The sequence below is a fragment of the Panthera onca genome, chromosome D3 (genome assembly GCF_046562875.1).
Source record: "Panthera onca isolate mPanOnc1 chromosome D3, mPanOnc1 haplotype 2, whole genome shotgun sequence".
NCBI classification, from domain to species: domain Eukaryota; kingdom Metazoa; phylum Chordata; class Mammalia; order Carnivora; family Felidae; genus Panthera; species Panthera onca.
In genome coordinates, this window is record NC_138350.1 from 29,826,844 (window position 1) to 29,898,932 (window position 72,089).

The 72,089-nt window shown below is 41.1% G+C and overlaps 1 protein-coding gene and 1 long non-coding RNA gene across 2 annotated transcripts; one reads left to right on the plus strand and one right to left on the minus strand.

Moving 5' to 3' along the window:
- The first annotated feature begins 2,451 nt into the window (after positions 1 to 2,451).
- Positions 2,452 to 22,220, plus strand: LOC132674627 (patched domain-containing protein 3-like). Its single transcript, XM_081790852.1, is given in 8 exon segments — positions 2,452 to 2,553; positions 2,758 to 3,269; positions 3,271 to 3,461; positions 3,464 to 3,516; positions 4,399 to 4,517; positions 18,049 to 18,194; positions 21,008 to 22,009; positions 22,012 to 22,220. Coding segments are annotated over 8 exon segments (2,334 nt in total).
- Positions 20,097 to 59,375, minus strand: LOC144613852 (uncharacterized). The gene is made up of 4 exons (XR_013551301.2): positions 59,059 to 59,375; positions 50,382 to 50,482; positions 34,462 to 34,667; positions 20,097 to 20,316 (listed from the first exon to the last, which is right to left on the minus strand). It is a non-coding gene; the product is annotated as an uncharacterized LOC144613852 (long non-coding RNA).
- Positions 59,376 to 72,089: the final 12,714 nt, after the last annotated feature.

The following is a 72,089-nucleotide window of genomic DNA, read 5'->3' on the forward strand; positions in this document are numbered from 1 at the left end:
TTATTATACAAGTTAGGAGAAACAGCTATACTGTGTTAATTTTAACAAGGAAAAAAGGAAATGGCAAAAAGCTTAAGATAGGGCAGGGGAAACAATGCAAAAAGATACCTCATGTCTCAGTGAGAACACAGGCATCTGAGAAGACCCTATGGGATCTACAGAATACATTTCAGCCATGATGTCTGCCATATTTGAATTAGATAATTTCTAGAGCTATGGAAAGATAAACAGGACCACCTAAGTTATGACTAACATTTGAGTGTCCTCTGAGTACCTCTGAGTAGGCAGGGATGAATGAGACAGAGCTTCTCTGAGGAGCTCATGGTCAAGTGTAGGAAACAGATTATCATATAACTAAAATACACAGTTAAAACAAAAACATCTTATAAATATTAATGGGCAAAATTTTTAATAAAAATTAAAATTCCCTTTATTTATATCAAACTCAGTTTGGCTAATGTGAGAGAATAGGTGTTAGAAAAGGAGAAGGGGTGGGAAGCAAAAAAGAAGGGAGGAGAAGAGAAAAAAAATGGAGCACAGGGGCTGCTTGAGAAGGACTGGGGAACAGAAGGAAATGGAATCTACATGGTGATAGAAGATAAAAGGAATGCTTTGTCTGCTTCATTTTATCTAGACTGAAGGTGGAGAAGAAGTAGACTAGATAAAATTTTAAGTTCTAAACTATATTCTTGAATTCCCAATACCCATCCTCTCCTCATACAAAAGGCATTTTCTGAAGTATGGAGAATCCTATCCTGACACAGTAGACACCATTCTCAAATTGAAGGCCAGAGGGTCTTCCTGAATTGAAAGGAAGAGCCTTTAGAGACTTCCTTAATTAGAAGCCATGTCACTTCTAGGCCATGTGACAGCTTCACCTGGAGAAATGTAGAGTTCTGAAAACAATCTTTCAGAGCCTTTCAGGCTTTTATAACTCAAAAATAGGCAATGAGCTCATTTTGGAAATGCTACATTCCTTTTATGAAATGATACAGGAAAACTGGTGGAAAATAACTAACAGTGGTATTTTTGATTGACATTCTAGACCCGCACAAACATTAGTAATCTAGATAACGAGATTAATAAAATAATCTGGAATCAATAATCTATAATTAAGAAACTAGATAAAATCAAATCCCAGGGTACATATTTTACTATAGAATTTGTTCGCACTTCACAGTGCCTGATTTAGGAGAAATTGTAGAAATGTACTTGTGTTTTGAGGTGAAAAACACACACTGATGTTGTGCTAGAGAAATACTTTATAAAGATGGGCAGGAAGAGGCCCTGTGTTTGGATGTGTACATTATAGAGTACTTGTGAACACCTTCACCCTACCATTTCCTCTTAAATGTTTAGGAGAACAGCTGAGCCATTCTCTCCATAATGTAGACATGGTTCAACAAATGGAATTCTCAGGTCAGTTCCTCTATCTACAGACTTTAAATGTGATACAGAAGCCACTAGCTTTATAGCACACCAGCGATGAACTCAAGATGTAGCTATAATTAGGACTTGGAAACACAGACGAAAGAGAGAAGGAATCTTCAGTTTCCTTTACCATAACTTTGAAAATAGAAAACGGGTGCCATCTTGTGGTTATTTTAATAAGGTCGGTCTTAAACAATGACTTTCTGGAGAGGCAACTTAACAAAATCTCCTATTTCTTTCTCCTTGAAAATACTGTTAAAGATATCTTTCTTAAACTCTTGGACTTGGTACGCTTACAATCTGGAGATTTCATTAAAACGCTAGACCTACCCACATAAAAACACAATCACAATAATATTAGGTGACTACCAACCATGAAAAACATGGCAAGCAATTTTCATAATTCTTAAGAACCGCTGAAGACCTGCCTCTCAGTTGCGTGCATGTTAAAAGGTGGGTAAAGGTTTTAGTAAAAACGGTGACATGAACACAGGGGTCCCTCCATCCTGGGAACTGCGGGTGGAATAGATCCAAGATAAATACCCACTTTTCAGCCCACTTATTTACTTCTAACTTTTTACAAGAAGAATATATGTTACGTTTGTAGTTAGCAAAAAGAATCACTAAACCAGGGGTACGAGGTTCACCTTACCCGAGAACTGTGTTACTGGATGCTCCCCGGAAAGGTGACACCACGTGTGTGTGTGTGTGTGTGTGTGTGTGTGTGTGTGTGTAAGTCTTGTAGAAGAGGCACGCATCTTACCGTTAAGTAGTGTTTGTGTACTAACTTCCTGGGAGCATCAGGCACACCACAGACAAATTTGGGGCTGGATGGGCTATGAGTCAAAACACCTGCTCCCCAACGGAAGCCTCCGGGATCCGGGCGCGAGCCGCCAGAACTCAAACAGATTTCCGCAGAATTTCTCCAGGAAACCGTCGTGTGGGGCGGAGACAGGCGCTCGGTCCAGTGGCTGCTTTCTAATCTGTCACGTTTGAGACCCTGGCCTTTCCTTCCCGGAAATGAGCCTTCATCCCTGCAAGGTGGCGCCAGAGGCCTGGCCAGAGGCGGAGGCGCCGGCGGAGTGGGAGCCCCCAGCGGAGGAGCCGGAGCCCAGGTCGGAGGCGAGGGGGCAACCCAAGGCAGGGCCGGGCTCAGAGCCGCTCCCGGCCTCTAAGCACGAGTCAGAGCAGTTCTTCGGTGGAAAACAGGAACCCGAGATGACCTGGGCTTCGGGGCAGTTGCCAGAGCCCGCTGGGGCGCCCCATTCACATCTGGTGTCAGTGAGGGGGGATTCCTCGCTGCCCGCATCACCGTCGGAAAACTAGGTGTCCGAGGGACCCCGTTGCCATACCGACTGCCTGGAGGCGCCTCTCTCCTGCCTCTTCCGAAGGCTGGGATGCGAAGTGGGCGCGCACCCCTGGATCTTCCTGCTGGTGCCCATGGTGCTGACGGCCACTCTGGGCACCGGTTTGATTTACCTGCCCAAGGATGTAGAAGAAAACCTCAAGGAGTACACCCCAATAGGGAGCCCAGCCAAGGCTGAGCGGCGCTTTGTGCAGGAACGCTTCACCGCCAACTCTTACCGCTTCTCCATCTCCAGGAAGAGCACCGAGGTCAATTTCGCTTGTATTCTAACGGTCTCCAACACCACCTCCCTGCTAGAACCAGCAATCTTATCAGAAGTTAGTAAAGTGGATGACGTGATCCAGGATCTGTATGCGAGGGGGGAAAACGGAACCCAGATCCACTACAATCAGGTGTGTGCCAAGCACCAGGGTCTCTGCGTGCCTTCCAACCCACTCCTGTATGCCTGGCAGATGAACAGGGACCTCGACCTGAAATGTCACTTTCCCAATCTACAACCACACCGGTCAGCCCATCTACCTGGCTGGCACCATTGGAGGAACCTTCTTAGGTGAGAGGATGGGAATGAACCAGTTACTCCTGGAAGCCAAAGCCGTGAGGCTGCTCTACTACTTGAAAACTGAGGATGGAGAGGACAACGAACGTGGTAAGAAATGGTTGACCCATTTCTGAACCAATTTAGCAACATTGAAAAGAGTCTGGCCTCAAAGAGGATCCAGGTATCTGGTGGCTGAGTTTTATAGGGAGACCAGGAGAAGGTGGGAGGGGTAAGAACACGTTTTCCAAGTAGTAGCACTCCTGGATTATTTGTTGGAGTCCTTGACTTGCAGCTGGGAGTGCTCTACTCTGTTTGGCACTTAATCCAACTTCCTTAATCTCACACACCAAAGGATGCCACACAGCATAAATCCTTAATAATATTCTGGTGGAAAACACAAATCCTACATCCTTAAGGTAGGTCTGCTCAGTGCAGACATTGCTCATCAGGTTTTCCAGTCAAATTACTTTAAAATCCTTAAAGTCTTTGCTCTTCGGGGGAACCCTCTGAAATGTGTTTGGGGTTCATTTGAATAAAAGCAACAAACTTTTAAGAAGTTCCATGGTATTATTGAAAAGAGAATTAGCTCACTGTTTACCAAGTAAGTTATATAGCCTAGTGCCAGGCACATGCTAGCTATTCTGTAACTAATAGTTGTGAATAAGCCTGGTCAAAGTGAGACAACTATTGGAAAAATACCAGATCCTTCTGAAATATCGATGAAATTAAAATAGTAAAAGACAACGACCTACTAAAATGTTAGAAAAAGCCACAATTTCTGTAATTATGAATTGTTTCACAATCTTAGGTAGATCTCAGATTTTGTGTATTCAGGAGGTTTAAACCTTGGGTTTCTGAAAGAAACTTTGGAAAGCGTGCCACAGATTTGTGGGAAGAAGCACACCTATCTTAATCTTTATTCTAAAATCACGATTCACATATTTTGATCTTTTACTTAATCTTAACATGTTTCAATCAGTAAGCTATAGTGTTTCAATAGTGTTTGTAACTCACACAAATATTGGAATGAAAAGTTATTTACTTGACTAAACTTTTGTGGCAGGTGGTCTACTTTACATCAATTTCTACACAACTGGAACTTGAAGCAACTTTGATGACAGTGATCCCTTTGTTTCACTTGGCATACCTTCTAATCATATTATTTGCAATCATATGCTACAGGTAAAATGGTTTCATTGTTTCTTAACTCTTTTTAACAGATATTTTTGGGTGGCCAAATACATATAACTGATATAAAATATGCCATTCTAATCATTTTTAAGTGTATATTTCAGTGGCATTAATTACATTCACACTGTTGTGCAACCATCACAACTATCTTTTTTTTTTCATTTTTATGTTTCTACGTTTATTTATTTTTGATAGACAGAGAGAGACAGAGCACAAGTGAGGGAGGGGCGGAGAGAGAAGGAGACAGAATTGGAAGCAGGCTCCAGGCTCTGAGCTGTCAGCACATAGCCTGCCGCGGGGCTCGAACCCACAAACCGGGAGATCATGACCTGAGCCAAAGTCGGACGCTTAATGAGCCACTCAGGCGCCCTACAACTGTCTGTTTCTAAATCTTTCCATCTCCCCAAACAGAAACTGTATAACTTAGGCAGTAACTCTCCATGGCCTCCCCCCTGTCCCGGCTAACCTTCATCTACTTTCTGTCTCTATGAATTTGCTTATTCTAGAGATTTCATACAAGTGGAATCACACAATATTTGTACTTTTGTGACTGGCTTATTTCACTTGGCATAATGTTTTCAAGGTTCCTCTATATCCTAGCATGTATCAAAACTTCATTCATTTTTATGACTGGTATTTCACCATATACATACAGCACTGTTTTTTTATACACTTAACTGTTGATGGGCACTTGGAATGTTTCCATTTTTTGGCTTTTGTGAATACTGCTGCAATGAACATTGATGTACAAATATTTTCTTGAGCTCCTGTTTTCAATTATTTTCAGTATATACCTGGGAATGGAATTGGTGGGTGGAGTGATAATTCTATGTTCAGTTCTTTGAAGAACCGCCAAATCCTACCAGCAACGTATAAAGGTTCCAATTTCTCCGCATCCTCACCAACACTTGTTTTTTGTTTTATTGATAATAGTCAACTTAATAGTGACAAAGTGTGGTTTGATTTACATTTCCCTAATTACTAATGATCTTAAGTATCTTTTCATGTGTTTATTGGCCATATGTACATCTTTGGAGAAATGTCTATGCAAGTCCTTTGCCCATTTTTTAATTTGGTTGTCTTTTTGTTTTTGAGTCCTATTGTTGGTGAGTACTTTGTATATTTGGTTTTAAGTTTATTTATTTTTTTTTATTTCGAGAGAGAAGTATGAATGGGGGAGGGTCAGAAAGAGAGGAGAGAGAGAGAATCCCAATCAGGCTCCACGCTGCCAGCACAGAGCCTGATGCGGGGCGTGAACCCACAAACCATGAGATCATGACCTGAGCTGAAGCTGAAGTCAACTGACTGAACCACCCAGACACCTCAGTATTTTGTATGTTTTAAATATTAAACCTTTATCAGATATATGATTTATAAATATTTTCTCCCACTCTGTGTATTGTCTCTTCACTTTCTTGATAATGTCTTTAATGCACAAGAGTTTTTAATTTTGATGAAATCCACTTTATCTTATTTTTTTCTTTTGCTACTTATACTTATATCTAAGAATCCATTGACAAGTTCAATGTCATGCACATTTGCCCTGTGTTTCCTTCTAAGAGTTTTATGGTTTTAGCCCTTTATATGTAGGTGAGTAGGGGTTTAACTTCATTCTTGTGCATGGAAATCCATGTGGAAATCCATGCTTCCATGTTGATTGCTGGAAATCCAGTTTTCCAAGTCCCATGTGATGAACAGACTATTCTTTCCCAGTTGATTGGACTTGGCATCCTTGTAAACAATCAATTGGTTGTAGATGTGTGGGTTTATTTCTGGACTCTAAATTATATGCCATGAGCCTACATGTCTGTTGATGTGCCAGTACCACAATGTTTTGATTCCTGTGGCTTTGTTATGAGTTTTGAAATCTGGAAATCTCAGCCCTCCAATTTTTATCGTCTTTTTCATGATTATTTTGGATATCTAGGACTCCTTGCAATTCCATATGAATTTGAGGGTTGACTTTTCCATTTCTGGGGTGGGGGGAAGGTCACTGAAATTTTGATAAAGATTGTGTTGAATCTGTAGGTTGTTTTAAGTGAGATTAACATTTTAACAATACTGTCTTCCTCCCTGTGAACTAAGGTTGCATTTCCATTAACTTAGGTCTTCTTTAGTTTCTTTCACTAGATTTTTGTAGCTTTCCGTCTTTCACCTCCTTGGTTAAATTTATTTCTAAATATTTTATTCTTTTAGACACTAAATGGAATTGCTTTTTTCATTTCATTTTTGGATTGTTCATTGCACGTATGTAGAAACACAACTGGTATTTGTGTGTTGATCTTGTATCCTGCAGCTGTGCTCAATTTGTTTATTATCTCTATTAGTTTTATTGTGGTTTCTTGGGAATTTTCATATATAGAATCATGTAATCTGTGAAAAGGGATAGTTATACTTCTTCATTTCCAATTTGGATTCCTTTTATTTCCATTTCTTATTTAATTCCTCTGGAAAGCACTTCCACTTCAATGTCAAGTGTCATTGGTGAAAGTGGGCATCTTTATCTTGTTCCTGATTTTGAAGGGAAATCTTTCAGCTTTCACTTTGGATTATATTGTTAGATATTCAGTTCTTATAATGGTCCCTATCATTTTGAGGAAGTTCCTTTCTATTCCTTGTTTTTGAGGTTTTTTTTTTTTTAATCATAATTGGGTGTTGGATTTTGTCAAATGCCTTTTTTGCATATATTGAGATGATCATGTAGATTTTATCCTTTGTTCTATTAGTGTGATATGTCACTTGATTGATTTTTCCCATGTTGAACCAGTCTTGCATTCCTGGGATAAATCCTAGTTGGTAATGATGTATAATCTTTTTAACATGCTATTGAATTGGGTTTGCAGAATATTATTAAGGACATTTGAATCTACATTTATAAGATATTGATCTATAGTTTTCTTCTTGTAATCTTTGTCTGGGATTGGTATCAGTGTAATGTTGGTCTCATAGAATGAGTTAGAGAGTGTTTCTTCCTTTTCAACTTTTTGGAAGGACTTGAGAAGGATCGGTGTTACTTCTTCTTTACATGTTTAGTAAAATTTACCAGTGAAGCCATCTGGTCTTGGACTTTTGTTTTTGGGTGGTTTTTGATTACTGATTCAGTCTTTTTACTTATTCAATGTCTGTTGAGATTTTCTATTTCATCTTGAGTCAGTTTAGGTCATTTATGTGTTTCTAGAAATTTGTGCATTTCATATAGTTTGTTGGCATAAGTTGTTTATAGTATTCTTTATTTTTTTAATGTTTATTTATTTTTGAGAGAGAGTGCACGAGAGGGAGAGAGGTGGCAGGGAGTGGGGGCAGAGGATCCAAAGTGGGCTCTGCACTGATAGCAGTGAGCCCCATGCAGGGCTCAAAACCATCAATCGTGAGATCATGACCTGAGACAAAGTCGGAGCTCAACCAACTGAGCCACCCAGACAACCGTATAGTGTTCTTTTATAATCCTTCATATTTCTCTAAGGTTAGTAGTAATGTCTTCAATTTCATATCTGATTTAGTTATTTCTGTCTTCTTTTTTCTTTGTCACTCTAGATAAGAGTTTATCAATTTGTTGATCTTTTTAAATAATCAATTTTTGGCTTTGTTGGTTCTCTCCATTGTTTTTCTAGTCTCAATTGCATATATCTCTATTCTAATCTTTTCATTTCCTTCCTTGTTAGCTTTGGGTTTTGTTTTGTTTTATTTTGTTTCTATTTCTGCGATATGTCTAGTACCGTAAGGTGATTGAAGACCTTTTTTTTTCTTTTTTTTTTTTTTTTAATTTTTTTTTCAACGTTTTTTATTTATTTTTGGGACAGAGAGAGACAGAGCATGAACGGGGGAGGGGCAGAGAGAGAGGGAGACACAGAATCGGAAACAGGCTCCAGGCTCCGAGCCATCAGCCCAGAGCCTGACGTGGGGCTCGAACTCACGGACCGCGAGATCGTGACCTGGCTGAAGTCGGACGCTTAACCGACTGCGCCACCCAGGCGCCCCTTTTTTTCTTTTTTAATGTAGTATAAATTTACCAATGAGCACTGGTGTTGCTATATCCTGTAAGTTATATTTTGCTGTGTCTTTATTTTCATTTGTTGCTAAGTATTTTCTAATTTCCCTTGTGATTTATTCTTTGACCCATTGGTTATTTGATAGTGAGTTGCTTAATTTCCATACATTTTGAATTATCCAGTTTTCCCTCTATTATTGATTTGTAGCTTCATTCCATTGTTGGTTAAAAAGATACATTGGGTAATTTCAATATTTTTACATTTTCAGACTTGTTTTGTGACCTAACATATGATCTATTCCAGAGAATGTTTCATGTTCACTTGAGAATAATGTATATTCTTCTATCATTGGGTTGAGTGTTGTATATATCTCTGTAAGGTCTAATTTATTTAGTGTTGTCCATTTCTTCTGTTTCCTTATAGATTATTGGCCTAGATGTCTTATACATTATTGAAAGTGGCATATTGAATTCTCCATCTATTTCTGTCTACCAGTCTGTTAATATTTGTTTCATTTTTGGGTCTCTATTGGCAGTGCATGTATGTTTGTAGATGAATCTTCTTGATGAATTGTTCTTTTTATCAATATAAAATGCCCTTCTTTGTCTCTTTTAACAGTTTTTAAAATAAAATCTATTTCGTCTTATAGAAGTATATTCAATCCTGCCCTCCTTTGGTTATATTTATATGGAATATCTTTCTCCATCCTTTAGCTTTCAATCTATTTATGTCTTTGGATCTATAATGAGTCTCTTGTAGACAGCATATAGTTGAATCATGTTATTTTATCCATTCTGTCAATTTCTACCCTTTTATTCAAGAGTTTAATCCATTTACATTTAAAATAACTTCTGACAAGGAAGGACTTCTGCTATTTTGCTATTTGTATTCTGTGTATCATACAGTTTTTTTGTCCCTCACTTCATCCATTATCCCTTTTTCTATGTTTAGTTTCTATTTTTCTAATGAGTTGTTTGATTCTCTTCTCATTTCCTTTTACAATGATTTTGTGAGATTTTCTTTATGGTTACCATGGAGATTCATATAATTCTAAGTTTAAAACAATCTACATTAAACTGATACCAACTTAACTTCAAAAACACACAAATGTGCTGCTTCTATACACCTCTGTCCCCCACTCTTTATGTTGTTGTTGTCACAAATTATGTCTTTGTACACTCTATGCCCAATAACAGAGTTATAATTATTTTTATGTTCTAAATTCTGTAGGTAATAAAATGTAGGATTATAAACCAAAAATATAATAATACTTGCTGTTATACTTGACCAAGACCTATGTTTCCTCATATGACTTAGCATTACTTTTTATTGTTCTTTCTATTCAGCCAGAAGGATTCCTTTTACCATCTCATATAGGGCAGGTCTAATTAACAAGCCTGCTTAGCTCTTGTTTATCTGGAATGTCTTAATTTCTCCTTCATTTTTGAAGGACAGTTTTGATGAATACAGAATTTTAGTTGATGTTTTTTTTTCTTTAAGCACTACAAATATCCCATTGTCTCCTTGCCTCCATGGTTTCTAATAAGCAATCAGCTTTTACACTTATTAAGGGTCCCTTATATTTGGTGAGTTTCTCCTCTCTCAGTGCTTCCAAGACTCTCTTTGACTTTGGCTTTCAATGATTTGATTATCATGTTCTCAGTCTGGGTCTCTTTGAGTTCATCCTATTTGAACTTCATTAAGCTTATTGGATTTGTAGCTTCATATCTTCTACCAAATTTGGGAAGTTTTCAGCCATTATTTCTTTAAATATTCTTCCTGCCTCCTTTTCTCTCTCTCCTGGAACTCCCATAATGTGTATGTTGATCTACTGGCTGGTAGACCCACAGATCTCTGAGGTTCTTCTCACTTTTCTTCATCCTTTTTTCTTTGTGTCTCTTAGACTCCATACATTTCAATTGTCCTATTTTCAGTTCACTGATTCTTCTGCCTATTAGACCTGCTGTTGAATGCATCTAGTGTTTTTGGGTTTGTGTTCTGTCATTTCAGTTATTGTATTTTTCAGTTCCAGAATTTCTGTTTGGTTCCTTTAAAAAATTTCTACCTCTTTATATTATTTTGCTCATACATTGTTTTTCTTATTTCCTTGTCAGAGATCTTCTTTAGTTCTGTAAGCATATTTAGAAAAGCGTTTATAGTCTTTGTCTAGTAAGTCCTAGCTCTGTCTTTCCTCAAGGATGATTTCTATTTATTTTGTTTCACACATATTTTGAACCACACTCTCCTCTATCTTTATATACCTTGTGATTTGTTATTGGTGGTGGTGGTGGTTGTGTAGAAAACTGGACATTTGGCTAACTGGAAATCAGATTCCACCTTCCCCAGGGTTTTCTGTTGTTTTCCTATGTGTTTATTTAAGATTAGTGGTCCATTTTCTTTGTGATTTTCCGAAACTATTATTGAAAGACTGTAATTATTGTTTTTTGTGGTCACTGAAGTTTCTGTACCTTAGCTAGTGTTTTGACATAGATTTCCTTGGATACCAGGAGCTCTCCCAGTGTTTGCAAAATGGTTCTGTGCCTGGAACCTCCAACACTTACCAAGGCTTACACTGTAGGGATCAGCCCTAGGTGAAAGCTTAGGGTCTTCTTAGGTCTTTTCTGAGCATACATCTTGCCCTGGGTAATTTTCTAAATTCCCCAGTATAACTGAGTGCTTTTTAATATCCTAAATTCCCAGAGAAATGCTCCTCATCTTTTTCCATAGGCAGTCTTTTGTATTTTTGAGCTATAATCTTTTGCTCTATGCACATGAGGTTTGTTAATTCAACTTGTGGGGTTTCCAGCTTTCTCAACCTGAGTTTTGAGTTAGACAAAACAGAGGAGTGCCTTGCATCAGTCCTTCAGGTAGCCCCCAAATAGGTTAGAACAGACATATAAAATATTTTAGGAATAATCTCTGCTCTGCTTCCTCCAAAAACAGGGAAATGGCTCCATCATGGTAACATGAGCTGTTACCACTTTAAGATCCCTGCTGTCTTAGGGACAGTTTGGGACTGGGGCCACTTTAACACATCTGTCACATTATGATCACTGCCACTTTAAGACTACTATCACACTGGAGAGGGAGACAGGGCATGTAAAATCACTACAAAACATTCCAACTATTTTGAAGTACTCCCCTGATTTTCTTTCATTTAGCGCTTGCTTAGTTGCTGTAAGCTTTTGACTGCTTTCCAGAGTTCACAGAATTCTGAAAATATATGCCCGTTTTTCTATATTTCTTTGTCGGGATGAGACTTGGGAAATTCCTATGCCATGTTTTGCTGATATCCAGCACTAAACTCTTACTTTTTAAACTTTCTTTTCTCCCCACCCCCCATTAGCAATAGTGTGCAATCAGATGGAATAGTAAAAACAAATAAAGAAATTATGGCCAGTTTTGTTTGATTTGGCATATGTTTTTTACTTTACATATTGAGCCAATTGTGAGTAATTGTTCCATTTGGAAGCAGATATGCTGATAGTATTAAACAAGTCCTTATTTCTGTATAAATTTGAACTAGTACTTTTAACTATATAAAAAATTAATCTCTAATTTAATTGACTTGGGTGTCCCCATTGTTCGGATGTGGGGTTTACCTTGTTAAGCACTTAAAAATTGTTATCTAGGCATTAGGATTAGTTTGAGCTCTTGTAATCAGAAAGCTAAAATATTGAAAATATCAGCAAACACCAGTATTTAGTTGTAGAAGTAACCCCATAGAATATATTAATTTAGTGATTCTCACAGCAGAGTTCCAGAGAGGACTCTACACCTACTTATTCTGAAGCCACCTATTGAATCAAGTCTCTGGGGTTTCAGTCTGAAAATCTATATTTCAAAAATGTCTTTAATTGATTCTCCTTTATAGGTAGGTTTGGGAACAGATGATATAATTCAACTCTCTAGATTTTAAGGTAGAGAAACATAAGGCCCCAGTAGGTAGAGGGAGTTAACCATGATGGGTATCTCGTTAGAGTTAATAAACTGCCTCGCAACTTTGTTATTTTGGAAAGAAAGACCACATTCCCTAGAAAACAAACAAAATCAAAAAACTAAGAAGGAAGGGTGAGAGGGAGGGAGGGAGAAAATAGGGGAGGAAGGATGGGAAGGAAAAAAAGACCAAATTCAGTCTTGTTAAAGTCATTAGAGTATAAAAATAATGTTAACCTAGTGTGGAATCTCCAAGGTACCAACAATTGGCTTGACAAAACTTTCCTACTAGGTAGTTGGTTCTGAAGATACACATTTATATCAATTCTTGCTTATCTTTACTAATAATTATGGACAGTAGTACAGAAAATCTTATACTGAAGGCAATTAGAAAATGATTTTTTAAATATCTAATTTGAAAGAGAGAGCATGGTTCAGTGAGCAGAGGAGAGGCAGAGAGAGAGAGGGAGAGAAAGAATCCCAAGCAGGCTCTGCGCTGTCAGAGCAGAGCCCGACACAGGGCTTGAACTCACAAACCAGGAGATCGTGACCTGAGCCAAAACTAAGAGTTGGATGCTTAACCAACTGAGCCAGCCAGACACCCCTAGAAAATTATTTATATTTATTTGTCTTTGAAGACTTTATGTTTATGTAACCATCATATGAAACATATAGGACTCATGAGGTATAAAGATAATGCAACTTTATTTTTGTCTCCCTTTTTTCCCTTTAAGTTTTGTGGGTAAGAGCAAGATCTTCCTCTGCCCCATGAAAGCTCAGACAGGCTATGTGACTTTTGTGGTCATTAGCAGGTAGGACAAAATCCTCCAGTCAGAGTTAAAATGTCCATGTCCATGTCCATGTAATAAACAAAATTGGTAACTTGATTTAAAGTTAAGGTGCCCTTCAGCACCCTTTGCTAGAGCACGCTGCATGGGATAGCCCTTAATGGGGATAAAGGAGCTTACCAGTTCTCTTCTTCTTTTTTTTTTCCTGAATATAATTTATTGTCAAGTTAGCTAACATACAGTGGACACAGTGTGCTCTTGGTTTCAGGGTAGATTCCTGTGATTCTTCGCTGACATATAACACCCAGTGCTCATCCCAACAAGTGCCCTCCTCAATGCCCATTACCAATTTTCCCCTCACCTCACCCCCCCAAATCAAGCCTCAGTTCTCTGTATTTAAGAGTCTCTTATGGTTTGCCTCCCTCTCTGTTTGAAATGATTTTTTACTCTTCCCTTCCCTCATGGACGTCTGTTAAGTTTCTCAGATTCGACTTATGAGTGAAAACATATGATATCTGTCTTTCTCTGACTGACTTATTTCACTTAGCATAATACCCTCCAGTTCTATCCATGTTGTTGCAAATGGCAAGATTTCATTCTTTCTCATTGCCAAGTAGTATTTCATTGTATATATAAACCACATCTTCTTTTTTAAATTTTTAAAATTTAATTTATTTTTGAAAATTTACATCCAAGTTAGTTAGCATATAGTGCAACAGTGATTTCAGAAGTAGATTTTTTAATGCTCTTACCCATTTAGCCCATCCCCCCTCCCACAACTCCTCCTACAACAGTAACCCTCTGTTTGTTCTCCATATTTAAGAGTCTCTTATGTTTTGTCCCTTTCCCTGTTTTTGTATTATTTTTGCTTCCCTTCCCTTATGTTCATCTGTTTTGTATATTAAAGTCCTCATATGAGTGAAGTCACATGATATTTGTCTTTCTCTGACTAATTTTGCTTAGCATAATACCCTCTAGTTCCATCCATGTAGTTGCAAATGGCAATATTTCATTCTTTCTCATTTCGAAGTAGTGTTCCATTGTATATATAAACCACATCTTCTTGTTTTTTTTGTAATTTTTTAACCTTTTATTTATTTATTTTTGAGACAGAGAGAGACAGAGCATGAATGGGGGAGGGTCAGAGAGAGAGGGAGACAGAGAATCTGAAACAGGCTGCAGCCTCTGAGCTGTCAGCACAGAGCCCGACGCGGGGCTCGGACTCACGGACTGCGAGATCATGACCTGAGCCGAAGTCGGCCGCTTAACCGACTGAGCCACACAGGCGCCCCATAAACCACATCTTCTTTATCCATTCATCAGTTGATGGACATTTGGGCTCTTTCTGTATTTTGGATATTGTTGATAGCACTGCTATAAACATTGGGGTTCATGTGCCCCCATGAATCAGCACTCCCGTATCCTTTGGATACATTGTTTTCCAGAGCAGCTGCACCAGTTGTGCATTCCCACCCACAGTGCAAGAGGGTTTGCATTCCCACCACAGTGCAAGAGGGTTCCCATTTCTCCACATCCTTGCCAGCATCTGTTGTTTCCTGAGTTGTTAATTTTAGCCACTCTGGTGTGAGGTGGTATCTCACTGTGATTTTGATTTGTATTTCCCTGATGATGAGTGACGTTGAGTATCTTTTCATGTGTCTGTTGGCCATCTGGATGCCTTCTTTGGTCTAATCATGTCTTCTGGTTATTTCTTCACTGGATTATTTCAGGTGTTGAGTTTGGTAAGTTCTTTATAGATTTTGGATAATAAGCCTTTATGTTATATGTCATTTGCAAATATCTTCCCCCATTCTGTTGGCTCGCCAGCCCTCTTCTATCCCTTCTCTTCCTGCTTCCCATCTTGCTAAGTTAGTTGGAGCATGTCCAAGGAGAAAAAGAAAGGGAGGAGGGAAATCCTTAAGGCACAGCTGCTGCCACGATGCTTCAATACATGCCTTTTCTAGGCTTTAAAATAAAACCAATTCTCCTTTGAGTGTGTTTGTGAATTCCTAGGACATCTCCCACTCCTACCTCTCTGTTATCACTGAGAATCTCTTATCTCTGGTCTGGACAACAGCCTCCTAGACAGTCCCTAAGACATTGCCCATCCTGCCTCATTTACACTTACATATGAAGGTTATCCTTGCACATATGCATTTACCTCACACAGAACCCTTATTTGCACCTATTTTAGGGTTCCGTATTTATTGTCTGATTGTGAAGTCATATGAACAAACTTTTTCAAGTGTATGCTCTGGCCTGAACCTCATTCTACAGCAAGTAGTGGTATATTGATCTTCTTGTCTCCTTCAAAATTGTCTCACATTTTGGACATGACAACATTTACACCAAATATTAGATCCGTTTCTGAAACAAGCTTGAAAATCTTTCCCTTCTCAAATACACTGTAAACTGTTGTTTACTTATGAGAAAAATCATTACCTTTGAAGGAAGATGTGGATCTCTTACCAAACATATAGATTGTTGTCTAAGAATAATAAGTTCTAATTTAGCCCTTCCCTGTCAGGTAAATAAAAAATTCAGAAGGTTGGCCATCTTGCTGCCTGCACTGGAGTCATATGGGGAAAGTTTTAGACATAAAGATTCTACAGCTTCCCTACCAACCTACTGAATCAGGATCTGCATAGCCAGGTTCCAGGAGATCTAAAGTTCTAAGACTTCCCTAGGTCATTCTGATAAACTGCTTAAAACAAAATCCTCCTCAGGGGTGCCTGGGTGGCTCTGTCAGCTAAGCATCTTGACTCTAGGCTTTGGCTCAGGTCATGATCTCGTGGTTCATGGGTTTGAGCCCCACTTCGTGTTCTGCACTGACAGTGTGGAGCCTGCTTGCCATTCTCTCTCTCTGTTTCTCTCTGTCAGCCTCTCTCTCTCTCAAGAGAAATGAACTTAAAAAAAAAAAATAACTTTCTTGGAGACCGGAATATCTGCAAATGTATTCACCAAACTCCTACAGTGTTCCATCTTAAGATCTTTCCTTCCATTGTCTATTGCACATTAAAGTAAAGATCATTTAGACAAAGTCAACTCAGCACGTAGTCAATAAAGTCACTATAGGCAATAATATACTTCACTCCCTCCCTTACATCATCTGAAAATTTTATACCAAAAAATCCAGAAACTTGAAAGATGGAATGTCATATGTAACTCATTCATCTTTCTGATTTCAAAGTTCATCTTTGTTACTTTCTTATTTCAAACTGCTATAAACCAACATTGTTGTTTTAAGAAAGTATTCACTATAATCAAATTTTATTCTAACAAGGAATTTTACTTTTGCTCTGGAATTTTGCACATGTGGTTGGTTTGGGGCCCTGAGTTTAACTCATAGCGCTGGTGTGTTGAAAAAAATAAATAAATAAAACCATGGTGTAGAAATTTTTTTGCAAAATAAGAAAGTTTAGCTATTTTACTGTTGTCTTGCCTAAAGGTCATGGTCATGTTGCTGTATTAGAATCAGTGCTTCTATTTCCATAGTTGACTCTCCTAGTCTTCCATCCAAACTTAGTTTCTCTCTCCTCCTAAAAATATCTAGAGACAAGTATCAGTCATTTGTTTTGAAGCAGTTAACAAAAAAGCAAAATATAAAACCAGAGGTGGTTGTCAATATTTTCAAATGTAATATTGTGGTTATTGGGTAGGCAAAGTGCTGAATCCATACTTTAAAATGCTGCCTATATATTCCCATTTTTCTTGGTCCAGCAAAGAAAAAGGCACAGGCTGTGTTATTAAAAATGGACTAGAGGGGTGCCTGGGTGGCTCAGATGGTTAAGTGTCTGACTTTGGCTCAGGTTATAATCTCATTGTTTGTGGGTTCAAGCCCCACATCAGGCTCTGCACTGGTAGTGTGGAGCCTGCTTGGTAGTCTCTCTCTCTCTCTCTCTCTCTCTCTCTCTCTCTGCCTCTCCCCCACTTGTGCTCTCTCTCAAAAATAAATAAGTAAACAACATTTTTTAAACATTTATTTATTTGAGAGAGAGAGAGAGAGAGAGAGAGAGAATATGAACAGGGGAGGGGCACAGAGAGAGGAGACAAGTCCAAAGCAGGCTCCCAGGTCCAAACCATCAGCACAGAGCTGAACATGGGGCTCAAACCCACAAACCATGAGATCATGACCTGAGCCAAAGTCAGTTGTTTGACTGAGCCACCCAGGCGCCCCATAAATAAACTTTTTTTTTTTTTAATGGACTACATTTCTAATTCTTTTGTAATTACTAGCAACTTTCCTAGAGCCCTCTTCACCAGTAGACAAGAATCCTGAAAACGTTTTAGGAGGAGACTTTCATACATTTTGTTAATCACAATACATATTGAACTGGTTTTGAAATACAAGAGCTGTTTAGAATTGCATCTATGGCTACTTGGAGTCAAGGGTGGGTGAAAAGAGCACTAAATATGGATACTTTCTCTGCTAGAGCTTGCCCTCCCTTTGCTGTTGTATTCCATTTACACCCTTTGAAGATCAGGGTGTAATTAACCATCTGAAGTATTTGGTATATCTTTATGGCTCTGAACTGGTGGTGAGTGAATTTGTACTTGCCCAGCTGCAGAAGAATTGCTCAGGAAGTTTGGTAAAAGTACTGATTCACAGCTTTTCTGTTCCCTCCGCCCTTTTTCCCACTTGGTCTGGGACAGTGCCTGGGAATTAAAGGTCTTCAGCAGACAGGTATGGGAATTATTGCCCAAGAGCTTTCTGAACAGATGTCCAAGTAGAGAATGTTATAACCTGATCGAATTTCAGTGTGGAAGCTACCACCACAAATTCCATGATTTTTCCCTCCAAATGTACAGGTGTGACCGTGTATGAAACAAAATGTGGGCTGCAACCTTGGGAGTGATTTCTGCTGCCTTGGCAGTGGTGAGCGGCTTTGGCCTGATGTTGTACATTGGGGTGCCATTTGTGATCATAGTTACAAATTCACCATTTCTTATTCTAGGTGAGTAAAACCAAATGTGAAGCTACACATTGTATATATGGGGGTATGGGGTAGATAAGGGAAGGAATTTATGTTAGATTAAGCAAAATAATTATATTCAGGTGGCTCCACAGATCCAAAATGAGGTGACAGGAGAGAAGAAAATCAAATTGAAGTGTGTGTGTTTAGAGGCAGAAAAATCTAGTACCCCAAATGGAAAAACACAGACAAGAGACATGAACGGGCAGTTCACACATACACACAAACACACACACACACATCCCTCACTGGAAGTAGAGGGAAAAAATAATTTGACTTCTCAATTAATGAATGGATGCAAATTAAACCAAAAGTGAGATACCTTGTCTTCTTATTAAATTAATAAATACTAGCAAGATTGAAGATATGAGGAAGGTTGTATATAAATGAATACTCATTCTGCTGGGAGAAAATTATAAATTGTTACACACTTTTTTTTATTATTAAATTTTCTTTAACGTTTATTTATTTTTGAGACAGAGAGAGACAGAGCATGAATGGCAGAGGGTCAGAGAGAGAGGGAGACACAGAATCCGAAACAGGCTCTAGGCTCTGAGCTGTCAGCACAGAGCCCGACGCGGGGCTTGAACTCATGGACCATGAGATCGTGACCTGAGCTGAAGCCGATGCTCAACCGACTGAGCCACCCAGGCGCCCCTTACACACTTTTTTAAATCCAATTTTGCAGCAAATCAAAAGATTTAAACATCAAACAGCAAATATCTTTGGCTTAGCAATTCCATTTTTAGAAATTTGTCTTAACAATTAGACAAGTACTCAAAGAGCAGAACGAGTATGTTCACTTCGGCATTATTTAGAACGGAAAAGTTTTGAAAACTTAATTCCATATCAACATGGGATTGGTCAACTCAAACACAGCATATTAATACTTTTGAATCATATCCAGTCTTCAAAAGGAGGTAGATATATAATGTTAAATGAAAAATGCTGGTATTGAAACCAGGTGTTTGAAATAGAGAGATACAGTTATATGTGCATATTTGTATTGAGCAAATTCTCGATGGATATACATAAAAATGCAGGGTGGAATTACTGTTGTTTACACTTTTTGTCTGCATTTTCTTGTACTTCCAGAATTTATTTGACAATAAGCATGAAAAACAAAGGTGTTTATATTATATTTTATTTTTTTTAATTTGAAGAGATACGAATTATTTATTTTTTGTTAAATATAATTTATTGTCAAATTGGTTTCCATACAACACCCCGTGCTCATTCCAACAGGTGCTCTCCTCAATGCTCATCACCTGCTTTCCCCTCTCCCCACCCCCCCATCAAACTTCAGTTTGTTCTCAGTATTTAAGAGTCTCTTATGGTTTGCCTCCCTCCCTCTCTGTAACTTTTTTCCCCTCCCCCCTCCCCCGTGGTCTTCTGTGAAGTTACTCAGGATGCACATATGAGTGAAAACATATGGTATCTGTCCTTCTCTGCGTGACTTACTTCACTTCGCATAATACCCTCCAGTTCCATCCACGTTGCTGCAAATGGCCAGATTTCATTTGTTCTCATTGCCAAGTAGTATTCCACTGTATATATAAACCACATATTCTTTATCCATTCTACATTTTAGAAAATACGGAACTTAGAAGGAATAGTATTTGGTTTCCATGGGGAGACAGTGGAAAAGCTGTTTGCTGGATGTAAACTTATTTACTCTAACTCTTCAGGACACACCTACCTAGTACGCACCCACGCTTAGCCACTCAGTATTCCCCACAGCCATAAACAACTATAGTTAAAGTGTATATAATTGATTTAATATAAACCAGCACTGAATAGTCCGTGTGTACATAGGAGTGTGTGTGTGTGTGTGTGTGTGTGTGTGAGATTTAAGCAACTCAAGCAAGAAATGTTCAAGGAAAATTTCTGAATAAGTTTCTATAAATCATAAAACTAGTTTTTCAATACCTAATACATATCAAGAGTTCATTCTTGGTCCCTAGTACTTCTGATTCTTCCCTTTTGTGCTGCTGAGCCCAAGTGAAATCCTCAAAGCTGGTAAGCCATGGGATGTCAGGATGCAGTTTATGACAGAATGTTTAGACTTGTGTCAATACAGATTCTTCTATCTTCTTGATCATACCTGTAAAACATCAGAGGCAAAGTTGCAATTCCCAGTACCCTCCCATGTAACCCATGCACAAGATCCCCCCAAATTGAAATTAGATCAGCATTTTATTGCAGTTTATTTCCTTATTTATTTTATTGAGTTTGCATCAATATACATGGGAATAAAGGTATACATGAGTGAAAGTAGTGTCAACTCTAGTAGAAATCTTGAGAGAGGTGCAAACATTGCTGGTTAGATGCTAACTGTAGAATAGATAAGTCCAGTTTATATTTTAAGCAACAGAATGTTGGCTTCGTGTGTTTGTGCATTCATTAAGATGGTTTATGAGAGAAAATGGTCTTTCAAGTCATCCAGTAGAATCAAAGATACAATGCTAATCCTGCTTCGACTAACACCTACAACATGTTTCCTGACTCATCATTACAACACCCTAAATGAAGAGTAGGAGTAGAGTATCCTGTGCTATGTACAAATAATAAGAGTATGAATAAAGCACAGAGTTATTACAGAGGAAGGGGTGGATTCTGTTGTGGATTCAGAAGCAACCAGAGAAAAGTGACAGAGAAAGTAGTAGTATCAAAGCACAGATCAGGCAAGACAAATAAGATCTAAGAGATGGAAAAAGAAGATGGTTCGAGTTTATGTGTTTAATTTTTCATAGATATTAATATGTATGCAAATTGTTTCTTTGTTTTTTTAACACGTGTTGGGGTTGATGACATGTTTATAATGATTTCTGCCTGGCAGAAGACCAGCCTCATGGATAACATCAAACAGCAGCTGTCCAGTGTCTATTCCAAAGTGGCAGTGTCCATTACAACCACCACTATCACCAACGTCCTGGCCTTCTATACAGGGATTATGACCTCTTTTGGGTCCGTACAATACTTTTGCACTTATACAGGAACAACCCTGCTCTTTTGTTATTTTTATAACATCACCTGTTTTGGAGCATTTATGGCCCTGGATGGTAAAAGAGAAGTAGTCTGTCCACGCTGGTTGAAAAAGCCAGAAACTCCTGACCAAAAGTGTTCTTCATTTAAAAAGTCCTGCTGTGTCCCATGTGATTCTCTCCCAGATGAACAAGAAACTGATGTCCATCCAATGAATTTGTTCTTCAGAGACTATTTTGGCCCTTTTCTCACAAGCACTGAGTCCAAGTTTTTTGTAGTGCTTCTATACATTTTGTACATCATTAGTAGTATATATGGGTGTTTCCAAGTGCAGGAAGGGTTAGACCTTCAAAATTTGGCAAGTGACGATTCCTACATCACACCATTTTTTAACGTAGAAGAAGACTATTTTTCGGATTATGGCCCCAGGGTTATGGTTATTGTTACTGAAACTCTTGACTACTGGGATAAAGATGCTAGGCAAAAACTGGAAAAATGTCTGGCAGATTTGGAAAACAGTGACTATGTAGATAAAAATGTTACAGAGTTTTGGTTACGAGAGTATGTGCAATATATGGAAAATAGCGGGCAAGATGTAAATGATAAGAATACTTTCATAAACAGTTTGCCCAGTTTTTAAACAAATTTTACACTTTTTATGTATGATATTAATATTTCATCTTCACATGAAATCATTGCTTCCCGGGGCTTCATTCAGACCATCAGCGTTTCTTCTTCAACCAATAAGAAGATGATGTTATTCCAGTTACGAAGCATAGCCGAAAAGTGTGAAATTCCCCTAATGGTGTACAGCCGGCATTCACATATTTTGATCATTACACTGCAATACTAGAAAACACTGTTCGGGGCGCCTGGGTGGCTCAGTCGGTTAAGCGGCTGACTTCAGCTCAGGTCATGATCTCGTGGTCCGTGAGGGATGTGAGTTCGAGCCCTGCATCGGGCTCTGTGCTGACAGCTCAGAGCCTGGAGCCTGTTTCAGATCCTGTGTCTCCCTCTCTCTGACCCTCCCCTGTTCATGCTCTGTCTCTCTCAGTCTCAAAAATAAATAAATGTTAAAAAAAATTAAAAAAAAAAAAAACACTGTTCGAAATGTCATTGTTGCATCCTCAGCTATGTTCATGGTTTCCTTATTGTTCATTCCTCATCCACTGTGTTCCTTGTGGGTAACTTTTGCTATTGCTTCTGTGATTGTGGGAGTAATAGGGTTCATGGTATTCTGGAATGTCAATCTTGATTCCATATCCATGATTAATCTTGTCATTTGTATAGGGTTTTCTTTCGATTTTTCTGCACACATTTCTTACGCATTTTTTTCCAGGTCTAAGCCCTCAGTAAACCAAAAAATAATTGAGGCATTGTATCTGCTAGGCTACCCAGTGTTACAAAGTACAGTTTCAACAGTAATAGGGGTGGGTGTTTTATCTTCAGCTAAAGCATACATCTTCAGGACATTTTTTAAGATTATGTTTCTTGTTATGGTATTTGGGGCTGCTCATGGCCTAATTTTTATTCCAGTATTCTTAACCTTTTTTTGAAGGTTTATTTGAATATCCACTAACAAATCAAAGACCAATTATAGAATTCCTGCTTGCCACAATCCAATCTGGTAAAAACACACTACTTGAAATAGTCAATAAACTAAAAACAAAGGCATGTTTCCTTGGCTTGGAAATCCCATTTAAAAATGGTACTTAAAACTGAGGGTTGATGGGGGGTAGGAGGGAGGGGAGGGTGGGTGATGGGTATTGAGGAGGGCACCTTTTGGGATGAGCACTGGGTGTTGTATGGAAACCAATTTGACAATAAACTCCATATATTGAAAAAAATAAAAATAAATAAAAATGTTACTTAAAATATCCTGAGAAAAATTAATTAGTCTTACATTAAAATATCTTTACTAGGGGCCCCTGGGTGGCTCATTCGATTAAGCATCCGACTTTGGCTCAGGCCATGATCTCGTGGTCCATGAGTTCAAGCCCCGCGTCGGGCTCTGTGCTGACAGCTCAGAGCCTGGAGCCTGTTTCAGATTCTGTGTCTCCCTCGCTCTCTGCCCCTCCCCTGCTCATGCTCTGTCTCTGCTGTGTCTCTCTCTCTCTCTCAAAAATGAATAAACATTAAAAAATAAATAAATAAAATATCTTCACTAAATTAGGAAGTGTTATCATCTTTATTATAGTCTATACAATCAAGCATAAGGTATAACTCTCCAGTTATTTTTTCCTTTTGTTTCATTGTTAGAAGTTTATGCCTGGAATTCAAGTATTTTATATATTATAATATAAATGGAATATTAATTTCATTATACTTCCTATATCATTATTATGTAAAAGTACAACTTATTATTAATCCTCCCAGTGTGGGGCTTTGTATGCCTTTTCTTAATGGTGTATTTTGACAAACTGAAGTTTTTGAAGTTTTGAAATCAAATTTATATTTTTTTTGGCTAGTGTTTTCTGTGTCCTCCCTAAGAAGTCTTTGCCTATTCTAAGATCACAAAAAAATCCATCCATGTTTTCTTCTCAAGGCTAATAGTTTAATTTTACATTTGGGTCTATGATCCACAGATCTATATTTGTTGAGAAGTGTGGATAAAATTCATTATGTTCCCATAATAATTATCCATCCAGTTGTCCTAGCATCATTAGTAAAAAGACTACATTTTCAGCACAGGATTAATTTGGGACCTCTGTCAAAGAATCAATTGACAATTTGTGTGTGGCTCTGTTTCTGTGCATTGATCTGTTTCTCTGTTCTAAAGCCAATGCCACAGTGCCTTGATTACTGAAGTTTTATATTAATTCTTGAAGTCAGGTTGTATAATTTATCCAGCATTTTTCTTTTCCAGATTGCTTTGGCTATTCTAGGTTCTTCCCATTTAGATACTCATTTTAGAATCACTTGTCAATTTACCAGAAAGCCTTCTGGGTTCATGATTGGGTTATGGTGAATCTACAGATCAATTTGGGGAAAACAGGTATCTTAGCCATTTGCAATATTCTAATCTGTGAACATGGTTTATCTCTCCATTTATTTATGTCTTCTTTAATTTCTCTCAGGAATATCTTACAGATTTAGGTAGATTTACTTCCAAATATTTTTATCTTTATGGCATTGTAAATAAATTCCTTTTCCATTTTGCTTTTACTACTACATAAAAATACAATGGAGTTTTGTATGTAATGGATTTTTGTACCTTATATGTGTAACCTCCTTAGGTTCATTTATTAGTTTGTGTGGATCTTTGTAGTTTCTGTAGTTTTTATCTGTGCAATTATGTAAAGGTCACAGAAAGGCCATTTTATTTCTTCCAATATAATCTTTCTCTCTTACTTGGCTTACTGCTTAAAACATCCAGTAAAAGGTGGGAAAACATTCTAAAGGCCACATCTCACTGCCTTGTTCCCAACTCTACAGGAAATGTTCAACATTTCATCACTAAATATGATGATTACCTGGAGATATTTCATAGTTATTTCTATCAGTTTGAGGAAGGTCCTTTCTAGTCCTAGTTTGCTGAGATGTTTTACCATGAATAGGTATTGAATTTTGTCAAATAATTTTTGTCCATCTGTGAAGATTATCTTGTCATTTTTTAATTTTAATCTGTGAAGGTGGCAATTTATGTTGAATGAATTTTTAATATTACACCATTTTGCATTCCTAAGTTGACTTACATTTGGTCATGGCATATTATTATTTTCATATGTTGCTGTCTTTGTGTTGTTCATATGTTGTCAGTGATATTTGTTCCTATGATCATGAGGGATATTGGTCTACAATTCCCTTTTCTTGTAATGTCTTCCTCAGGTTTTGGTATCAGGGTTATGCTGCCTTCAGGAAATGAGCTGGAAAATATTGCTCTTCTATTTTCTGAAATATATGACATATGGTTGGTACAATTTCTTACTTAAATGTTTGGTAGAATTCACCAGTGAAATCATCTGGGCACAGAGTTTTCCTAGAAAAGTTTCTTATTTAAAATTTACTTTTTTGGGGGTGGCTGGGTGGCTCAGTCTGTTAAGGGTCTGACTTCGGCCTCAGGTCATGATCTCATGGTTTGTGAGTTCGAGCCCCACGTGGGACTCTGTGTTGACAGCTAGGAGCCTGAAGCCTGCTTCAGATTCTGTGTCTCCCTCTCTCCCTGCCCATCCCCCACTCACACTCTATCTCTCTCTTTCTTTTTCTCTCTCTCAAAAATAAATAAAACATTTAAAAAATTTCTAATAAGTAAATAAAATAAAATTTACTTTCTTTAACAAATATAAGGGCATTCAGATGTTTTCTTCTTGGATCAGTTTTGGTATGTTTTAATGACCACTTTTTATTAAGTGGCCAAATGATTATTTTCTTATTATCATTTTAATGTCTCTAGTGATGTCCCCTGTGTAACTCTTGATACTGCTAATTTGTATTATATCCCTTCTATTTCTTTTTTTTAAATTATTTTTATTTAGAGAGAGAGAGAGAGAGTGAGCAGGGGAGAGGAGCAGAGGGAAAGAGAGAGAGAATCCTAAGCAGGCCCCACACTCTGCATTCAACATGGAACCCAAAGTAGGGCTCCATTCCACGACCCCAGGATCATGACCTGAGCCAAAATCAGGATGCTCAACCAACTAAGCCACCCAGGGCGCCCCCCACCTTCTGTTTCTTGATAGAGGGATTCTCAATTTTATTAAATTTTTCCAAGAACCATCTTTTGGCTTTATTGATTTCCTCTATTATCTTTCTGTTTGCTACTTCATTGGCTTCTTCTTTTTGTTCTCCTCTGGTTTCCTTATTTATTTATTTATTTTAAAGTAAGCTCCTTGCCCTATGCTGCACTTGAATTCTTGATCCCAAGATCAAAAGTTGCATGCTCTACCAACTGAGCCAGCCAGGAGCCCCATGTTCCTCCTTGTTTTCTACTTTAAGTTTAATTTTCTCTTAATTTTCCAGCTCTTAAAGGTAGTAAGTTAAATCACTGATTTGAAATATTTAAGAAAACATTTAATACTATAAATTTCTTTGTAACTACCATTTTAACTGTATGCACAAATTTTTATAGGATAGGTGTTTTTCAACATTTCTTTTCAAGATAAGTTTCCATTTCTTTTGTGATTTCTTCTTTGGTCATGGAACAAACAATGCCTTTGCTTTCTCTTTAGTTTTTTTTTTTTTTTTTTTTTTTTAAAGAATTCTTTAACTGGATATAGAATTTCAGGGTTTCTTCAGCACTTTAAAAATGTCATTGTAGAGGCACCTGGGTGGCTCAGTCGGTTAAGCGTCCGACTTCGGCTCAGGTCATGATCTCGCGGTCCGTGAGTTCGAGCCCCGAGTCGGGCTCTGTGCTGACAGCTCAGAGCCCAGAGCCCGTTTCAGATTCTGTGTGTCTCTCTCTCTCTCTGACCCTCCCCTGTTCATGCTCTGTCTCTCTCTGTCTCAAAAATAAATAAATGCTAAAAAAAAATTTAAAAAAAATGTCATTGTATTGTCTTCTTGATTAGAATTCAGCTTCCATTGTTACATTGTTCATATGGAATATGTCTTTTTTCACTAGCTGTTTTTAAGATTTTTCCTTTATTGTTGTTTTTCAGCAATTTTACTATGATGTGGTTGTGTGTAATGTTTTTCCTATTCAGCCTTCTTGGGTATCTTGAGTTTTTAAGACCTGTAGCTTGATGTTTTCCATCATATTTGGAAATACTTTAGCCTTTATTTCTTCAAATGTTTCTCTGTCACATTGTCCCTTCTCCTTCTGGGACTCTAATTACAAATACGTTCTTGTTATTTTTAGTTGGTACATAATAATGTAATGTTCTTCAAGTTTGCACTTCATCACTAATAAATTTGTTGACACCTTCAACAGACTTTTCTCTGTAGCCCATATTGTATTGAAAAAATAGTCTTTCTACATATGGTGAGATTCCTGGTAAGCTCAGAAAAATTCTGCTATGTGAAGGTTATTGATTATGCCTTTGTGTATGGAAATATTGGAATATTTCAGTCAATATATGTTCATCGTTACTGTCCTTTTTTATTTCATTGAGATTGCCATTCTTTGACAAATATTTTATTACAAAACATTCATCAAATAAGATGTCTCTATTTCTGATTATCTTGAATGTTTGGCAAACCAGTTGGAGATGTTGTAAAATAATAAGTCTTTTCCATTTAATTCCATTCATTACAGAATGTAAATTTTTCTCCAAAATTGAAGATCATCAAAAAATTCTTTTCCCAACTTAAGAAATTACAATGTACAATTATAAAATTGCAAAATTAAATCAGGTACACTGTCTGAGCTCTCCTTGTTTGATTTGTTCCTTTCCTTCCTTATTTTTGTAGTGATAAATTCAATGGCTTCCTATTCACACACTTCGTTTCCAATAATTCCAGTTTGCTAAAGGCTTCAAAACTTTAAGTTTCTTTGGTGTTCCCTTCATTGAACATTTAATTAAAGATTCACAACGAATTTTGAACAAATTGCAACAAGAACAAATGGTGGACTCACTCACAAACTAGTTCAACACCGTTGTAGGGTGCTAGATTGATTTTCAAAGTAGTTTTTCAAAGAGTCAAACATTTGTAACATCTGGCTGATGGTGGACAGCTGAGAGGAAAAAGTACATACTGTCATGCTTGAATATTTTTAAATTCAACCTCAGCTTAATCACCAACTATTTGTCGTTCATTTACTTTACATATTTTATCAGCTCACCTTGTTCCTTCTGCATGTATTCCTCAGATGTAATCTTTGGTTATCCATTCACATTTACAAATGAAACCTATTTTGCTGAGTATAGGTCATTATTAATTTGCCTATGTGATTGTTAACTCTATCTCCAGCAGCCAAAAACTGGCTTTCCACTGTTGTCTTGGTATGCCACCTAATTTAAATTTGGATGTCTTATTTTAAATGAAGTATTAACACTAACAGTTCAATTAAAATAAGCCTGGATTGGTTTGATATACCTCTGCTTTTTGCTTTCAGATTCTGCCACGTATGGTCTAGTGATGTGGATGACACAGGAGCAATAAATAGAATTCTCACTTTAACATGTAGTTAACTCTGAAAGTTAAACTACCTCCCTTCCAGAGCCTTTACAAATGCTGTGTAACTAACACTTCCCTTTCACTGGAAGTTGGCAGAGTACTCACTGAATAAAACAAAGTGAGCTCAGACATGAGTGGTCAGGGTCAGCTATCTCTTCATTGGATGCCTTATTGGTAAAGCCATACTAACCACTTTAATAATAGGTTCCAACACTTTAGTGGCTTATCCCAGTGGAAGTATATTTGTCACTCATGTACCAGTCACAGTGGATGTTCCTCATCAGTGAGTAGCTATCCTGATCATGGTGGTTCAGGGACCCAGATTCCTGCCAACATATGGTGTCACAATTTAAATAGACTCCTCTGTTGTGTGTCTAGATGGCAGATGGAACAGAGAGCCTCTTAAAGGTCTTGACCTGTAGGTGACACACATCACCTCCACTTATATTCTGTAGTTGATTACAGACTACATGTCTACACATGTAGGTCAAAGGGACTAGAAAATGCAGTCGTTAAATTGGGCAGCCATGTTTCAACTGCCATTCCTTATCATAGAAAGATAGCACAATTTTTGGTTGACAGCAAGCACTCAATGTCATTGATTCTTAACCTCTTACATTATACTAAAACAAATTCCAGATGGTTATTAAAATTTTTTTAAGTAGATAATTATAATCAAAGGGAAAAGTCTTTGTATTATGACACAAAATGTAGAACTCATGAAACCAAAACAATTAATTCACCTAGAAACATACACCAAGGTAACCAGCAAGTTGGCAGGGGTAAGTAGGTGGAGGGAAGAGCTCATGACTCAAACCACAGGTAAAAGTGATCACTTCTTTAATATATGAATGGTTCCCATAAATGAAGAAGAAAACCCAACAGCCCCAAAGGTAAACCAGAAAAACACATAAGGTGATAGTTCACCCAGGAGCACCTAGGTAGGTCAGTCAGTTAACCTTACAACTCTTGGTTTCGACTCGGGTCATGATCTCACAGTTTGTGAGCTCCAGTGCGCTCATGGCCTGGAACCTGCTTGGGATTCTCTGTCTCCCTCTCTCTCTGCCCCTCCCCTGCCTGCTCTCTATCTCTCTCTCTCTCAAAATAAATAAACTTAAAAAAATAAATAACAAAGCCTATGCTTTTTTAAAAAATAAAAGATGATAGTTCACCCAAAGAGGAAATATGATGATTCTAAGCAATAATTTAAAAATAAAACCAGCAGGGTAGCCTGGGTGGCTCAGTTGTTTAAGCTTCCAACCCTTGATTTCTGCTCAGGTGATCTCACCGTTGTGGGATCAAGCCCTGTGTTGGGCTCCATGTGAAGCCTGCTCAGGATTCTCTCTCACCCTCTCTCTCTCTCTCTGCCCCTCCCCTGCTCACTCTCTCTCAAAATAAACATTTAAAAATAAATAAATAAATAAATAAATAAATATTTTTAAAAAGCTGTTAAAATTACTAGGATAAACCATTTAAAAAATTTCCAGGCCTCTCCAACCACATATCCTTCTCCTCTCCACCTTGCTAAGCTGGCTCCTGGCCTGGAGCACAATGTAGGAGGGGTTACACAGCTTCTCAAGGTTCTCTGATTAGGTGTCCTAGTGATGTGGGACTGGGCTATAATCTGCAGTACACAGGCTTTGAATTAACTTCCTTGCCTGGGTGTAGTGGTAGAACAGGCTCTCCAAGACTGGTATGACTGGATGGGTATTGGAATCAGGAAGCACTCCCCACCAAGTTCCCTGACCCGACAGACAAGTGACTCAGCTCTGTAGGTTGGCAAAACCACTGGCTGGGCTCTCTGTGCAACTCCTACTATGTATATATGGGGCTGTAGGATTGTCTGTGCAGCTTCCCCGGTAATCTGGTTAGGCTTCCTGTTCTGGCAGGTGGGAATATTAGGCAGGGCTTTGAGCCGGATTCCCTGCCAAGGCATGAGTATTGAACAGGCTCCAAGATGTGTATGGCTTATTTGCTGTGGACCTAAATCCCCAACCAGACTGGGCCACCAGCTCATCTCAGCAGATGGTCAGAGCCCCTGGCTACCATCTCTACTTGGTTGCTCCTCCAGGGAAGAATGCTGTCAGCCAAGCTCTGAACACTGGTTGCTGTAAACCCCACCCCCACTCCTCCATCTCAATATGATCCCCAGGGATCAAGCCTCACAGATTTTCCCTATGATCCTTATGAGATTAAGACCCACGTGGGCCTCCCAGAAAGCATTCCACGGTGCTGGGAGAGCTGGATGTTCAGCTTGGGTTCTTTTTTCCCCAGTGGAAAAACTGTAGGTCCGGGTTGGGGTGAGGTGCCTCTCAGTGCAGTGCTGTGCTAGCCTGTGCAATCTGAGCATAGCTGCTCCTCTTACCCTGCTAATGTGATCCTTTTCAGTCTCTGTGTTGTAGGGGGGTGCTTCAACCCTACCCCCATGCTGTGGGATTTTCAAATGGTGACTGAAATTGGGAACGATCTGTGTTGCCATCTTGATGACATCCCTCCCCTGCATGCCTGGTTTCATCTTTAGACCATTCTTTCATAACAGTTCCTTGGATTTGATCTTTTCCTGGAGCCATTTCTTAATATTAGCATTGTTAGCTATTTGAAGATGCTGTTTGAAGAACCTTCAAACCTACAGTTTCTCGTGTTTAACAACTTCTCTCTCTCTCTCTCTTTACTTTACATTGTGCAATAAACCGCACCTTCAACAATCTGCTCAAGAGGATTCTTAGTTTGGGGCACCTGGCTGGCTTAGTCAGTTGAGTGTCCAACTTCTGCTCAGGTCATGATCTCTCAGTTCGTGAGCTCAAGCCCTGCATGGGCTTGCTGCTGTCAGCACAGAGTCTGCTTCAGATCTTCTGTCCCTGTCTCTCTCTGTCCCTCCCCCACTCCCACTCACTCTCTCAAAAATAAAACATTTTAAAAAGTTAAAAAAAAAAAAAGATTCTTAGTTTAATCATCCAGTCAGTGTCTTTTCTAGTTTTCATGATACCCCATGGAACAGTGCCTCTCAACTTTTTGCCACCACAGAGCAGGGATTTTCTTTTCACCAGTCTCCAATAATATTCTTCTCACTTACCTTATGGCCTCTGTGGCAACCTCCTTGAGGGCCACAGGGTTGATGATAGCAATTCCAAGGCCTTTTGCCTTTCACTAAAAGTCTCCTTAACACGTTCTAGCTTATGAGGCGCCTGGGTGGCTCAGTCGGTTAAGTGTCCAATTCTTGATTTCAGCTTAGGTCATGATCTTATGGTTTGTGGGTTAAAGCCCCACATTGGGCTCTGTGGTGACAGTGCAGAACCTGCTTGGGATTCTCTCTCCCTCCCTCTCTCTCTCTCTGTCCCTCCCCTGCTCACTTTCTCTCTCAAAACAAATAAACTTAAAAAATTTTTTTTGTAATATTAATGAAAGTTTTTTTAAAAAAGATGTTCTAGTTTGTCCCTACTTGCTCAGTCCCAAAGTTACCTCTACATTTTTTGGGTTCTGTTATACTAGCAGTACCAATGTCTATACTAGTCCCCTATTATCCCCTAACAAATTACCCCCAAACTTAGTGGCATAAAACATAATCACATTTATTGTCTTTCATATTTTCTGTGGTTAAGGAATTGGGGAATGGCTTTGATTAGATATACTATCTTGCAGTTCTCATGAGATTTAGTCAGAGGTCATCTGGGGACATGTATATCTGAAGGCTTGACTGGAAATTCAAGGTGGCTAACTCATGTGGCTGGCAAGTTGGGCTGCCTATTTGGGAGAGGCCTCAGTTCCTCTACATGTGGCCCTCATCACAGGGCTGCTTGTGATGTAGCATCTGGCTTCTCCCAGAACAAGGGATCCAATTGTGCTAGCCTAGAATGTCACACAAGAGCACCTCTAATGCACCCTACTGGCTGTAACAACTAATTCTAACTCAATGTGCAAGGAGACTAAAGAGTGTGAATATCAGGAGGTGATGATACTTGAGAGCCATCATTGATTCTGGCTACTATTTACTATTTGTTGATTTTTACCATAGCTATGGGTCATATTTTCCTTCTTTGCATGCCTAGTAATTTTTTATTGGATGCTGGACCTTGGGAGTGTATATATGTTGAGTACTAGATTTTTTGGCTTCCTTTAAATACTACTGGACTTTGATCTGACAGGAAGTAATTTATACCAGGTTGATCCTTTCAAGACTTGTTTTTAAGCCTTGTTACGGCAAGTCTAGAATAGTCTTTAGTCCAGGGCTAGTTGTGCCATAGTATTAGGCAAAACTCTCTGGAATTCCTACTGAAAGCCCCAAGTGGTCAATGGGGACTCTGCAGTCTGACTGGTCAAAACTTAAACATCTCCCAGCTCTGAATGAGCTCTGGCAACTTTTTGGCATATATTTCTCTAATTCTGTTTTGCTCATGGAGTTTTATCCCATGCATGTGTGATTAAGTATTTAATAAAGGACTCCAGACAGGCTTTGCCTGACTGCATGGAAGTTCCTCCTCCAAATCTATGACTGAGTATTTAAAGACAAACTGAAGGGAACCCTGTGCACATTTCTGAAGCACTTTATTTCCATAGTTTCCTCCTCTCTGGCACTCAGCTTCACATCTTCCGGCCACCTCATTCCCCCTTAATTCAGCTTGGTCTCCTCAGCTTAGAGAAAATGCTGTGCTTTGCCTAGTTTCTCCTTCCTGAGCTGCAGTCTGGGAAATGTCTCCAAGAAGAAGGTCAGAATGGTTCTATGCTTCACCTCATTGTTCTTTTTTTCCAGAGATCACAGTTCTCCACTGTTTGTTGTCCAATTTCTGAAAACAGTGGCTCAACACATTTTGTCCCACCATTTAGAATAAGAAGACCATCTTTCTCTCAATTATCTCATTGGAGCTGGAAATAGAAGCCTCCTATTCTTTTTCCTATTTATGTCATTCATTTTGCTATCGAAGTTTCCAGTTTGGGCTCACTCTAGTTCGTCTCCTTGAAGTAAGCTTTGAAGTAATATAGGACTTCAACATATCTGGGAAATCCCTTTACTCTCTCTTGATAAATTAATAACAATGTAATATTTTAAAAAAAGATCTTATAATCCCCTTGATTGGCTCTTACACCTTCTAAAATAACAACAGAAGGACTCTGCTTTAACAAATAGGTTTCCAAGGAAATTGCAAGAGAGACTGATGTATATACTATGCCAATTGCCTGGAAAGTTCAGAAAAGTTCTTCCATATAACATTTTTGTCTTCAAATTTCAAAGAATAAGTCACCACTGTAAATAATATCCTTTTATGCTGCAAATCTGCAAAACAGTATGACTCTCAACCTCTATTCTTGCCTCCCCCACCCTACTTTTTTCCTTTTCTTTATGGAGAAAGATCTTGGGGGTGATATAAGTATAACTTTGTTAGTTAGTGTTCGTCAAAGTACATGGTCATACCGCCTAAAGTTAAAGAATTTGTTGACCATATAAAAAAACTACAGGGGCACTTGACTGGCACTTTACCATGCTTGGTAAAGCATATGATCAGTTGATTCAGGTTGTGAGTTCAAGTCCCAATTGGGTGCAGAGGTTACTTAAAAATTAAAAAAAAAATAGGGGCGCCTGGGTGGCTCAGTTCATTGAGCGTTTGACTTTAGGTTAGGTCATGATTTCATGGGTTTGAGCCCCGCATTGAGCTCTGTGCTGACAGCTCAGAGCCTGGAGCCTGCCTCAGATTCTGTGTATCTCTCTCTCTCTCTTTGCTCCTCTGCCACTCATGCACTCTCTCTCTCTCTTTCTGTCTCAAAAGTAAATAAACATTTAAAAAATTTAAAAAAAAATTTAGGTATCAGCTGAGAGTATCTAAAAAGAGAGAGAATAAATCACAACACAGCTATACTTATAATGAAGAACATATAAGCATTTATAATTATTTTGATTTGATATTAAATTCATAAATGATATCTGTTATTGTTTTATGTGTGTGTGTGTGTGTGTGTGTATATATATACATATATATATACACATACCTTGAAAATACCATGTAATAAAATACTTATTATCTGATGCTGTGCAGAGAAGAGCTGATATTCCTGGAAATTGTAGGTTTAAAATGATTTTACTGTTTTTCTAATATCAATAGAGAATATTAGCATTCTTTTCCTCTTTTGCATAAATAATTGAAAAGAATATATGATGTTCTATGAAAACAAAAAGGCTTTAAGAATTCTAAAGTTCAAGATTTTCTCGAGGGCATCTGACCTGAATCACACACTGGAATTACTGTAGGTCTCATCATCTTCACACTTCCTGGATGATGCCTTGAGACACAATCCTTCAGCCCAGAATTTCTTCAAGAGGCAGGGCACGGATTGGCAAATGGAGTCAGAATCCAGGAAGAGCCATTAAAACCACATTTCTTGTTAGCCATTTTGGTCCTGATAGGAAGAACAGTCTCACAGATTACCCTACGAAAAGAGGGAGGGTAGAAAAGAGGTGGATGTTAACACTTCTTTCTTTTTGACAACAGTAATAATAAGCCTCCATTCTGGTGTTAAAAGTGTGCCATCAGTTCTCTCACTTCACAAGTACTTTTTGAGCATTTGCATTGTGGCACACACTCCTCTGGGCACAGACTGTAAGCAAGGTACGAAATAAACAGAAGTCGCTAGCCCCATGGAATTTACGTACTAGTGGCTGAGGAAGAAAACACACAAGATAGGAAGTTAGGAGGTGACCATCATCGAGAAACCTCACAGCAATTACCATGAAGTCCAGCAAAATAACGTGAGACCTCATCACTAAAGAAGAATTTGTGTGTACTTGCACCCACAAGTTAGTGTCCACGCATGCATACACATGTGTTGGTGGGCGGGGCAGGAAATTGCCACAGTGGTATATGACCAAACTAGGCTGATTCTTATAAGTATATTAACATACATTAACCTGGAAAGTAAATTTAGGTAAAGTAAGTGCAGTACTCCTACATAGTATCAATCATGATTATTGTTTTATTCCTTTTTCTAAGATGGCTTGGGATCAGCATCAACTTTCTGGATATCAACAAGAAAACTGATTTTGAATTATAAAGTATGTACTTTATTTTAGCAGAATTTATTAGATTTAAGAGTTCACTCTAAGGTTTTAAGTAGAAAAACAATCAAATAGAACTGACATTCCAGGGGGACTCCATAATAAAAAGCCCACACCTCATTATTTTGCCATAACAAAATTCTTCACTCACTGGACACTCCAGCCAAGCCCTCAAGATCTTCAACACACTCTGGTGTGTAGAATACTCTAGTAAATGCAGGAATTGTTACATTTGTTTTATGGACGACTACCTTTTTGAAAGTAGAAGAGAAAAGGGAATGCCATAATGTGACACAACAAAATCCAAACAAAGGTACATTTTTCTCAAGTCCAGTGCAATATCTGTCCCCTAAACTTTTGTGGAAAATCAGCATATCAGACACAACAAAGCATGTGGAGGTAGACTGACTTCAGAGATATACAAAATTCAGTATCTAGCAAGACAGAAATATAGCGAAAAAGCACTGATATATGCTTTCAGGCAAAATAGGAGATTATGTTTTGTACAGACATGTCAAATGTCCAGAGCCTTTCTTAAGGGGTTCAGAATGGTACAATTTTTTTTCATCCTCTGTTCTAATGTTGGTCCAACAAAATAAAACACACACTTAAAGTTTCAGGTCGGTGGAGCCCATATGACAGTCAATTCATTCAAATAATAACTGTCATCAAGAAAATAATGGGGAAAATCATTAAGGTCATGATGTTAAAAGATCTTGAAAAAAATTAATAAAATGAAATAAATAAGTTTTCCTCCTCCAAAATAAAAACTATATTCCAGGTGTTAAACTGCTACGGAAATCATAAAAGAAGTGTTAATAGGAAAAACACACAACTCATCAATAAAAACCTAAAGCCAACAAAATCTTGAGCCAAGAATCAATTGCAAGCCATGATAGAGCTATTGAGGTTTTTTTTTAGGTCATTTATTGAAGAAACAGATATTTGGCATAGAGCTGGTTGAGCCTAAAACACCCTTAGTAGGTATGCGTAGTTTTTGAATAGATGTTACCAAGAGAGGTAGCAGCATTATTTTCTCTCTCTCTCTCTCTCTCTTTCACACACGCACACACACACACACACACACACACACACACACGGGATTGCAAACCAGATTCCCAAATATATTAATCCTTTAAGGTTTTACTTTCCATTTTTCTCTTTGTATTGAGCTATTTTCCCCACGATTATTTTCTCAATAGGTAATCTCTGAGCTAGACAACTAATGAAATCATACAAATATACACCTACACAGACAAACACAGACTTTTTTCTCAGTTTTTGTCTTCTACACATACTGCTTATATCTCTAAAGCAGTCTTTTACAATGTTATTTATATAACAGGCCACCAGTTATCGTTCCCTCTAAAAGCGCACCTGTATCTTTCATCAACTCTAATGGAAATTCTGTGAGCACACTACTGCTGCTGGGTTCAAGAGTCAAAGACGGGACAAGGTTTTAGGAATTTTTCAGACTGCTGACCAAGAAATATAGTTCATTTCCTCCATTATCAATACTATTTCAAATGAAGCTCATAATATTTCTGGAAAGGAAATTTGGTACCTTTAAAAATAAACAACAACTTCCTTTTATTTCAATACTCTCTCTGGTGCTTAAAAGGAAATACATTATTGATGCCTTTTGCCAACAATTTGTTAGTAATAAAATGAATAAAAAGCTAGTGCGTCACCCAGTTCCTTCACCAGTAATGAATAAATATAATCTATAATTTCAATACCCTTTGTAATAACATTTACAGATTTTCCACACAACTGATGGCTTCTCTCATCCTCACACAGACAAATATGTGCAAAACAGGCCACTGTCCCCACAGCTCTTTCTTATTTTCTTGCTGAAACGTGGTGAAATGCAGACAGTTTCAGGTGACTTCAGGAATGTTGAGAAATACTTTGTCCGTTCCCTGAGAAAAGGCTTCATTATTTCTTCATACGAATTCTGCTTCCAGTTGATTCACTCCTGTAATAGCGTTTTGAGACCAAAAACTTTTCAGCAGATTGGTTTTCTGGGGTAAATCTCTCCTTATCACATGCTGTGTTTTCCTCACTTTGTCCTCATTGCCATTCATTAGAAGGAATAGGTGATTTTGAAAGTCTCTAATCAACAATGGCTACTTGCCTCAGTTTGGCCAAGGCATCCTCATCCGACCAAAGGAAGAATCTTCAAATCACTGATGGTTGGCAGCATAAAAGTGTGCGTATGTAAGATCCAAGCTCAACTTAGGATATGTTGTACTGTATATTACTTTACATTCATTCTGGGATCTGTTGTGCTGGGAAAGCAGTTGCCTAGCTACTCTTACAAATGAAGTTTAGAGATCCCAGATTTGCATGTACCTGTTCAGAAATGCAAAGATGATAGCCCTGTCTGTGCCTTTTGAAAAGAGCAGAGGTAGTCATCCTACATAAGGGTGATCGTAAGGGCTTTCCTCCCTTTATCACCCCCTCTCCTGGCCATTTCCAGCCATGGATCTCAACAGACCAATGCCACTGTAGACAGAAGCAGTGCCCATCACTAAGAGAAGAAATTGTTTTATCTACTGTGACACCTCGTTTTATTTCCTAAAGATCAGAGACCAGCTCTGCAACAAATCCCCAAAGCAAAATGACAAAACCCAAAGTGTAGGATCATGCTATGTCTATTCACAATTATGAGACACAGATCTTGACATACTCGTGTCAAGGTACGAGCCTCCCCAAGTCAGGGTTATTTATTTCAAACTATGGATGTGACATCTTGTGTTTTTTTTAAATGCTAATGGATATAGCCTTTTAAATACAAATTATTATACTGAAAGTAATATCATGAAGAAGTGAGGAATCACGTGAATAACAAAGTTTCTAAGGCAGGAGCCTGACCTCTAAGGTACAATTTGAGCCTAATTTAGACTTAGAAACCCACAGACCTGAGTTTGAAATACAATGCATTTAAAATGCAAAGTTGGGGGCGCCTGGGTGGCTCAGTTGGTTAAGCGGCCGACTTCGGCTCAGGTCATGATCTCACGGTCCATGAGTTCGAGCCCCGCGTCAGGCTCTGTGCTGACAGCTCAGAGCCTGGAGCCTGTTTCGGATTCTGTGTCTCCCTCTCTCTGACCCTCCCTCGTTCATGCTCGGTCTCTCTCTGTCTCAAAAATAAATAAACATAAAAAAAAAAATAAATAAAATAAAATGCAAAGTTGTCCTTTAGAGGACCATTTAGCACAAAGTTGGTCATGAAGACAAAAGAAAATGCTGGCACTGAAATTGGGGAGGGCAGTGGGGTAGAGGGTTGTGTCTGGTCTTTCTTCTCTCCTCTGCTCCTCCCCCACCCCCATCCTGCTGCTGGCTCCAAGAAGGGGCAAAATCACATTAATTGTCAGCTTTCCCTTAGATCTCATTGGTGGGGTGTTTGTATCCCCCAACACAGATACTCTTCCAGCTGGCTTCTTTTAAAATCCCTTTTGTGGTTCACTCCACACAAACTCCTACTGAGGTCCCCTGCCCTCCAGAGAGGGACCTGTCTAGCACACTCAAGGGTAGCTCCTCTGTGCAATAGCTACTGATCCATGAAATCGCATATCCTTCCTTCCCAAATGGTATGTTTTTCTGCTGCCCTTCCTCTTTACCTTTTTAACAGATAACTCCTGGCAAAGTCCTGCCTTTAGAATTCTTTTTTCTTCTGCTATAGAAATTCTTAAGACAAAAGTCATGCACTAGTCTCTCCACCAAGAGAAGAAAAGGCCACTCACATACTCATATACACTCATATGTATGTATTCCCAAGGCATGTCAAAGAAGACTTGAGAAATCTTTATGCTCTTTAGACTGTTGGAAATGACAGCCACTGAACTTTATGGATGCAGTAAAGATTCAATCACCTACTGTTCCCAGCTGAAATTCGGTGAGAACAGGAAAAGCCCCACTCCTATTTTGTTTTACGTGCCTGTAAGTGATTGTAAAACAAAAACAAGACCTGGATTCTTCATGCATAAAGCATTCACTGATATAGAGGAAAAACCACTGGACAAGCAAGAAAATCACAGCTCACATACTGTCTCCATTTCTCTCCAGCTGTGCACCTGGATAAGAGGAGCTTTACCTCGGTACACTTCCAGTTACTTTGCTATAAAATGAAAACCATACATACACATACATACACCTAGAATATCTGGAACAGAACATCCAGGCTTTTTAGAATAATTCCTCTCTTATCATTAAATCCAATGCTAAGAATTATAACATTTTCTGAGAAAGCAATCACTAAATGATCACCTCCTTAAATGCAGGGACCCTGTCTCGTTTACATTTCTATAACAAGTGCTCAAATGTTAATCAAATGGATATATTTTTTAATAAACTCAAAACGGAAGAAATCTTTAAGATGGCAAGGATGTGAGTGACACCCAAATAGGTCTATGTCCTAATCCCCAGAACTTGCCCATATGTTTGTTATGTTATGTACAAAAAGGGAATTAAGGTGGCAGATGGAATGAAGATTGCTAATCAGATGACCTTAAAATAAGGACAGTAACCTGGATTATCCAAGTGGGCCCAATGTAACTTCCAAGTTCTCTTTTTTTCCTTCATTTTTTTCTAAAGTTTATTTCTTTACTTTGAGAGAGAGGGAGGGAGAGAGTGCACGCACAACTAGCAGGCATGCTGCGGGGGAGGGGGTTAAGGGGCAGGGAGGGACAGAGAGAGAGGCAGAGAGAGAATTCCAAGCAGACTCTGCACTGCCAGCGCAGAGCCCGACGTGGAGCTCCATCTCACAAAACCGTGAGATCATGACCTGAGCCACAATCAAGGGTCAGATGCTTAACCGAATGAACCGCCCAGGCTCCCCACCAATGTCATCTCCAAGTTCTTAAAAGTGGAGAGACCATGACAGGCTGGGAAATGTTTCAGCATTTGGCATTCCACAATTTTTCTTTCACCTGTAAATGAAATTGATGAAAATGGTTAATTTTCACTTTTATTCCCGAAGCCCAGCACTATTAGATTCTGTTCCATGATGGGGACAGTTTGTACATATATGCACGCAGCAGTAGAAGGAAACTGAAGCACAAGCTGCTTTACCAAGTTCGGTGCTTTACATATACAAACATGTGATTTTATGTGTGTGCATGTCCAGCAAAATGTGTGTCTACCCAGTCACACCTGTGAGGAGGACTAGCCTGCGGCCCAGTGTTTCTATCTTTCCTCTCTGCCATACTTGGTATGCCTCTCATCCGCAGACTAGTTCTCATGTCACAAGCTGGCTGCAGCCTTCTCAGGAACACATTCAGACAAAACTGCATTGAGAAGGAAAGCGACTGCTTATCCGTGTGCCTCTTATAACGAGTGAAGAGCCTTTCCTCCAAGAACCGAAGACTTCTCACATCTCACTGGGCACAAATGCAGTGGCATGCCCACATCCGATTCAATAACTGGCCAGCAAAATTGGATCACAAGAACTGGCTTAGATCAATTAGAATTTATTCCCCGGGACGTGGATAGTATGATCCTTCTCAAGTCACATGAGTTAGGACCACACACTGCAATGCAATAAAGGCTCTACATCAAGAGAAAAGGTAGGAATGACTTTTAGGTAGGCAAACAACAAGATTTTTTTCCGGTAACACTCCTTGAAACTTCAACATGTTTCCTAATGTGTAGGGAAGAAAACCAACTGCTCGTATCCATAGCCGATCTTAGATCATGTTAACTATCCCATAATGGTAGCCCATCCCAGGAATAGTGTGAGACTTCATCTGAAAGTGTCCTAAATAAACTTATTCCATTTAGTATGTTTTTTCCTTTGGCTATAGAGGAAAGAAAGTGGAAACAACAATCGATACTTGAGAAATTGTGCTACTATATCCACAACCTCCTCTAAAAGAACATTCACAATAGCCGGCTACACTCCCTTTCATGTTTGCCCATCAAAATTTCTGTTGGTCATTTCACAATGACACTCAAAACAGCCCAAACTAAACAATAATGACACGCAGCTTTCTTTTAGATAGAAAAAATATGTTGTAAAGTAACATAAGCCATCTTTCATCTAATAAATACTGAGCTCCTTTTATATTCTCTTGTTTGGGACTACAGTAATAATAATTGGCAAAAACAGACCTAAAGCACGACCTCGTGGAGCTGGAGTCCAGTAGGGAAGACAGGCATTACTGGCTAACAACAGTAATAAAAACAAATGTCAAATTGTCGGTGATAAGGGCCAAGAAAGAGAGATGCAGTGAGGTCCAGGAAGGCAGACTCAAGGAGGTGAAGCTTTAGCCTGTATTGTGGGTAGAGAGAAGCCACCTTGGTAAGCAGTGTTGGGGTAGAAGAGTGACCCAGAAAGAAGGAACAGCATGTGAGAAGGCTCTGTGTCAAGAGAGACACTGGCTAGAGAGGTTGTGCAGGGGAATTTCTGAAATGTCTTATCTAAGGAGTGGTATAATCAGATTTATATTTGAAAGGGTTATTCTGCCAGGGTAAAGGTCAGATGGCATGCAAGAAGGCCACTTTTAAGGTCAAGGTAATACACCACATAAAAAAAAAAAGGTACTCCCTCAGATTAGGGTAGAAACTGACAGAAGAATTCAAAAGATTTTCAGGAGGTAAAAATTTCAGAATTCAGTGATACATAGGATGAGAGATAAGCTAGCACATTCAATGATCGGTGGTACCAGTCAGTGAAAAGAGAACGTACAAATAGGGCTTGGGGCAGTCAGGGGGGACATCCAAAATACGTAAACATCTCATATAACTCAATAATAAAACAAAACAAGAAATAATCTGATTTTAAAATGAACAGAGGCACTGAACAGACATTTTTCCAAAGAAGACATACAGATGACCAACAGGTACATGAAAAGAAGTTCAACACCACTCATCACTAGGGAAATGCAAGTCAAAGCCACAGTGAGAAACCTATCATCTCACATCTGTTAGAATGGCTACGAACAAGAAGACAAAAGATAACAAATGTTGGGGAAGATGTGGAGAAAAGGGAACCCCTGTGTACTGTTGGTGGGAATGTACATTGGTGCAGTCGCTGTGGAAAACAGTATGCATTTGGCATTCCGCATTAAAATAAAATTAAAAATTAAAAATAGAACTACCATATGACCCAGTAATTCCACTTCTGGGTATTTATCTGAAGAAAACAAGAACAGTAATTTGAAAAGATAGATGCACCCCCTTGTTCATTGAAGCATTATTTATAACAGCTGAGATATGGAAACAACCTAACTACCCATTAATGGATGAGTGGATGAAGAAAATGTGGGATAAGTATAAAATGGAAAATTATTCAGCCATAAAAAGGAACAAACCTTTCCCTCTGCCATGACGGATGAGACTTGAGGGCACTATGCTAAGTGAAATAAGTCAGAGAAAGACAAATACTGCATGATCTCACTTATATGTGGAATCTAAAAACTGGTGACTTCAGCAACAAGTGTTGAGAATACTTCTGTTGAGGCAGAGGCTAAATGGGAATGGATTGGGCAGTACGTGGAAGGTGAGAAAATGGATGCCGTGACTTCAAATCATCTCTGAAGGAGTTTGAGTGTGGAGGAGAGAGATACAGAAGGATAGCTCGAACGGTGTATGAGAACCAAATATAGTTATTTTAATGAGGGAGTCTTTAACATATTTAAATGCTACCAGGAGGATTCAGTGAGTAGAGACTGACGTTACAAGATAGAGAAGGAGTTATCAATACCATAAAGAACTGGAGAAAAAAACAGGAAGATGGAATCCAAAATACAAGTGGGGGGACTGGCCGCTGACAAGAGAGAAATCGAAGTTTGGAATGGTAAAAGGAGAGGCTGGTGCACTGGGAGGAATAGAGCGTGAGGAACTTGTCAGAGCCAGTGAAGTTCAAAGTGCTGGAAAGTGATGACCATGTGATCTGGAATAATGGGCGGTTGTGGTCAGAGGGTAAAATGCCATCCCTTCTGACTCTGGAGGTGAGGTTAATGGAATACGCTCTGTCTCATTTCCTTAAGACCCATAAGGGGATTTACAGGCTAAAAAATTGTGTTTAAAAGCCAGGCTTCTTCTTCTGCTTTTTGGTTCATAACCAATCAATTGGAACCTTTCTTTCCACCGTTTTGCTGTCAAAGTAGATGTTAAATATTCTGAGGATGCTGTCCAAAATAGCATAGAAAATGTCAGTGTGAGACTTGCAATAACCCAGATTCAATTCTCTCAGAACTAAAGCGACCTAGTTTTCATAGTAGGTGGAAAAATGTATTATTAGTCTGTTTCCAAGATTTCCACAAGAAAAGCACAGTCATTATGTTAATATAGTGGGTTGAGCTTTTATAAAATAGACTTGGAAAGCGTAAAATATACGAGTATATAATTCATCTTTGCATTATGCTGTTGAGCTCTACAGAAGCTTCCCACACCTGGCACCAGGAATCTTTTACCCAGAAGAACTCTCCTCTTCACATATTCATCTCCAGATATGGTGAGAGCCATCCTCCCAGGCACTCACTACAGAACACTCATTATACTTTGTGAGATGGAACTTAAAGGAAGTCAACACTAGTAGCTATATCTAGAGCTTTTGTTATCAGCACAATTATATGACCACACATCAGTCCAAGGCAGCATCCCCAGGCCCCACTTTGAGCACAAAGATTTTAGACTGAAGATTTCTGTTGAATGCCTCCATTCCAGGCTTCTGAGCAAGTACCATATACAGTGGGTCAAAGGAAATCCAGTCACATTTGGTGACTGGGTGGAAGAGGTATGGAGGGAGAGACAGAGAAAGGGAGAAGGAGAGGGAGAGCTATCGATTTTAGGTTAGGAGGCTCTGAGTCCAGAAATTTTTCTGAATTCAACCTGCCCACCATTAGGCTCACCCATAGAGGTAAACGGCTAAAAGGAACAGGAAATACTGGAGAGTAACAACAGGTCACGTATGTAATTCTCTCCATGAGACTTTCCTCCTAAGATGAAGATCTCCAGACTTAGATCTAGTCCTCAACCATAATTATAAGCTGTGCATTTTCACTGCATTTAGTAATGTAGTTCCTACTGCATTGGGAACATTGGCCTGGGGCCATGCTATAGTCTTGATACTTTCCTAGGAAGATCTAGTGGACACGGGTTACATTTAAAATCTGCCCATAAACCTTTTCTGTTGGTAATTGCACCTTATATGGTCCATATAATTCTTACACAGCTGCCAGTCAAGTGGACACATAACCCAGATCAATCAATGAGGGTCCTTTATAGGAATACCAGGAGAGAGACTAATGGCTTCTGGTTTGAGGGCTGTGAATATCATGAAAATCTAGTGCTGCTGGGGCAAGCTTTCCTGGAACATGGACAGATGTGGAGGAGGATGAGGACAATACAAAGAAAAACAGAGCCAACAGTGGAGCATCTATATGGAACTGTTTGAAGTCATTCAAGTCCTGAACTTTTAAGTCTCATGAGTTGATAACATTCACTTTTGCTTAAGATAGTTTGCACTGGGCTTCTATTACTTACAACAAAAAGGGATCAGACTGACGAAGAGGAGGAAAACATGTGGTAAAGGGAGGGAGAGGAGAGGAAGTTCCCAGAACTAGAGCTAGACAACAACTTTACAACAGCATTTAGAACGGGAAGATAGCTGGTTCCCCACTGGGATCCCTTCCTTTGTCTTCTGTAGGCCCAGGATGATATGCTAAACCAGAATATGTTAACAGAGTCAGGTCGGAGCTGAGATCTCTTCCTTCTCCTTCCTCAAACACCTTCAGTATGCCTCTCACTTACAAATAGCATTGCTAGAAGAGCTTAACTCTAAGCACAGCTGACATTCTTACTGTCTTTCTCATCCTGCCTGTATTCTCAGCCAACTCGTACCCTTGGGCCAGACAGGGAACCCTGGCCAAGATCACTTTGTATCTGACTTCTCCTCACATAACCCAAATTAGGTTACTCAATGCCCGTTCACTTGCAAAACGCCCAGAGACACTCCTTTCCCTCCCACTGCAATTCCAGCCATGTATATTCCACCCCTATAACCAAAGAGGCTTCCATACACCATCGTAGCATTTGCCTTGACAGCATTTGTGAATTCTCATTATGCACACACTTAAGTGGATCACAGCATTTGTATACTAAGGAAAATATAATTTAAAAATGACATGGCCCTTGTATATATTTGGGCAACATTATCTCCTCTCTAAACCTTTTGAGTAAATTATAGACCATATCTGATATTATTTATTATTCTCAATTAGATATGTTTGGACACTTTCTCACTAATCTAACCTTACTTAAATGGAACCAACCACACTTCACTCCCTCTCCTCTCTTTACCAGGACTGGACCATTCAATACCCACAATTGACAGTAATCACACGTAGTCACATTTCACCTATGCAGCCCTTTCTCTTTCTCTGGCACAAGCTATTAGTTCATCCTCTGATCCAGAAAAAAAAAGAAAACTCAGAGAACACATACTGTTCTGCCCCAAATTATTTTGAGAGTGTAGTAAATAGCTAATGTTGTCCTCAACTACCTCTAAAGAATGAACAAAATAACTAAGAAGGATTAACATGGCCCAGATAAGGAAATACAATTTGACAAGCACCAAAACAATACTTCAGTAGTGACTTTTACATATGGGCTACAGTATTGGCCTTAACCACCACACGCTATAATATTTGAAGATCTATAATTAGGCAGGAAGATTAGGGATTCTTTGTCAGAAGAGGCAGATGTTTCCAAGCTCTGAAAAGCACAAATTGCTGGTCCCATCTCCCTTAAGTTTTAAATCTTTATTATTCCTTCATTCATTTTACTGACATATATTGAGAGCTAACATCAGTCACAGAGATGGATAAAACACATTCCACATAATAAGTTTACAACATAATAAGTCATACAGGCATGCACAGAAGTACTCAATATTATTGGTCATTTTTTGAATTAAAGCATTAAAAGTCCAGGAGGTAATATCTAGCACTTAAATTATACCAAACACAGAATGGTATTCTGGAAAGGTGAGGGTTTTTTTTGGCAGGAAGTAAGCAAGTTTGGGGACACACAGGTATGCAGAAGTCTAGGTAACTGATACCTCCACAAAATATATTCAGAAGCATAGAGATCTCCTCTGCATCCAGTACTGCTTTACCTTAGGCTCAGGGCCGTGTAAGACGGTTCAAGAGTAAGATCCTGTCACCGCACCCATTTTCATAACAGCCCCCTATTTCAGTCTGGGGATTACTCCTCCCTCAATCTAGTCCACGTACTCTGGGTGGGTTCTACCACTGCTCCACTGGTGGACCATATGTCTCAGATCCACATTCCCCTACCCATGGAGCTTGGTTCTTGGGTGGGCATATGTGTGATTCCCAGATCTCTCAGTAAAGGGTCTTGTGTTCCCGCTAGGCTTAAATCTTGAACTCATCTGAGTCTAGAACTGATGTAGTCATTTTGCCATGAAGAGGGAGACTCTAAGTCCCAGTGGCCATGACGGGGAAGCTCGCATATAAAGCCAGCCCAGTGCAAGGCAAAGAAGAGGCATGGAGGGGCTGGATGTCAAGCCCTAATGATATTGAGCCCAGAATCCAACTGTCCTGGAAGCCAGGTTATCTGTGGACTTTTCAGTTGAATGAGAAAATTTCATTTCTGTTTTATGTCCTTTGGAACAGTTCTAACACTTGTAAACTAATGTGGAAAACAATTATAACATACCTGCTTTGTCAATGCCTTCTCACCATCTTCTGGGCCCTATCCAAGGTCGCCAGGGCTTAGAGTCTAACAAGGATGTCACAACTTCCAAGTTGCTTTAAAAGCAACATCATAGAAAATGTGATTGTGGAATGTTTAGCCCAAATCTATTTTGTAGGTGTTTTGAGAAATCCCAATTTTGTTTATTGGATAATCTACAAAAGCTAGCAGGAAGCAATTAGATGCAATATACTTTGATTATTGGTCTTGGCCATCCAAACTCTTAAATGCATTAGAATTATGGTAACAAAGACAAGACATATAGCCAGATCCTGAAGCATGTAAATAGATTTCTAGTATTTATTGCTTTTTAGTAGCTGGTTTGTAGTCATAGATATGAGTTTGTATGAGAAAATGCTAATAAAATTGCCAATATGAGGCTTTAAGTTTGAAACTTACTCTGTAATTTAACATTTGTGAGCAAAATTACTGCAGTGTTCCACCTTATTCATTAGTCACTCCCTCCACATTGAAGCTTTGTTGCAAGCAATGAAAATTACAAATCTTATTCTACCTACAAATTCTTATTTAATGCAGGAACTCTAAGTCTTATAATCTATGAGCCCATATTTGAGGGAAAGTTATAACCAAACATCACCCAACAGCTTGTAATCTTAGAAAAAAATGTAAAAAATGAAAAACAGCAGTGTCAAACTTTAAAAAAAAAATGGGAAAATGGTGCCATCTTGTGGTTATAAAGGAGTAAAAATAAAAATTTTATCTTCCTTTTTTCAATATTTTAAACAATCATTGCCAAAATCAGGCCCACCTTAAACAATTATTTCCCTCAGTGTTCTGAAATACCCAGATTCATTGCTATCTCAGCCAGGAAAATCTAATTTCCTGAAAAAATAGTTCCCATGATTATACTTTGATCTTTGAATTGGAGACAGATCTAAATCCCAAATGCTAAGGTAATGCACTCATAGAAAAAAGCTCTAAAACAGTTTTTAGGCATTAACATGGTAATCAGCAAATGTCTTTGAGAGATGCTTCCAAACACCAGAAACAGCATGTGATTTGATTTTTAAGAGTCCATGAAAGTGCAGGTTGACTTCAGAAAACACAGTGCCGTAAGAAGCGTTAAAATACTTCTTCCCAGAAATATTTGGATTGACCAAAGAGATAAGATGAGCATGAGCCAAAATATCCCAAATGCCCCACATCTTATATACCAGACTGAAGGAAAATGCCAAGAGCTGACTCATATGCATCCTTACTTTGAATACAAAATGGTGCCAGGAGAAGCAGAAGCAGACCTTCCTCCACATTATAAATGCAATCTGGTACATCCATGGGCACATCAGTCCATGAAGACTCTAAAGGAATCTCCTCGTAAGTGATAATATTTGGGTGATATGCATTTGTGCTAGCATAAAGGACCTCCTAGTCTAAGTTGATATAGTAATTTAAATAGTTATGCTTAAATTTAATAATATACTTCAATAGGAAAGACATTTGAACTTTATAGGACTAGGAAGTAAATATACAAATTTGCACTACTTGCCTGGTACAATTATTGATGGGAACAGTGAAAATAGAAATAGCAGCAGACTCAGGGCACCTGGGTGGTAAGCATCTGGCTCTTGGTGTCAGCGCAGGTCAGGATCTCAAGTTTTGGGGGTTGGGTTCAAGTCCTACATTGGGCTCTGAACTAACAACGGACAGGATGGAGCTTGCTTGGGATTCTCTCTCCCTCTCTCTCTCTGCCCCTCCCCATCCATCTCTCTCTCTCTCCCTCCCTCCCTCCCTCCCTCTCTCAAAAATAAAAAAAAAAGTTTACTTACATGTTAGTTCTTAGGCTCACACACATAACTTAGTTGCGCTAAATTCTTGGCCTTGAGACCTGGTTGAAAGTCAACTTGTAAAAACAGTAAATAATTACCCCCAGTCAAGATGCTCTTGTCCTTTTGAATGAATCCCTTGCTTCAGAAGCACTTGTTACTGAGACGCCAATGGCCCACTGTCTGCAGAGACCCTGTAAGGCTATTAAACACCAGCATCATTAAGAATAAAACTGTAGTAATCCAAATTCTAAAGCCAATCTCTGCTAGGTACCAGGACCAACCACTATTAGCTTAAGACCAACATCTGTAACACGGGCTATATAAATAGCCACTTCCCTGTGGTCAAAGTGGCCATAATTACAGTGACTCACCAGCGTCAAAATCTCACATTGCCCAAGACTTTAAGTGTTTGCCAGGGGTTATGAGAAGTTAGAAGAAAAAAAAAATTATCCCAATCACATCGCACACAATAGGCCACTGCAAACTTCTAAAGACATGAATCCTCATGCCTGGCTCTACAAAAGCCAAGTCTGAATATTATTTTCTTCCTGATACACAAACAGAAATGGATGAAATATCTGTAACTTCCTATGTAACCCAAAGCCCTCAAACCTTAACTAAACACAAAGCTGTCTATATACAATGATCCCAATGGCTTTAAAAATATGCATCGAAACCCTACAATCCAAAACAGAATATACAAAAATGGTGATAACACCTGTCTTTAAGTGATTGCATGATGAATGATTTTTATTTTCTTTTTAACCTCCAAAACTTTTCTATAAAAATTGTAATTATTTACACAATCAGAAAACTGACTAACTGCCTTTATAAAGTCAAGGGAGAGACACACTTCCTGCTCTCACCTCCAGAAGCAAAGAGATGGTTATAATTCTGACATGTTCTAGAAAGTGTCTAGAAAATGCAGCCTCCAGATATTGGAATGAGTCTGGATCTCACAGCTGTATCACTGCTAGCCTAGCAGCCTCTATTTGTCCCATAAAATTATGGAGTTTAACATAGAATCCCTGAAATTATAAGCAAAACAAAAATAAAGCAAAGTGGCCAATTATTTGGTTTTTATCTCCAAGTACCAGATAGGCAGGAAGTTCAGGAAAGCCTTGACTGTCTTCCAGAGACAGTCTTAAGAGAATAGAGAACACGCCCTGGTTGCACCTTCACTAGCTAAACAAGTCCACAAGGTAGGGTTGTGATGATTTTCAATGTAAAACATTAGTGGTACAAGGAGAAGAAATCTGAAGCAGGCATTAAACAGCTGCAATGGTAAAGTCTGTAAAGATACATTTTAAAGTAAAAAGAACACATGGCCAAACTAAATCAACTGCTAGCATGATGAAAAACATGCCTGTGTATGCAAGTACACAGCCCCCATCCCTGGAACCAACACTTGGCAATGATTCTCAATGTATGGGTTAAAAAAAAAAAGTGGGCACCTGGGTGGTTCAGTAGGTTAAGCATCCAACTCTTGGTTTCGACTCAGGTCATGATCTCATGATTCCTGATTTCAAACTCCACATTGGGCTCCGCCCCTGATTTTTTTTTTTCCTGCTTCTTTCTTACCTCAGATCTCTGCACTTTCTCCATTTACTTCAAAAACTACTTCTCAGGCTCTTTGGCCCTTTCTCAGGCTGGCTGTCTTCTTCTCATCCTTCAGGTTGTTCCTAGTGAAAGTAGCATGTATACATACCTTAATTACTCTGTTGCATTACATTGTTTTCTTATTTGTCACAGTGGATATTATAATCCGCAATCATCCTGTTGCCTGTGCCTCACGTATTGTATATCAACCCTGCCAGACTCTCTACCCATGAGGTCCTTTATCGTGTTGATCTTCTTCATGCCTCTGTTTCCAATACCTCACATAACAAGTCACAAAGCCAATTGTCAATACATATTTGTTAAATGAAATTAATACATATCCATAAAACATCACAAGTTATTTATAATAAAAAATAAGTTCACAATAAAAATCTAAGTAGATAATTGGTCTGTTATACCTCAATAAAGCTAGAAAAATATATATCATATACATTCAATATTTATACATTATATAAATATAAATTATATATATATATATATAAAGACAGTTGCATACAAAAGAGTAAAAGGATGTCAAAACACTGACAGTAGTTCTTTATGAGCATGTGATTTGCAATTGACCTTCGTTTCCTTCTTTCCATTCCTCAACTTATTTTTTGTAATAGCAGGTATAATTTTTACACACAAGAAAATTTTAGGGGTGTTTGGGGTGGCTCGGTCAGTTAAGCATCTGACTTTGGCTCAGGTCACCATCGTGTGGTTCATGGGTTCTAACCCCACGTAGGGCTCTGTGCTGACAGCTCATAGCCTGGGGCCTGTTTCAGATTCTCTCTCTCTCTCTCTCTCTCTCTCTCTTCCTTTCCCCCCCTCATGCTCTCTCTCTCTCTCTCAAAAATAAATCAACATAAAAAACTTATGAAGAAAATTTTAAAGGAAGAAAAGGAGAACAAAGAAGAGGAAGACAAAGAAGGCTGTTAATCATTGTATTTTCATCTCTCATAATAGGCATCAACTCTTCAAGGCAGTAGCATTAAGGTTGAAGATACTTTGGCTAGAGGTTCACTCCCATTGCATCCAATGAATTTATCCCTTGCAAAGCAAGGGAAAGAGCTGTCCTAGTTAAGAATGGTCTCTTTTAGCAAAGCAGAAAGCTGATCTTCAATGGGATTTTGGATGTGTAAAGATCTACTGACTGTAGAGAGAGCATTTAGAGATTGGCTGGTCTTTATCTGTGATAGTGTAGTTACTGGAGTGCATCTGTTTGGGTTTACTGGCTTCCAGAAGCCTGGGGCTGCCACTGATTGGCTAGTTCTCAGATATGTGCTTATTGATGTAAAGTTGTCATTAATCAAGTGAGACAGGTTTCAAACCAGTTCTGGTGGTTAGTTCTTGCCGTAGCCGAAAACAAAGAATAGGAACCACTCATCCTTAGTATCCCCTATCCACATCCTCTCAGCCAAAGCTGCAGGAATTGTCCACATTGCATCACTATTGTTGATTCCCCTTGAAGTGAGGTTTTGTTTGTAGAGGGCTGGTTCTCAGTTCGAGAATCAATCAGCATGATTTTATCCTGTTTTGTCTTCGTATCATCTGTTGATCCATTGGCAGAATAGTGTCTGTGCATGAACATTTAAGATTCTGGACAGCAGATATTGATTATGAGACATATAAAAGTGTTATTAAAGAAAAAAGTATTGGGGCACCTGGGTGGCTCAGTAGGTGAAGTGTCCAACTCTTGATCTCAGCTCAGTTCTTGATCTGAGTTCAAGCCCAACGTTGGGCTCCGGGCGGGGCTTGGAGCCTCCTTTATTTGAAAAAAAAAAAAAAAAAAAGGTATTAAAAAAAAGTACCTGAAAGATACTCCAGAACCATGACCCAATATTTTCCAGCACTGGCCAATAAAACAAATCCCACACTTACCTGAGTCTATCTTAGTATCAAGTTGCCCTTTTCTTTCTTTTTTCTTAAAATGTGGCTTGTTCCATCTTGCTGGTGGTGTTAACCCAGGTACGATAAAGTGTGCTGGCAATGGCAAAGACACCTTCCAGTTTAAAAGAACGCTAAAGCTGATACTAGGATCTATAATATCTTTAGCGAAAGACGACAGCCGGATTCGGTGTGCCTCTGAGCATGAGCTGCACTGTCTATTAGATCTGCTGACGTGAAGGACAAATATTTGATGACTTCTCCAGTTGCCCAGCTACATGGATGGAATCAGTGTGCTCAGGAGTCTGTTTTTCCTTTTATCGCCTATACCCCCAGGGAAGATTTTGTCCCTTTACATCCTTTGTAAGGAGAGATAGTCCTCCCAAGAGGTTGGGAGCCATGCACTTGGAATGGTCTAACTATTAGCTCCATATAGAACAACTAGTTTTGGCCCTGGATTAGCATTGACAAGTCTGGTTTCTCACAGGAAAGAGAACCTAGAAGCACACTAGGGAGTTGGATCTTTTGTGTCAGTGTTGTGACAAAGTCATTGTTACATTACAAGGATATTTATATCTATTTCTTCTAATGTGAGAATATTTTTCTTCACTTATGTGTTGGTCATTTTGATGTAATATACCTTCATACTATGCTCAGTTAGTTCTAGGCATGAATATTTTTAACTTTTGTTCATCTAGTTTGAATGACTCATGGTCTCAAATGTCTGATTTATAGTACTGCTACCAAGAAAACCGCCAACAATGGTTAAGCCAGTCTTTATCAATTTGAGCCATGGTGTCTACATTAAGATCATTGTAGCAACTCTGTCTTTAATGTTATCAAAAGATACAAGTCCATCGTTTCTTAAGATTATACGTTATTGTTATTGAAAATCATTTTAGTAGCAGATTTGGCCATTGTTTGGGTTTTCCAAAACTTGGCATGGGAGATATATCCAATAATTCTTCAAATGTGCTGTGCTAGCAATAGCTTGGGAGAGCCAAATGATCGGATTATGTTGGAGGGTGTCTCTAATAAAGCCTAGACTTAAGTAAGTAATTAGTTACTGGCAACAGAAAAAATAAACTAATACAGACTTGGATAATCATACACTTATTAAAAGGAAAATTGTGGCCAAGAAAATCAAGAGCAAATGTATGCCAAGGAGAGTGTGACCATCAGTGGTTCCATTCATCTAGGAGAATCTTGTTCGCAATGATCTTGAATGGAAGGTATATGCTTCCAAGAATATTTCAGTCAGTAGTTGACTTCCAAGGACTGTGTGCTTCTGGAGGTGCTTTTAAGAACCTAAGTTTAGGATCCATAATGGCTATAACTCTCCAATTATTGCATTTGAAGATGACGAGTGATGTTGTTTTAGTTGAGAAATATGTTTCCAAGGATCGATTGATTGTGATTTAGTTTCTGTAATGGAAGCCAAGAGTACCTGGAAATCATTCCAGCAAGTTTCATAGAAAGTGTTTCTCAGGTGTCTTTTGCAGAACATCCAATCACTCTGTCTTAGGTTATGCACAATGTATCAAATAACTGGCAAGGAAAATAAATCTGTCACTGTTGATGAAAGGACTGAGTGTATAGTCCTTTACAATACTTACCTAGATCAGCTTGTGAAGGATTGAAACCAAGTATGGATAGAACTATTATCAGTCTCATAGGGAAACAATCCATGACTTGCTGAGGGGAGGAGGCTAAATGTGAATGATAGTTTAGGTAGTTTGGCTTTAATATTCCATTTGTTCCTCTTGTTTTTCTAATCAATCAGTGATGATAAGGCCAATGAAGTTTCTAAGTAAGAGGCAAAACCTTGCACAATTCGCAAATAACTATCCCAGTAAAATGTGTTCCTATCAATGGATAGATAAGTCAGAATTACCCATGTAAGATAAGGGACATAAAATCTGATACTTTTTACCCTTGGAGAGTACTGTGGCCTTTTTACAGGGGAATGTTTCAATACATTCCTCCCCACCCCCAAATATATATTGCATGACTAACAGATATTCAACACCTATAAAAGGAGGAAATTGTAGGAAATTCATTTGGAGATGCTCAAGGGGTCTCTTAGACATGGTTCGAGTCCATGACTCACAATTCTCTGCTTTTCCAGAATTGTATCGGTTTACAGGTGTGACATGAGTGGTCCATATCCTCTATCTTCCTTACAAAGTGTCCCCATCATGGGGCACCTTGGTGGCTCAGTCAGTCGTGTCCGACTTCGGCTCAGGTTTTGATCTCATGGTTCATGGGTCTGAGCCCTGCATCTGGCTGTGTGCTGACAGCTCAGAGTCTGGAGCCTGTGTCAGATTCTATGTCTCTCTCTCTCTCTCTCTCTCTCTCTCAAAAATAAATAAATGTTACCAAAAAAAGTGTCCCCATCAATGTTTATTTTGTATCACAGCCAATTTGTCCCTACCATGATGGGTTATCTAATGGAAAATCTTAGCAAATAGCCATTTACATTTATCTGGTACTACCATATGGCCAGCCTGGCTTTGCCAAAACCTATAATCATGGATATTATAATCTAATTGTTCCCAGTACGACTGTCCAGAATTGCAGGCCACTTTTTGTGTGTTTCTGATGGAATCCTTGAAGACCTTCATGGATTTTTCTTTCAGTTCTTATGAAATCCTTGCAGGCAGACTTTTATCAGGGCAGCCTATTTAGCATGATGGCTAAGATTTAGAATGTGGATCTGGGCATGATTGTTACCATTATGCAGTAATTGCTGTAGAATGCAGACTGGTATTGGTCACATAGGAAGACAGCATCTAGAAGCATGGAAGGCCAGTGAGTGTTTCTTTGAAGAAACACTCTAGAGTTTCTCTAGAGGTGACTGAAAAATAAGTGCTTGGTAGCATTCTACCTTTTGCCATAGAAGAGCAAAGAGGGAGAGAAGAGCGCCCCACCTCCAACCTACTTCCCTAGCAGCCAAGGTCAGCACATCAGCTAGTACTGACCCTGGCTGTGGGGACATAACCTAAAGTATGGAGAGACAGTTGGCATTTGGTAATATCTGGGTGAGAATTTTCCCAGCTACTATAAAGTATGATGTACATGGTACATTTCTAACTGGAAACTTTTTTGCTGTGAAAACACACGATGTCAGGAATTAGACCTTTGATGATGCCACAACAGGAAAAGAGGTGGCAATACGATCACCAATCTTCACTTCTCTAACATCCTGGCTTATGGCTGTAACTGTACCACTAAAGTTCAGCACCAGTAATTTATGTTTCTCCATTGTGTCATCAGCCCCATATAAAGTATTGCTGAAATATTAGCTGGAGGTGCTGACAGGAAAATAATCTTCTGAGTGGACACATATTTTATCAGTCTCAGCTTCCACAACGGATCATTGAGCAATGTGTTTGTGCCTTTCTGTCTCAGCTGTCACCTCTACTACACTGTAGGGATCCAAGGTGTAGCGACTAGACATCTGAGTTCTGTTTGCCTTTGTGAGGTTTGCTATCATAAGCCTTTCCAAGGAGAGTACACCTGGATTCAGGAGTGAATAATCTACTCTGATCAATAGAGAGTTCTGGATAATCCTTCCCCTTACATTTAATAACAGCTTCTGCTATACTTGCCATGTCCTATGGGCTTGTATCATCAATATGTATCATCTGAAATGTGATTCTTGGCACTTCAATCAAAGAGACACTTGTCAGGCTAGAGAGGACAAATCCTGGAATAATGTCATCCACATTTCTCATTGTTTTATAAGAATAGATTACTATCACAAAATAATCAGCACTTTGGTCTTTTATGGCCAAAATAAGTTGCTGAAATGCCTCACAGCACATTGGTGGGTACTGAAGACATATACCTGGGATTTCTTCGCTTAGTTGTTTAATTCCTCACATGAATACAGATGACACAGTCTTTTATTTCAGTCTTTATCTTATCACCTACTCTCATCTCAGAATCTTGGCTTGCTTCCCGTTCCTGAAACCTAACATACTCAGAATCATAAGGCAAATATTTTGTAAGCTCTTGAGCTATTGCAAATATGTCAGCTAGAATTCGTAATAGAAGCACTTCACCAGCCCCATGCATCTCAGTGTGCGATACGTGTTTCCAATGGCTTCTAGAAGAAAAGTATCATTAGATTGTGTTTTGTTTACTATACATGAATCCCATCTCTTCTAGTTTTGCTAAAACGTAACCATATTTGTCCATAAAGAACCCACACCCTTCCAAATAGTTTTCTTGGGGCGCCTGGGTGGCTCAGTCGGTTAAGCGGCCGACTTTGGCTCAGGTCATGATCTCGCGGTCCGTGAGTTCGAGCCCCGCATCGGGCTCTGTGCTGACAGCTCGGAGCCTGGAGCCTGTTTCAGATTCTGTGTCTCCCTCTCTCTGACCCTCCCCCATTCATGCTTTGTCTCTCTCTGTCTCAAAAATAAATAAACGTTTAAAAAAAAAATTAAAAAAAAAAACAAATAGTTTTCTTTACATTCGGTGACCTTTATGTATGTATTCATTTCCCCTTCCAGATTTTTGAAAACTGTCAATTTGTCTATCGTTGATGAAACACCAGTTTTCCTCCAATATTTCTCTCTTGTGGCCATGACAACTGTCATTCCTAAGAAAGAGTCTAACAGTATTGAATGTATATGATATTCATACGTTTCTCTCTACAGACCTTTATTAACTGTGATGATTGTTATGGCTTCCATTATTTCATCAGAAAGTAAAATGGAAGGCTGCTAACCCAGAGAAAAAGGTAGAGAGTTAGCCAAAATGCCAAGACAGAGGAATATATCCCAAATGAAAGAACAAGATAAAGGACATGGACAGAGATCTAAGCAAAACATATAACTAACATGTCTAATGGAGAATGTAAAGCAACAACCATAAGATACTCACTGAACCTAAGAAAAGAATGGAAGACATCAGTGAGACCCTTACAACAGAGATAAAAGAGTTAAAAAAGAATCAATCAGATTGGGGTGCCTTGTTGGCTCAGTCAGTTAAGCGTCCAACTCTTGGTTTCAGCTCAGGTCATGATCTTACAGTTTCATGATTTCAGGCCCCATCTGTGCTGATGGCATGGAGCCTGCTTAGGATTCTCTGTCTCCCTCTCTCTCTACCCCTCCTCAACTTGTGCTGTCTCTATCTGTCTCAAAAATAACCTTTATGAAAAAAGAATCAATCAGAGATGTAGAATGCAGTAAATGAGACTGGGAACAAGCTTGATGTAATGAACAGCAGACTGGAAAAAGCAGAAGAATGAATTAGTGGCCAAGAAGATAAAAGAATGGGCAAAAATGATGCTGAACAAAAGAAAGAAAGACGAATATGCAACACAACAATAGACTTAGGAAATTCAGTGACTCCATCAAAAGTCATAACATTCATATTATAGGATTCCCAGCAGAAGAGAGAGAAAAGGGGGCAGAAAATTTACTTCAATGAATAATAGCAGTAAACTTCCCCCCCCCCCCCCCCCATGAACACTCATAACATCTGCTCTTGTCTTTGTTTTTTAACAGTTTGACTCTGATATGTCCAGGAGCAATTTTCTTTGTGTTTATCCTGCTTGGAGTCCCCTGAGATTCTTGGATCTGTGGGTTGGTATCATCAATCCAAGAAATTTCTCAACCATTATTTCTTCAGATTTTTCCCAAATTCTACTCTCTCTTTTCTCCCTCTGGGACTCAGTTACATGCACAACATTTAGTCATTATTGTTATTGCCCCACAGAACTCAGATTCTCTCTTGTTTTTAACCCCCTTCCACCCCTCCTCACCTCCGTTTAGTTTAATTTTAATAATTTCAATTGACTTGACTACAAGCTCACTGGTTTCTTTTCCTCTGCTGTGTCAAGTCTGCTGAGTCTCATATCTGTTATGTTTTTATTTCTAACAATTCTATTTGTTTCTTATAATTTCCTGCTCTCTGTGGATATTGCCCATGTATTTATGCATTGCCCAATTTTGAATCACTAGATCCTTTTACATATTTTTATAGTTATTTTAATATTGAGAGAGACAGAGACAGAGACAGAGACAGAGACAGAGAGAGAATGTGTATGAGGCAGAGGAGGGACAGAGAAATTGGGAGAGAGACAGAATCCCAAGCAGGCTCTGTGCTGTCAGGGCAGAGCCTGATGTGGGACTCAAAACCACGAACCATGAGATCACGAGAGAGAATGTGTAACCCACCTCCAAAACAGCAGGGGACAAGCCCACAAACGGAGTAACCCACTTGCCAGGGGCTTTCAGGGATGGGGGGCGGGGGGAGTCTCTTGGCTCCTGGGGGTGGCTCCAAGCACTGAGAATTTGCGGGAAAGGGGAGATCTGGGATGAGGGGCATTTTTCCACAGTGAACCTTTCCCCTCCGAAGTTTGGTCTTCCTTCTGCAGCTCCATTCAGACCCCACCACCCAATACGCCCAGTCAGCAGCGCCAGGCGCTTGCCTCACCTTACTGAGATCCAACCACCGGCTCCTCCACAAGAGGAGGTCCGACCCAGACATATCCAGGGGTGCCCCACACCCGGGGGGGCCCTCCCGCTGCACCCGCCCCTGCACACAGCATAAAAACATCCAGAGTCCCCCTATACTCCAACCCCCAAACTCACCCGCCTCCAGTTCCGCGGGAGGTAAATACCCAGCTAGGTGAGCCCCAAACCGGCAATGGCCGTCCCCGCCGCCGCCACCGGCCACCTCTCCTTCGGAGACCCTTCCCTGGGGGCTTGAAAGCCCCCTCCCCCAAGATCGAGACCCCGCCCCCCCCTCCGGCACCCACCTCCTTCTGGACGGTGCGCAGCAGCCTCTGTGGAGTGTCCGCCTCTGTGGGACGAGAGGAGGGGGCAGCCGGGCAGCCAAGGGCTGGGGGCGGGGGCCTGGGGCTGCCCGGCCGCCGCTCCCGCGCCCTGCGCCGGCTTAGCCGAGGCGCCAGAGGCCATGGCCGCGCGGGCTGCCTTCTCAGCCCAGACTGCGTTGGTGCCCGCTCTCCGGCTCCGCAGCCGCAGCCGCGGGGGGCCGGGGCGAGCGCCCGGTGACATCAGACCCCCGCCACGCAGCCGCCACGCGCAGCCACCCCGCCCCTCTGGCCAGCCGTCGCCACCGCCGCCAAACGCCGCCGCCAAACGCCGCCGTACACCGCAGCCGCACACCTCCGCCGCAGCACGCCTCCGTCGCACGCTGCCGCCGCTCGACGCTGCAAGCCACCGCCGCCGCACGCCGCCGCCGCCGCAGCCGCACCCGGTCGTCGTACGCCTGGGTAGCTCAGTCAGTTAAATGTCCCACTTCGGCTCAGGTCATGATCTCGCAGTTTGTGAGATCCCCCATCGGGCTCTGTGCTGACGACTCAGAGCCTGGAGCCTGCTTTGGATTCTGTGCCTCCCTCTGTCCCTGCCCCTCTCCTGCTTGTGCTCTGTCTCACTCTGTAATATATAAACATTAAATTTTTTTTTTTAGAAATTATCCAAATAAGGAGAGTAAAAGGAAAAAAGAATGGCAAAGAATAAGGAAAACCTATGAAACTTAAGGCCCCACCAAAAAAACCAAAACAAACAAACAAACAATGTAAGTATCATTGGAGTCCCAGAAGGAGGAGAGAAAAAGGGATAAAAAAGCTTATTCAGAGAAATAATGGCTAAGAACTTTCCAAACCAGGGGAGAGATTTGGACATCCAAGTTTATGAAGCTAATAAATCACCACGAAGTTTCAACTCACAATAATCCTCTCCAAGACACATTATAATAAAACTGAATAAATCAAAGTCAAAGAAATAAGTTAAAAAGCAATGGGAGAGAAAACAAAACAAAACTCCCATACCAGGTAAACCCCATAAAGCTAAAGCAGATTTCTGAGCAGAGAGCTTGCAGGCCAGGAGAGAATGCAGTGATATAGTCAAAGTACTACAGGAAAGAAACTGCCAATCAGGAAGACTTAACTGGCAGGGTTGTCTTCAGAAATGAAGGCAGAATAAAGACTTTCCCTCACAAAGAAAAGCTGAGGGAGCTCACCACCGCTAGACCTGTCTTGTAAGAAATGCTGAGAGGAGTCCTTCACGCTGGAATGAAAGGATGCTTATTACTAACATTAAAACACATGAAAATATAAAACACACTGGTAAAGACAAACATACTCTGATTCAGAATACTCCTACTCCAATATGATGGTGTGTTAACTACTTAATTCTAGTTTAAAGGTGAAAGGACAAAGTGTTTACAAAAACAGCTATAGGTACAATAATTTATTAATGAATATACAACATAAAAAGAAGTAAACTTTGACATCAAGAATATAAAAGGAGGAGGCAAAAGGGTAGGGTTTCTGTATGTGATTGAAATTTAATTGTCATCAGTATGAAATAGACTGTTATATATGTAAGATGCTTCGTGCAAGTCTCATGGTAACCAGAAAGCAAAAACCTACAATAGGTTCACAATAAACAGAAGAGCACTGAAGAAAAACATCAGTTCAGAAAGGAAGGCAGCAAAAGAGGAAGAAAGGTAGAAGGGAACCACAAAACAACCAGGAAACAATAAGATGGCTTAAGCAAGTCCTTACGTATCAGTAAGTACTCTAAGCGAAAATGTATTGAAAGGATTCCTGGGCAGCTCCGTTGGCTAAATGCCCAACTCTTGATTTCCTCTCAGCTCACGATCCCAGGGCCATGAGATTGAGCCCCACGTCAGGGGCTCCATGCTCGCCATGGAGCCTGTTTGAGAGTCTCTCTCTTTCTCCCTCTACCCCTCTCCCCCCATCTCAAATAAAACTTGTTTAAGAAATGCATTAACTTCTCCCATGAAAAGACATAGAGTGACTGAATGGATAAGTATATATAAGACCCAAAGTATGCTTCCTACAGGAGATTTACTTCAGCTTTAATGTACATAGTCTAAAAGGGAAGGGATAGAAAAAGATACTCCACGCAAGCAGAAACCAAAAGAAAGCAGGCAGGGGTAGCTATACTTACATGAGACAAAATAGACTTTAAGCCAAAAATAGTAACAAGGGCAAAGAAGGTCATTATACAATGATACAGGAGTCAATTGATTAAGAAGATATAACACTCAAATATATACACACCCAACATGAAGAACACCTACATATATTAAACAAATACTAATAGACCTGAAGAGAAAAACAAACAATACAATAATGGAAGACTTTAATACCCTACTTTCCACAGAGGATAGGTCATCCAGACATAAAATCAATGAGTAAATACTGGAAAAGAAGGGAAATAATAAAGATCAAAGCAGAAATAAAGACAGCAGATGGGGCACCTGGGTGGATCAGTTGGTTAAGCATCTGACTCTTGATGTCATCTCAGATCATGTCCTCGTGGTTCGTGAGACTGAGCCCTATGTCGGGCTCTGACAGTGCGATGCCTACTTGGGATTCTCTCCCTCTCTCTCAGCCTAGATACTTAGATAGATAGATAGGTAGGTAGGTAGGTAGATAGATCAATAGATTAGATAGATAAACAGCAAACAAAAAAAGAAAGAAAGAAAGAGAAGCCAGAAAAGCAATAGAAAAGATGAACAAAACTAAAAGCTGGTTTTTAAAAGAAAGGGTTGAGGAAACTTTGCACTGAAAAGAAAACAAAAGAAGACTCAAACAAACAAAATCAGAAATGAGTTTCTATTTCTTCCTGATTCAGTTTTGGAAGATTACATGTTTCTAGGGATTTATCCATTTCTTGAAGGTTGTCCAATTTGTTGGCATATCATTGTTCATGGTATTCTCTTATACTACTTTGTATTACTGTGGTGTCTTTTGTGACTTGTCCTATTCGATTTCTGATTTTATTTATTTGGGTCTTTCTCTTTTTTTCTTGATCACAATGGATCTGAAATAACTAAAGCAATCTTGAGAAAGAAAAACAAAGCTGGAGGTGTCACCATTCCAGGTTTCAAGATATACTACAAAGCTGTAGTGATCAAAACAAGATGGTCCTAAAAAAGAAAAATAAATAAAAGCAGACAGACTCTAAAGTTAAAAGGAAGAAAAAGAAATAACAATGAGAATATAAAAAGTAAAAGAAATAAACACAACAGTATGGTGCCGGCACAAAAAAGAAAAATAGATCAATGGAACAGAGGAGAGCTCAGAAGTAAGTATACACTTATTAAGTCAACTCATCTATGACAAAGGAGGCAAGAATATAAAATGGGGGAAAAGATAGTCTCTTCAATACATGGTGATGGGAAAACAGGACAGCCAATTGTAAAACAATAAAACTGAGCCACTTACTGAAACTATACACAAAAATGAACTCAAAATAGATTAAAGAGCCCAATGTGAGACCTGAAACCATCAAAATCATAAAAGACCACATAGGCAGTAATTTCTCTAACATCAGTCATATCAACATTTGTTGAGATGTATCTCCTAGAGCAAGGGAAGTAAACATTCAAAAAAGAGCAAAATCTTGCCATTACATGGATGAAACTAGAGACTATAAGGCTAAGTAAAAGAGAGAAAGACAAATACTCTGATTTTACTCATATTTGGAATTTAAGAAACAAACCAAATAAGCAAAGGGAAAAAAAGAGAGAGACACCAAGAAACAGACTCTTAACTACAGAGAGCTGATGGTTACCCGAAGAGAGGTGGGTGGAGGGGATTGGTGAAATAGGTGATGGGGATTAAGGAAGGCGCTTGTTATGGTGAACTCTGGCTCATTAAAATAAAAACTTTTTATTTTATTTTTAATGTTTATTTTTGAAGAGAGAGGGAGAGAGAGAGAGAGAGAGAGAGGCAGAGCACAAGCAGGAGAGGAGAGGGGCCGAGAGAGAAGGAGACAGAATCTGAAGCAGACTCCAGGCTCTGAGCTGTCAGCAGAGCCCAGTGCAGGGCTCAAACCCACGAACCCTTGAGACCATGACCTGAGCCAAAGTTGGATGCCCAACCAACTGAGCCCAAAAAAAACGTTTTTCAAAAGGCAACTTATGAAATGGGGAGAAAATATTTCCAAACCATAACCAATAAGGGGTTAATACCTAAAAACATATACGGAACTCATACAATGCAATAGCTACCTAGAAAACTCAATTGAAAGATGGTCAAAAGACCTGAATAGACTTTTTTCCAAGACATAAAAATGGCCAACACATACAGGAAAAGGTATTCAACATCGCTGATTAACAGAGAATGAGACACAACTTTATACTTGTTAGGATGTCTATTATCCAAAAAACAAGAGGAGAGAAGGAAACACTCATATGCTGTTGGTGGGAATGTAAAGTGCTCCTGCTACCACTAAAAACACTATGGAGGTTCCTCAAGAAATTAAAAATAGAACCACCTTGGGGCGCCTGGGTGGCTCAGTCATTTGAGCACCCGACTCTTGATTTCAGCTCAGGACATGATCTCAGGGTCATGGGATCTAGCCTTGCATTGAGCCTGCTTAAAGATTCTCTTTCTCCCCTTCTGCCCCTCCTCTCTCTCTCTCTGTCTCTCTCTCCCTCTCTCTCTCTCTCTCTCTCTCATAAAAAAATATAGAACTACTATATGACCCATCAGCCCCATTTCTGAGTATATTTATCCAAAAGAAATTAAATTATTATTTCAAAGAGATATCTGCACTCCCATGTTCACAACAGCACTATTTGCAATAGCCAAGGTATGGGAAAAAAACCTGCTTCCATTGATGGACTGAGGGATAAAGTAAATGTTACACACACACACACACATACACAGTATGTATATATATGCACATCCCTGGTTGCCACGGATTAGAGAGTGGGGAAAATGGGTAGAGGTTGATAGAAGCAGATAAGCTTTTGTTATAACATGAACAAGGTTTGAAGATCTAATGTATGCCATGGGAGCTATACTTGATAATTCTGTGTCCTATAATTGAAATTTGCTAGCAAACTAAAACTTAAGTGTTTTCACCAATATATACGTATATATATGTATATATATACGTATATATATGTATATATATACGTATATATATACATATATATATACATATATATATGGATTGAATATATTAATTGCTCAGCTCATGGAAATCCTTTCAGAATGTATACATATATCAATTCATCACATTGTACACTTTAACACTGAAAAACAAAAAAGGAGCTAAAGTGTAGTCATTCCCATTTTCTGACTTGTGATCCCTACCCTTATCCTTTACATCTTGTTAAAAGCACGTCCTCAGTAAATGATATAAAAGATATATTCTTCACAGAGTAAAAAACTATATTATTTGAATAGATTTTTAAATAAAGTTTACTTATTTATTTTGAGAGAGGGAGCATGAGCAGGGGAGAGGCAGAAAGAGAGTGAGAAAAAGAATCCCAAGCAGGCTCCATGCAGTCAGCCCAGAGTCCCACCCAGGGCTCAAACCCACAAACTCTGAGATCATGACCTGAGCTGGAATCAAGAGTTGGATGCCTAACTGAGTGAGCCACCCAGGCACCCCTTTAGATGTGTTTAAAGACCCAAAGAAAACTGTTTTAAAGATGCAACAACCAAAATTTCCATAGACAGTAGATTGGATACAGCATAAATGACAATTAACAAGGAAAATAGAAGAAATAATTGAGAATATAAGAAAGAGACAAAAAAAAAAAAAAAAAAACCAACCATGGATACACGAGAGACGTTAAGTAACAGGGCAGCTAGATAAGAAAGCCTAAATATATTTAATCTGAGACACCAAATCACAGATTCAAAACACCAAATGAATTCAAATTACAAAATATTCATTGTTTATTAAGATAAATGATAAGACATCAAAACCTAGACACATAATAACATAACTGCAGTAAACCCAAAACAAGTGTGGCTCAGTCAGTTGAGCATCCGACTTCGGCTCAGGTCATGATCTCGCGATCCGTGAGTTTGAGTCCCACGTCGGGGCTGTGCGCTGACAGCTTGGACCTGGAGCCTGCTTCAGATTCTGTGTCTCCCTCTCTCTCTGCCCCTCCCCCACTTGTGTGTGCGCGCGCTCTCTCTCTCTCACTCTGTCAAAAATATGTAAACACTAAAAAAAAAAAAAAAAAACAACTAAAATCCTAAAAGTAACCGAAGATTGTGCAGGAAAGGGGCATGGTGGGGAATAAATTATGTTCAAAGGAGAAACAGGTAGACAGCTACTTTCTCAATAGCATGAGAAAGACAAAGGACAGTGGAATGACCCTTCCTATATGATCAAAGAAAATAACTACCCACCTAGAACTGTCTATTCAGTGAAAATGAATAGACAGTAAGAAGAAATAAAAACATTTCTTAAACAGAGATTCATTACCAGGCCATTCTCACTCATGAAAATCCTGAAGTATGTACATAAACCAACAGAAGAAAAATGGTCCCAGATAGAAATTCTAAGATGCAAGGAGAGGAAAAAAATAATTAAATATATAGGTAAGTTGAAACGAACATTGGACGTATCATATCAGTTACAAAAATGTTGAGTGTTTTTTAAAGACCCAAGACAGATTTAAAACAAAGCAACAACACACATAAGTGCAGAGCGATGTTAAGTCAAGTTAAAGTGTTCAAAATTCCTTGCATTATTATTATCCATAAATAGAGACAAGAAAATCCTCACCAAGATATTAGCATATGGAGAGTAGCAATGTATAAAATCAACGAATGAGGCGGAAGGAACTTCCAGAAGGGCGGGAAGCGCGTGTAGGCCGCCTGGGAGGCCGAAGCAAGATCGTGAGGGGCCAGAGTGTGAAGTGGTGGGCGCTTGGAGAACCGCTGGTGGCCAGGTGGCAGGAGAGGAGACTCAAGAGGTGGGTAGAGCGACGACCATGGGAGTTTTAGTGCCCGCTGAGGGGGGCGAGGGAGGGGGAGGTTTACGCCCTGGACTTCCAGGGCCAGGAGTCACGGGGCCACGATGACTCTGGGCATATATAGCGATGGAGGGAGTCAGAAGGATACAGGTGGACAAAGCCCGTGGACCAGTGGCGGTATACTCTGGCCACCTGCACAGACACAGACGTGTGTAGACTCGGTAAAAGGCCTAGCGCCATGCACGCACCACAATAGAAGCCCAGGCCTCTGCACACGATCATGGATGGGTGTACACGTAAGCACAGCTGCCCAGAGCCACGCACGCATACAGGCCCCAGAGGCCTCTCCACGCGGTCACGTACATGTGCACACAATCCCGGCTCAGGTACACGCAGGAAGGGCCTCCAAGACCGGGCACACACCATACCACAGATGTACACGCCCATGCACTCCCGGGAGCTGTAGGTCACACAGTCCCATGCACACAGCAGAACAGGGGCGCACACATCCACGCACACACCAGAACCAGACACGCGGACCCTGGCACACGCCACACACACACACACACACACACACACACACACACATTTGATCGCACACGCGGGAGGCGCGGAGCTGTGGCCAGAGACTGCGGCCAGAGGCGCCCCCCGGACCTGCGCAACGCGGCGAAAGGAGTGGAGGGGGATCCGGTGGGGGATGGGGCAGGGGCCTGAGACGCCAAGCCCAGCGGGAGCCTGCACTTCTGCTCGCCGCGCTCGGGCCTCACCTCGGCACCCCTTTCCCCCCACGCGCGCCTCCCGGGGGGCCCCTACCCCGCGCCCCTCCGCTCGCCGGCCCCCCGCCGCGGCCCCGGGGTGCAGCCAGGCGGCCTTGCCTGAACCGCGGGACGGGGTGGAGGTGGGGGTGTGGGGCGGAGGTAGGGGCCGGGCCGGGCAGCGCCGCCCGCGTTGCCGGGAGCCCGCCGAAGCCGCCGCGGGACCCCGAGATGGGGCGAGAGGCTGCGGCGGACGCCAGCATCTCACCGCCGGGGGCCGCGGAGCCGCCGCCGCCGCCCCAGCCGCCGCCCCAGCCGCCGCCCCAGCCGCCGCCGCTGCTGCCCCGCGCTGCTGAGACGCGGTGGGAGATGGGTGAGTTGACCCTGGCATCCTGGGGAGCCCGCGCCGCAGCCCCTGCATCCCCTCACTCCTGGCCCTCCGCCTCCATCTCCGGGCTCGCGGCGCACCAACCGCCCCCCCACCACGCCGTCACCGCTCGCACAGCCCCCTCCGTCCCTGAGCTTGACCATAGAGGCGGGGACGGGAGTTCCGGGCCGGGGGTTTGGGGACGTCCAGACGGGGAGGGGGGCGGGATGCCAGGGAGACTACTGGGCTCCGACTGCGCTCTCCCCCAGCCCGGTTGCCCCCAGGACCTTACCCAGGCCCCAGAGGGCAAAGCCTCATGCCTTGGATCCCCTCCCTCGGCCTGGGCAGGGGGCGTCCCCAAGGCGCTGGGTTCAAAAGGCGCTTTATGCGCTGTGCCCCCCACCACCCAAGCCTCAGGCGCGGTTCCAGAACAGGACGGGTGCGGAGGCTGGGAATGTGGCTGCTTGTGGGGACCAGGCGGAGGGGCATGGGGAGAACACCCTTAGTCCTTCCATTGGGGTTGGGGCGGGGGGGGGGGGGGGTGGCGTCTCAAGGCTCAGGCACTTTTCACTGCACTGCCCAGGGTGGGGAAGGGAACCTGGCTGGGGGAGGGAGCTATCAATATCTGCAAATAGTGAGTTCTGGAAGCTGGGGTGGGGAGGGGTGTTTGGGTGTAAGTGGGAACCGTGGCGCCTGAGCTGGGGTGCCACGAGAAGCAGAGGTGGGTCTCAGCCAGCCCTGGTAGCCTGGTAGCGGGAGGTCAGGTGACTCTCCTGGCTCTGGAAGACTCCCTAGAAGGCCTGTGGGCAGGAATACTACCCCAGAGAGACCCCTCCATGGCCCCCCAGAACTGGCACTGCCCCATCCCCATAGCACTCCTTGCCACTCCTGGGACACCAGTCCTGACCTGCCTTGATGGGAGCTGTGGATACTGGCGGGTCACCTCCCTGGGCAGGGCAGGTACTGAAGATGCAGGCCTCCGGGTGCTGAGGAGATAGGCACAGGGTCTTGGGAAAGTTTGGAAGAGGTTCTGGCAGCCCAGGGAGGAGAGAGAAGTTGCTGGAAGAGTTGGCTTGCTCAGCACTGAAGGGAAGGGCACTCTAGGTAGAGGGAATGGCTGGAGCAGAGGCTGTGAGATGTGAGCGCCTGGTCGGGGTGGAGAGTTGTGGAAGGTGGGGGGGGCTGGTCAGGCACGGGAGTGACCCACGTGAACTAAGGGAAGGAGGGCCCGGTGGAGGTGAGGTGTCAGGCCATCCCAGTGAGCTGGCACAAGCAAGCTCCCAAGGACAGCGAGGCACTGATGGGGCAGGCAGTGCTGGCATCTGGCTCAACAGGCCCTCTGGAGTCTGCCCAGGGTCCCTGCTGTGGTCAGGACTGCTTGGCCCACATCTGCCGGTGGCTGGACCACCCCAAGCAAATCCACTTTCTGAGTCTCAGTGTCCACATCTGTCAAATGGGGGGACTCCTCCACAGGGTTGTGGGGAGGTCTGCATAAGGTGATGAGTGTAGGGAGCCCAGCACCTGAGAAGGCCTCGGGAAATCCTTGGCCGCTGTGCCAGTTTGTGTACCTGGAAAACGGGGGCGTTGATGTCAGCTGGTGGGCCAGGCTCACTTTACCCGGTGACGATGAGGATCCCGTGAGGGCTGGATGTGAGCCGGGGAAGCCAGGGGCTGGGGGCACTGCAAGTCCGTGTGCTCATGCTATTCTGGAAGAAGAGAGAAGCAGTGGGCGGTGGCCGGGGCGGGGTGGTCCTCCTTGTGCCCCCATGGGCACCTTAGCCATGGCATTCAACGGACCCTGCTGTGTTCCCCAAGGCCAAAGCCTCTTTGTTCTCCATGCTGCACGATGCACCCCTTCCTCCTAGTCAGCCCTAGCCCTGCACATGGGGGACCAGGGCTCCCTTTCAGAAGGGTCTTCAGACACTGAGACCAACAAACACAATATCTTCCTGTGAGGGGCACTGTCATGGGCAGCTGGGTGGAGAGGACACAGACCTTAGCCCCAGGAGAATGGAATGTAGTTGGGCAGCAAAACCAGTCGTGTCTCCATGGTCTTGCGTAGCCCTGTGCTGGCTGCTTAGGGGTGTGTGTGGGGGGGGGGGCGGGGGTAGAGGGGTGGGGGGTTGGGAGTTGCAATAATTGCACCATGGGACAGTCAAGGGCAGAAGTGAAAAGCAAGGACTCCAGTTCCAGTGGCCCAGGTTCAAATCTCAACTCTGCCACTTCTCACTGTGTGAATGTGCACTGGTGACTCCGCCTCTCTGTGCCTCTGTTTCCTTGCCTCTAGAATGGGAACGAGGCACACTAGTGCTATTTGAACAGCTTGGTTCAGTTTCTAGTGGGCATTTACACCCCCTTTTCCAGAATGGGTCTCCCAGTTCACCCCTGCCTCCTGGAAGACTACACAGCCTGCTCCAGTAGGCTATCGTCTTCCTTTTGTGTGTGAGTCCCTATAGGCGGGGGCCTGCCTTTCTGTGTCCGTTGCTTGGGCAGGGGGCAATGGTGTGCTGGCAACAGGCCCTCTGGGAGAAAAAGGTACCTGATCAACAGCGTTGGCAGGTTTCCATGGTGCAAATCTTCCAACAAGGCCCATTTGAGGCTACCAACAGCTTCACCATCTCGCAGTGGGAGCTGGTCCATGCCAGCTTTAGCACCCAGGCATTCAGCAGGTGCTTAATAAATGATGGTTGAATAAGGAGAGAAGGCTCCAAAGACTTGGAGAGCTGCCAGGCCATACTGTAGCTGAGAGAGGGAGGCATCAGACAGGCTGAGGCCAGGACAAGAGACCACTCTGAATAAGTAACCCGTGGTGAGATGGAGGGCAGAGGGGAAGGAGGACCGATGTCCTCCCTTCCTGGGAACCTCTGCACCTCTGACCCTGCGTCACTTCTGCTCTGGATCCTCTTGACCTTGGCCTGGTTTGGGCTGTCTGTCTGCACAGAATGACCTAGCTGGATCCCAAGCATTAACCCGACAGAGCTCTGAGAAATGGTCCAGACGGACCTCAAACGTCAGATTCTGTTCCCTTGCTTATGCTGTTCCCTCTGCCTGAATGTCTGTTCCACCCACCTCTTCCTATGTGCCCTGAAACTCTGTCACCCTTCAAAAGCCTCCTCCACCCCAAATCCCACAGACCCTTCTCCCCTTCTGCTGTTTCTCTGGCCTTACAGCCCCTCTCGTGTGCACCCTGCCTGCCCATAAAAATATTAGTAGCTAACATTGCATCTGTACAGCAACCTGTGATAGAGGTACCATGATAATCCCTTTTGTAGATGGGGGAATGGAGGCTCTGTCTTGTTAAAGACCACCCATCCTTTGCCTCTCGGCTTGAGCATCTGTTCGTTGTGCAGGGAGGCTCCTTGCTGTGGGCTGGGCAGAGCACCACTTCTCTTTCTTCAGTGTGTTTGCTGTGGCGTGTTCCACTAGGCCGTGAGTTCCCTATCCTATAGGAGCTCAAATGAATGAATGAATGAATGGATGAAAATGAATGAGTGAGTGACTGACTTTCAGCCCCAGGGAGCATCCCTGTTCTTTTACCCATTCCTCCTCCCTTTCCATCCCTGTGGGAGGAGACTGACCCTCCAGAGGGCAGCCTCACACCATGGAGGGATGGTCACAGGGACCCTGCTTGGCCACACCTGCCAGAAGGGAAGGGGAAGTGAGGCTTTGGGCGGGGCAGAAAGCAGGCATGGTAGAAGGGTAGTGGACCACCCTCCTGTGGCCTAGAGCGGGGCAGACATGGGCCCACAGCCCTGCCTGTAACCCAGGAAGTTAACGAGGTCCCAAAATACTTTTTCTTGCACCGACCCAAGTGGAAATTCCCCTGTTGGCCCACTTATTTTCGTTTTATCTAGAGAAACAAAGTTGGAAATAATCATTCACACACCCTAATTACCCCGTTGCTTTCTGAATTTAGAGCCGGTTTGGCTCTAGACTTTGGCTTCTGCTGAAGGAGGAATCCCCTGGGAGGGGCAGGGTGAGGGCCAAGGCAGGTGGCCAGAGTCTGCGCTGACACTGGGGCCTCCTCGGGGTCTGCCCTCCACTTGCCCTCTCCTAGCAGGCTGGGAACTTCCCAGAAGCAGCAGCCCAGATGGGGGTCTGAGCGAGGGAGGGTGGCCAGAGGCAGTCTCCAGGATTCTGGTTTACCGAGACCCATAATGGATGACTTCCCAGGCTGTTCTACCCCACCTGGACCTCTGAGTCATAATAATTTGCTGCTATTTATCGAGCACTTACTATGTGCTGGGCGCTGGGCCAAGCACTTTGTCTGCATCATCCCAGCTATGCCTGCTAACTTCCCTTGAAGCAGGTACTATTCTCCCCATTTGGCAGTTTGAGGGTGCCTGGGGGCCGGGGCTCAGGACCGGGAAGTGGTGGGGCTGGGATTGTGCCCAGCCTGTAGGACCCCCAGAGCCCGAAGGGGCCCCTCGGATAGGCCCCTCAGCCACTCAAAAGGGAATGGTCTCTGAAGCCTGGATGCCCGAGACAACCACGTCACTGGTGTCCCGGCCTCCAGGCCACCCTCCTTGTGGCCCTGACTGCCACTCCCTTCTTCCCCATACTCCTGGGGCTCTGCCTCTGGAAGCCCCATGTAGCCTCACCTGGGTGGCTTGGGGAAAATACAGATTTCCCAGGCCCTGCCACACCCCGCTGAGTCAGAATTCCACTGTGGGAGAGGGGGCTGGAAACGCAGATTTTAAAATGTTGTCCTGGGGATACAGAGGCCTGCAGACTCCCAGAACCACTGCCCGGCCCAGTGGAGTTCAGGCTGCTTTAAGAGACTCCCTTGCCTTAACCCAGATCCCTATGACCCTGCCCCCACTTGTGTTCTCAGCCTCTGCCCCCTGCTACCCTAACGCAGCTCTGCACACACCACACCACACTGACCCCCCACGCCCCAATTTGCCTTTATACAGGCACCTGCTGCCACTGTTTCCTTCT